This window comes from Rhinoderma darwinii, chromosome 3 (genome assembly GCF_050947455.1).
Source record: "Rhinoderma darwinii isolate aRhiDar2 chromosome 3, aRhiDar2.hap1, whole genome shotgun sequence".
NCBI lineage: Eukaryota > Metazoa > Chordata > Amphibia > Anura > Rhinodermatidae > Rhinoderma > Rhinoderma darwinii.
The window spans coordinates 319,223,695-319,295,783 of record NC_134689.1 but is presented as its reverse complement, the minus strand read 5'-3'; the positions used below and the strand labels follow the sequence as shown (position 1 = coordinate 319,295,783).

General features: G+C 43.8%; 1 protein-coding gene across 1 annotated transcript; it reads left to right on the top strand.

Moving 5' to 3' along the window:
• The first annotated feature begins 32,967 nt into the window (after nucleotides 1–32,967).
• Nucleotides 32,968–66,115, top strand: LOC142750459 (uncharacterized). The gene is made up of 3 exons (XM_075859462.1): nucleotides 32,968–33,107; nucleotides 61,673–61,769; nucleotides 63,464–66,115. The coding sequence occupies exons 1-3, from the start codon at nucleotides 32,968–32,970 to the stop codon at nucleotides 64,712–64,714; spliced, it is 1,488 nt and encodes a 495-aa protein (XP_075715577.1). The 3' UTR covers nucleotides 64,715–66,115.
• The last annotated feature ends 5,974 nt before the right edge of the window (nucleotides 66,116–72,089 follow it).

The window sequence follows — 72,089 nt, the reverse complement described above, 5'->3', positions numbered from 1 at the left end:
ACTCTTATAAACATTAAAAGGCTATTCAGTTTTTCTCTTACTTGAAATAAAGTCAACGATTTTGAGAGCAAACTTTTTATTTCAATCTACTAAAAATACTGTATATGAGCCTATGAGCTAGAGAGGAGAGCTGCTAAGTATCGCCATGTCCGGCTCTGGTGGCCCCGTCCAACTGTAGAGAAAATGTAGCCTCAAGTTCAGCTGTTATCACCAGCAGTATAAGGCTGGGTTCACACAACCTATTTTCAGACGTAAACGAGGCGTATTCATTTGAATGGGTTTGCCGACGTACTGTGCAGACAACCTGTCATTTACGCATCGTCGTTTGACAGCTGTCAAACTACGACGCGTAAAAATACAGCCTCGGCAAAAGAAGTGCAGGACACTTCTTTCAGACGTAATTTGAGCCGTTCTTTATTGAACTCAATGAAGAGCAGCTCAAAATTTACGGCTGTCAGAGAAGCCTCGCAAAATGCGAGGAGGAGCATTTACGACTGAAACGAGGCAGCTGTTTTCTCCTGAAAACAGTCTGTCTTTTCAGACGTAAATGCCTGCTATCGTGTGCACATACCCTTAGAAGCCAGACCTGTGGTGATCAGCAGGTCCCTGGGCTGGCTTGATTTTAAAAAAAGGTTCATCACGATGGGACAGCCCTTTCAAAAGGGAACCTGTAACTAGACTTGGAACCACTAAACCACCAGCATGGGGTTCAGCATTCCAAACATGCCCACGTAAAAACCGGACGTTTAGGCAATAGTTAGGGAAAAGGACTCACAAGTTGCCGAGTTGTGTTCAGGAGATAGTTTCAGCATTTGCAGTTATGTGCCCGACGCTGCTGGACTCATCACCCAGATTCATCCCGGTTATTTTATATAACCCTAGTTATTTTCTTTCACTATTGCCAAATTGTTTGGTTTTGACGTGGGCAGGCTTGGAACGCTAAACCACAGCTGCATAACAACCTGCTTGTAGTTTAGTGGCTCTAAACCTAGTAAAAGATTCCCTTTAACTGCTGATTTTGTGTGTAGAATAAAATTCATTTTGTTTGGCATCCAATAGTCCAGAAGTTCCACTAGCCCCTGACCCATTTGAACCCTAACTTCAACATAAGGACACCAGTGTGTATTTTATATGTGGCACATTGTTATCATATTTTAAGCATAATTATTTCTTATGATACCCCTGTTTCAATTTGAGACAGCTACTACAACAGTGACAAGTGTTCGCACGTGGTTGTTGCCTTTTTTCTGTAATTCAAAGATCATGTAATTCCGGATTCCTGTTTGAAACACATGATTTATTCTGAAAAAACACCACTAAAAACACCATAAAAAATGCAACACACATTAACACATGCATTTACGGAATCAGGCAAAAAACCTTTGGAGGTCTATAGCAGAAAAACACCCCTAACTGCCAAAAAAAAGCGCCAAACCAAACACTTTGAGAGAAACGCTTTTGACCCAAAATTAAAAACGCCACCAAAAAAAAACACTTTCTGTAGTGTGTTCAATATTTCCCTATTGACCAGCTAACATCTGGCCACAGCTTTTTTTGCCAACAAAAACGCCTCAAAAAACGCCATGAGAAAACACCTTAAAAAAACGCTGTGTGTTAAGGTACTTTTAGATTGGGATCCCACAGTGCAGATTTGCTGCAGAGTTTGCATGCGTTTTTTTTATCTTCGGGTGTTTACGTCTCTGATCTCCCATTGACATGGGAGGCAGAGAAAGCATATTTTGCGGGGGGTTTTCCTGCGGCGCTCAATGGCCGCGGGTCGAAAAACGCTGCAAAAATCGGTGTGCAAGCAGAGTAAAATCTGCCTCAAAATTCCAAACGGAATTTTGTGCCAGATTTTCTGCCTGCAAAAACTCCGTGTGAACCCAGCCTAAAGAAGACTTTTTTTTTTAATAGGTCTGTGTACCTTTTTATAACATAGTACATAGCACAGAGTGGATAGCAAAATAGCAGTGTGACCAAAATATTCAGGAATTAGATACAGCAGGTTGTACTACTGATATAGGTATCTGACATATAATATGCTCTGATCTATAATATTATATTTATCAAGAAAGGAGAGCACGCTAAATTATAATCTTTATATCTGTCAGTGAGGTTGCTATATTTGGGGGTGCAAATATTCTCTTTGGGTTTAAAGCCCAGTTTACTGCTACTCCAGCACTTGATCTGGCCCAGAACTGGACGCTTTGCCTTATTCATAGGGGCGTAAATAACCTATATTTAACTATCCGTATTCAGAATGATACATTCCCTAGTTCAACATAATAGGTCTGTCTGAGAAGCAGAAGGTAAGCAGAGATAACCAATAAAGAGGGTGGTCCCCAGGATTAACTAGATACAAATCATGAGGGAGATTTTCATATGTAAGTTTTAATGTACAAATTGCTCGCCTCTTAATAAATTAGATGAACAAGGGAATAGAAAGAAGGTTGGATCTTTTTAAGGCGCTGCTACGTGGTACGATCGAAGAAATAGCATACAGATTGTTTGGAGATAGAATCTGTTTTTATTAAAGAAATAAGTGGCTACGCGTTTTGACGCTGCACTTCCTCGTACCACGTAGCAGCGACTTAAAAAGATCCAACCTTCTTTCTATTCCCTTGTTCATCTCGTCAAGCGGTTACCTATACGGTAACCGGCCTGGATCTGGCAGCAGCACCTGTGGATTTATATCGTAACTTAAACCTTTGTCATCAGGTGAGCATGGTATATTCTCACTTACCTGCTTAACCAACTGACCTACACTATGTGGCAGAAAAAGTCTATAAATTAACCCCCATGTATTTAAATTACAAATTTAGGTAGCTTATTTATAATAGAAGTAGTTCGATATAAAGGTACTGTATATTTATCTTCCTATATAGTCTGTTAGTAAATGTATCACTTATTCTAGAAACAGTGTATATGTAAGCTGGTCATGCACATTGGATATTTGTCGTTAGATCCCGCTGATTTCGACAGCTTTTGATGACTGTGTATATGGACTGCCTTGATATCTCAATATTTTTGACCTGCCCAATCCTTTGTTTTTCTAGAGATAACAGTTCTCAAAGCTGTCGGGCAGCCACTTATCTCAAGTTTTCTTGAAATATATGCTCGACTTGTGGGAAAGATGGGCAACATAGCTGTCAGCCAAAGTGGTGAGGCGCTAACAAGCAGCAGCTCTCGCCCAAGCAGAGAGGATTTATCCATGTACTGTATGGCATGTAATGCTACATTTTTAGTGTAATGACTGCTGCAGGAAAAATGAGCAGCCAGCGGCAACATCCCCGGTAAAATGAGAGTCTGTGATATGACAACCCCTTTAAAGACATGTACATAGGGTTTATTTGTATCCAATGTTCTACTTGTCACTTTAAAAACAGATATACTGTCACGTAGGGTTCGTGGACCCACTGGGCTGTACCGCCTTGGCGGTATGGCAGCTGGCCAACAGGGCGCAGGTCTGAGTCTGTAGTTCATATAGTGTACCTGTGGCAGCTCGGACAGTAGCAAGACAGTCTTGGCTGGGACTAGGCAGCAGGTAGATGTCAGGCGTGGAGAAACAGGACAGGCATGGTATACATTACAGCACGGCAACAGCTCAGCATGGCACTAGATCAGGATACAGGTTACAGGATACAGGAACAGGGAACACTAAGGGACCATTTGCAAGACAAACTTGGAATATGACAACAACGCTCAGGCGTTGGAGGATGGGGCTGGGACCTTCTTATAGCCCATGGTGCTCTGGGAGCAATTAGCTCAATCTCCAACATGCGTGCGCTCTGGCTTCTTAAGTCTGGAATAAACTCGCGAGCGCACCCTGGTGGTCACTGGAACAGGACGGCCATATGTGCAGACATCCCTGGAGATAAGGGTGTCGATGGATGGAAGGAGTTCGTGGTCAACGACCACGGACGTTACAGTATCCCCCCCTCTTACGCCGCCCTTCTCTTGGGACCAGAACGAGAGAGAAATCTCTTAATGAGGGTAGGAGCGTTGAGATTCCCCTCTAGTTCCCAGGACCTCTCTTCTGGACCAAACCCCTTCCAATCTACTAAATAAAAAGTTCTTCCTCTTACTTTTTTAATGTCCAGGATCTCCTTAAAGTCGAAGATGTCTGAAAGACCGCTGGAGGCAACCGCAGGGCTAGGAGTCTTGGTAAAGCAGTTCAGAACCACCGGCTTCAGGAGGGAGACATGGAAGGAGTTGGGATCCTGAGGATAGGAGGCAGCCGAAGCTTGTAGGCGACAGGGTTGATCTGCTGTAGGATCACGTAGGGTCCGAGGAACATGGGAGCAAATTTGTACGACAGCACCCTCAGTCGAATATTCCTGGAGGACAGCCAGACCCTCGTGCCAGGAAGAAACTGAGGAGGTTCTCTTCTCCTTGTGTCCGCCTTCCATTTCATGCGGTCGACCGCCAGCAGGATGGAGGATCGAGTCTGCTGCCAGATTTGCAGAAAGTCCATAAAAGCCGTGTCAGCAGCTGGTACCTCGGACGTATCAGGCACCGGGAGAGGAATTCGTGGGTGTTTGCCATAGACAATGGAGAACAGTGTCTTCTGTGTGGACTCGCTGGTGTGATTATTGTAAGAGAATTCAGCCCACGGAAGCAACTGCACCCAGTGTTCATGCTGCTTGGAGATAAAGTAGCATAAGTAGTTCTCCAAGATCTGATTGATGCTCTCGACATGACCATTGGACTGAGGATGGTAGGCCGAGAAAAAGTCCAACTTTACACCTAGGAGTCCGCAGAGGGCTCTTCAGAACTTCTAGGTGAACTGAACCCCCCAATCAGACACACTATGCTGCGGTAAGCCGTGCAGGTGGAAGATGTGTTGGATGAACAGCTTGGCCAGTAGAGGAGCAGAAGGAAGACGGGTCAGATGAACGAAGTGGGCCATCTTCAAAAATCGATCCACCACCACCCAGACAGCATTGCATCCAGCAGAGAGAGGCAGGTCAGTAATAAAGTCCATAGCTATATGCTGCCAGGGAGCATCGTGCACAGGCAATGGCTGGAGCAGGCCAGCAGGTCTAGAGTGAGCGACCTTGTTAGCTGCACACACTGAGCAGGACGAAACAAAGTCCAAAATGTCCTTGGGCAGTGTGGGCCACCATAAATTATGGGAAATCAGATCTCGGGTCTTACGGGTACCCGCGTGACCTGCCAGTCTAGAGGAGTGTCCCCAGCTGAGGATTCTCCCTGGGTCAGCCAGGCACACAAAAGTCATTCCATCCCAGGATGGAATGAGCTGCGCCCTCTAGTAGGTCTCCACTCCTCCAGGGCCAACTTGATGGCCAGTAACTCCCGATCCCCAATCGAGTAGTTGCGTTATGCGGAAGAGAAGAGCTTAGAGAAATATCCACATACTATAGACTTGCCCATGGAACCTCTCTGGAACAGGAGTGCACCAGCACCGACAGAGGATGCGTCCACTTCCAGCGAGAACTATAGAGAAATGTCGGGATGATGGAGGATAGAAGCTGACGTGAAGGCACTCTTCAGGATATTGAATGCAGACTCTGCCTCAGGAGTCCACACCTTGGCGTTCATGCCCTTCTTAGTGATGTCAGAGATAGGAGATGTCAGTGTGGAGAAGTTTGGAATAAACTGTCTGTAAAAATTGACAAATCCCAGAAAGTGCTGTATGTCCCTCAAGCCTTGAGGACGTGGCCATTCCAGAATGGACTTTACCTTTTCAGGATCCATCTTGAGACCTCTATTCGAGACAATGTAGCCGAGGAAGGGCAGAGCATCCTTTTCAAACACGTACTTCTCCAACTTAGCGTACAGACGATTCTCTCTTAACCGCAGCAAAACTTGACGGACATGTCTCTGATGAGTCACAGGATCTGGAGAAAAAATCAAGATGTCATCAAGCTAGACCACAACCCAAACATAGAGGAGGTCACGGGAAATGTCATTAATGAATTCCTGGAAGACCGCGGGAGCATTACACAGGCCGAAGGGCATTACTAGATACTCATAGTGTCCATCACGGGTGTTAAATGCAGTCTTCCATTCGTCACCCTGGCGAATCCAGATTAGGTTGTAAGCCCCGCGCAGGTCTAGTTTGGAAAAAATGTTGGCACCACGTATACGATCAAATAACGGATATTTATTCTTCACCGTGATTTGGTTGAGACCCCGGTAGTCAATACAAGGACGCAGGAAGCCATCCTTTTTCTTGATGAAGAAGAACCCGGCTCCTGCCAGGGAGGAAGATTTCCATATGAAGCCCCACTCCAAGTTCTCCTTAACATAGGCGGACATGGACAGAGTCTCTGGTAAGGAGAGTGGATATATCCTACCTCGGGGAAGGGATGCACCAGGGATCAGCTCGATAGGACAGTTATACGCCCAGTGTGGGGGCAGTGTCTCCGCCTCCCTTTTTCTGAAGACGTTCGAAAATGCAGCATAATGACCAGGCAATCCTGCCAATGATCGAGGCAGAGGCGATAGGACCAAACAAATATGCACCAAGCATTGGCTGGGACACTCGGGGCCCCACTGGAGAACCTCTCCAGAGTTCCAGTCCAGGACTGGGGCATGTAGTCGGAGCCAAGGCAGACCCAGCAGCACAGGGTTAATGGCCTTGGACAGGACATAGAATGGTAGCAGTTCAGAGTGGAGAGCCCCTACTTGGAGCCTCAGCGGCTTGGTCACAGCTATAACTGGGTCTGGCAAAGGTAGTCCATTTACTGATGCAACCATTAACGGTCTCTCCAGAGGGGTAGTGGGTAGTTGGAGAAGGTCCACCAGGTCTCTACAAATGAAATTAGCAGCGGATCCAGAGTCCAGATATGCAGAGACCTGATGCGTTTTCTCACCAGACACTATGGTCACGGGTATGCACAACTTAGACGGGAGTCCTTGTTTACCCAAGGTTGTCTCTCCTACCAACCCTAGGCTTTGGAACTTTTGGGGACACAGACGCACAAGATGGCCTCCGAGGCCGCAGTAAAGACAGAGTCCTGAAGTGCATCTGCGTTGTCTCTCCTGGGTAGATAGCTTACATTGGTCCATCCTCACAGACTCCTGAGGAGGATCGGCATCTGGGGACGGCAGGGATTGCTGCAAGATAGGGGCCAGACTAGGAAGGCCTCCCTCCCTACGAACCTCTTGGAGCCGTTCTCAGAGCCTTCTATCAATCCGGGCAGCCAGGAGGATGAGGTCATCCAGGGTAGACGGCAGGTCTCAAGCGGCAAGTTCGTCTTTAATCTTGGGAGACAGTCCATGCCAGAATTTAGCCACCAGGGCCTCATTGTTCCACAATAGTTCTCCCACCAGGGTGCGGAAGTGGATGGCGTACTCACCCACAGAGATGTCTCCTTGGCGTAGGTTCAGCAGGGAATCCGCAGCAGAGGAGACTCGTCCAGGCTCCTCAAACACCGTGCGAAATGTCCGGAGGAACCCCTGGAAGTCACGGGTCTCTGGTCCTTGTCTTTCCCAGATAGGGTTCACCCATGCAAGGGCCTTGCCAGTAAGAAGAGAGATGATGAAAGCGACCCTTGCGCCATCAGATGAAAATGCCCTTGAATACACGTTGAAGTGGATCTGGCACTGGTTCAAAAATCCACGACAGGTACCTGCGTCTCCATCATAACGGTCAGGAAGTGGCAAAGAAAAACGAGGATCAACACTGCCAGGAGGTGTAGTCTGAGGAACAGTACTGCCAGGAGGTGTAGTCTGAGGAGCAGTACTGCCAGGAGGTGTAGTAGGAGGAATGGCAGCTTGTGCCTCCTGCCGACGTGCGAGAATGTTCAAGGCCTGGAGGAGTTGGTCCTGTCGAGACCGGAGGTCTAGCATATCCGCCCGCATCTCTTGTGACGTCGTCATGATCTTGATTCGACCAGCGGGGTCCATGGCCTGAACGTACTGTCACGTAGGGTTTGTGTACCCACTGGGCTGTACTGCATTGGCGGTATGGCAGCTGGCCAACAGGGCGCAGGTCTAAGTCTATAGTTTATATAGTGTACCTGTGGCAGCTCAGACAGTAGCAAGGCAGGCTTGGCTGGGACTAGGCAGTAGGCAGATGTCAGGCGTGGAGAAGCAGGACAGGTGTGGTATACAGCACAGCATGGCAACAGCTCAGCACGGCACTAGATCAGGATACAGGATACAGGAACAGGGAACACTGGAGCAGGAAACACTAGGGGACCATTTGCAAGACAAACTTGGAATACGACAACAACGCTCAGGCGTGGGAGGATGGGGCTAGGACCTACTTATAGCCCAGGTTGCTCTGGAAGCAATTAGCTCAATCACCAACATGCGTGCGCTCTGGCTTCTTAAGTCAGGACTAAGCTCGCGAGGGCACCCTGGTGGTCACTGTGGAACAGGACGGCCGTATGTGCAGACATCTCTGGAGAGAAGGGTGTCGACTGGATGGAAGGAGTTCGTGGTCATCGACCACGGACGTTACATATACTATGTGCTCATATCAAGTCCTGCAAGATCTCATCACCCTCTCCCCAATATTGTAAGGCTAGGGCTACACAGTGTCACAGTTGGAACTTCTGTGATAGGCATGGCATGCTTTTATTGTATTTTGCATTTGGTAAAAATAGTCTGCAACGTAGACTGATTTCTCTGGTTCTTGCGTTGCAGTATATTTTTTCCCCTATAGTCATACATTGTAACGTTTTTCACATCATAAAAATACAATGCAAGTACACCACATCTAAGCACACCCATAATAAGAAATAGTTTGTTACATCGCAACTGCGATTTTACTAGGACAATACCATGACTTTCAGTCACTGTTTATCTTCAGCCAAATGCAGCCAGCAAACAAAACCTTAGCAGAAACGTTTGTTAAAAATGGATGAACTTTTTTAACGGCCGTTTGTCATCCAATTGTCGTCCGTTAAAAAACATGGATTAATTTCATTTTCCAGGGAATTTTTTGTCCCAAACCCTGAAAACACCCACAGGATCATATCCATGTAGATAGTGGCACAATGCCAATGTAAATAATGCCACACAGTGCCCATGTAGAACGTGCGACAGACCACCCTGAAGATAGTGCCAAACAGTGCCCATGTTGATAGGTGCCACACTCACCTGTCCTCGTTCCGGCGCCATGCTCTCCTTCAGCGATGCAGGCTTAGGCTCTTCTGACCAGGACGGCTCCAGCGGAATCACACAGGCGGCATAATGACATCATCGCGCTACCTGCATCACAAAAAAGCTGGAAGTTCTGTCAATTGTACAGCGTTCTGAGGATGCAGATACAATTGAGTCCCCTTGAGCAGTATTTAACAGCAGTCACATGGATTGATTTCTCAAAAACACCCATTAAAAACTGATCCATGAAGTTTTATGGGGCACCAGGCAGTGAAAATGGCCAAAAATCGAATTTAAAAAACAGTTATGTGAGTACACCTATAGAACTTCATTGTTCTGAAAACGGCTATGTGACGGCCGTTAAAAAAAACAGCCATCACATGTATGCCTAATGCTGGTCAAAAAAGTAATTACGGGATCATTCAATGGGGACTTACATGTTAACAACACACTGCATGTTTCTAAAAACCACATCTGGGGGCCAATGACACATTTCGTGTATTAGATTCCACTTTTGGATCAAACCTTATGAGGCAATGTCTGATAATGGAACACTCGCTCTGCAGGAAACACTGATCAGATTCACTAGTGGAATCAAGACAGTTTACAATCTGTTCTTCCAATCCAATTCTTCATTATCATGCAACAATATTACTGAAAAATAAGAAAAAATAGTCATGTTAATCATATGGATCTGTGGGGCAGTGTGTGTGTCTCTAAAAGGAACTTTGTATCTACAGATGTAGCCGTCTTTATCTTGACTTTTAATGTATTAAATACACAGTGGCAAGATCCTTTATCTTGACTTTTTCAATGACTTTTCAATGGCTTTTGTTGTGTGATATCACATTGCAGCAAGTTATCAGAGTCCAAATAAAGATGTCTTACATCCGTAATAATTCTTTTAAATAAATATTGAGGTACTGGTAAAATATCTGGAAGGTAGCTTAAAATATCTGGAAGGTGGATGTCAGTATGCCCTCATGACTTGTGTACAGTCATCTTCTTACTGTGAATACTTATGTGCTCCTTAAAGGGGTATTCCGGAACTAAAAAATTACATTTATTTAAATAAAACAATGAAAAAGATATAACTTTCCAATGTACTTACGTTTCATCAGATGGCTGTAGCGTCGTATATCCTCCTCCGTCGCCGTCCCCTTAGCAATGCAAAATCTGCACTTCCTGTGCAGACCCGTCCATTTGGTCTTCTGCCTTGCTTCCGGTTTCCGGCTTTCACACTGTACGGTTACGTCAAAAATGACGTAACCGTACCACGTGCTTCTTTATTGAATTAGAGCATGCGTGGTGAACACACTCCACCGCGCATGCTCTGTGAAATTATGTGGCTGCGTCTTCAGCGGCCGTGTATATTACACTGCGCATGCGCAAGGTTGAAGGTGTGTAGCGGTGTGTATACGAAGTTGCAGGAATAACGGCCGTTTCGGCCGTCTTCCCGACAGGTGCAGGAGCTGTGACAGCTGCTGTCTCGTACAGCAGCTGCCGCAGCTCCTACAGCGGGGACCGATCGCTGTGTCCCCGCTGTCTAACCCCTTAAAAGCCGCGTTCTATAGAGATCGCGGGTTTTTAGGGGTTAAGTTACCATCGCCGGCCTGCTACACGATAGCGGCCGGTGATGGTTACTATGGCAACCGGACACCAAACAAAGGCGTCCGGCTATGCCATCGACGGAAGCCTAGTGGGTCCTGACAAAGTCAGGACCCACTATGCTTGCTGTCAGTGAATAGCTGACAGTTCTAATACACTGCACTACGGATGTAGTGCAGTGTATTAGAATAGCGATCAGGGCCTCCTGCCCTCAAGTCCCCTAGTGGGACAAAGTAATAAAGTAAAAAAAAAAGTTAAAAAAGATGTGTAAAAATAAGAAATTAAAAGTTAAAAAAATCCCCCTTTTTTTCCCTTATCAGTCCTTTTTTATTAATAAAAATATATAAATAAACGATACATAATTGGTATCGCCGCGTCCGTAACGGCCTGAACTACAAAATTATTTCGTTATTTATCCCGCGCGGTGAACGCCGTAAAAGAAAATAATAATATACCGTACCAAAATCACAATTGTTTGGTCACTTCACCTCCCAAAAAATGTATTAAAAATAGATCAAAAAGTTGCATTTACCGAAAAATGTTACTGATCGAAACTACAGTTCGTTACGCAAAAAATAAGTCCTCGCACGGCTTTATTGATGGAAAAATTATAAAGTTCTGGCTCTTAGAATAAGGTAACAAAAAGTGAATGATTTTTTACAAAACGTATTTTATTGTGCAAACGCCATAAGACATAAAAAAACTATAAACATCTGGTGTCACCGTAAGGCCGAGTTTACACGAGCGTGTGCGTTTTGTGCAAGCAAAAAGCGCGGCGTTTTGCGTGCGCAAAAAGCACTTAACAGCTCCGTGTGTCAGCCCTTTATGATGCGCGGCTGCGTGCTTTTCGCGCAGCCGCCATCATTATGACACTCCGTTTGGATGTTTGTAAACAGAAAAGAACGTGGTGCTTTTCTGTTTTCATTCATCCTTTACAGTGCTGTTGCGTGAATCACGCGCGTCCCACGGAATTGCTTCCGTGCGACATGCGTGGTTTTCACACACCCATTGACTTCAATGGGTGCGTGATGCGCGAACAGCGCACAAATATAGGACGTCGTGCGTTTCACGCAGCGGACATACGCTGCGTGAAAATCACGTACCTGTCTGCACGGCCCCATAGAGTAACATAGGTCCCTGCGACGCGCGTTGCAAAAACGTATAATACGCTCGTGTAAATGAGCCCTAATCGTATCGCCCCATAGAATAAAGTGAATATGTCATTTATAGCGCACGGTGAACGCTGTAACAAAAATAGAATTAAAAAACAATAGAATTGCTGTTTTTTAGTCACCGCGCCACTTAAAAATAGAATAAAAACTGATCAAAAAGCTGCATGCACCCCAAGAAAACTACAATGTATTCCTCAAGTGGTCTAGTTTCCAAAATGGGATCACCTTTTGGGGGTTTCCACTATTTTGGTACCACAAGACCTATTCAAACCGGACATGGTGCCTAATAAAAAGGCGGCCTCAAAATCCACTAGGTGCGCCTTTGCTTCTGAGGCCGGTGCTTCAGTCCATTACCGCCCGAGGGCCACATGTGGGATATTTCTACTGCAGAATCTGGACAATAAGTATTGAGTTGCGTTTCTCTGGTAAAACATTTTGTGCATAAACTTTCTAAATGCTGTTGTGAATACTTTGAGGGGTCTAGTTTCTAAAATGTCGTGTTTCATAGGGGTGTCTAATATATAGGCCCCTCAAAGCCACTTCAGAACTGAACTGGAAGCCCAAAAAAAATAATTAGGCAATACTTCGCTTCTATACGAACTAGTTAGCGATTCACAGTGTGATGAAGTAAGGGGAAGCAGCGCTTATACGAGCGGTGCACCCCCTTCAAACAGCCGATGACTTTTCAGTTCACAGGTAGCAGAGTTACATGATGGGGAATTTGTTTTCCTGTTGTGTAACTCTGCTACCTGTCAATGGAAAAATCAGCTGCCAGAGTGAAAAATGTTTCCACACAGAGGAGTACCGCAAAGAAACACCTGGGAATCAGACATGATGGACTAACATTTTTCCCTGTGGTGGATGACTTTTCAGTTGACAGGTAGCAGAGTTACATGAAGGGGAATTATTTTTCATCGATGGCTAGTTAGGAGCGCTGCTTCCCTTTAGTTTTTTCTTGCTCACTGTGAATCTCCGACACAGGATGCAGCGGCGATCCACAGGTATTGCTCCTTTTATCCCAATTCACATGTTAGAATTCAATTTTTTTTATTTTATATATATATATATATATATATATATATAAAATACAGTATTTAAAACTAAGACTGTATAAACAGTTAATATACATTTAGAAAACTTATAATTATAAAGACCAAACTTTACGTATCATCATATAGGGTCAGTGTTGTTTAAAAACGCAGATATCCAGTGATTTCAGCTTGTGCTAGCAGTAATAGAATGAGAGCACCAAAATGAAGACTGGGATTGCAGAAGTTAGTAGAGCTGGGTGTAGTAGGCGGAGCAAGTGCACTGCTGCATGCACATTGCATGCTGGGACTAGAGCAGTGCATGCAGGGAGGAGAAACACAGGAAGAGAAGAGGAATGAACTTACTGAGCAAAACAAACCTCTCCAGGTAAACAATAGGGAGTAATGTTACTAAAACCATTTATTATCAAGAAAAAGCTAGACAGAGTGCACTAATATCTTAATAGAGGAACATTGCATTGATTTAAAAAATAAAAAAAAGTATTGGAAAACCCCTTTAAACTCTGAGAACATCTCAGCACTAAATAAAAGGATTAATGGATGAGAAATAATTGGCAAAACTGGATGATAATCCTATAGCTCTACCCCATGCTTTATATGCCAACTTAATGATAATCTATCCTGTGCTATATACATATGCCAACTGGATGATAATCTTATATTTCAACCCTGTTTTATATATGCCAACTTGATGATATTCCTATATCTCTTACTACTGCTATATTTGCCAAATGACTGATAAGCCTATTGCTCTACCTTGTACTATAGATGCCAAATGGATGATAATCCTATTGAAAGGCCAGGGTGCCTTTAGCAGCAGGGCCACATGGGATCTTGTCGCCAGTTTATTTTGTTTTTTTCCCTGTAGTTCTAAATGTCTGCCCCACCCTCTATATGGGGGGCAGTTGGTACTTACCATTTTCTGAGTTCACTTGAATGTCAGCTGTATCGTCATGAGTAGGTTCTGGAATGTGTTGGAAACATCTGGAAGAAAGTTGTGGATCCAGCTGATTGGACATCTGTGTTTTCGGAGGGAATCTTCAGCTCTATTTATTCCAGTGCTTGGAACGTCCGCTGGGTCTTTTGAAAGAAGAAGCTTTGAGCAGCATAAATGCCAAATAGATAATGCTACATCCATTCCCATTGCTATATATGCCAAGTGAATGGTAATGATATAGCTAGGGGTGTTCGATATGGCCTAACAAAATATATCTGAATTAAAAAAAAAAAAAAGCTTTTGGACGATTCTTGTTTTTAATCTCAATTTTTTTTTTTTTTACTAAACAATAAAATATATGCATATAAAAAATATGCATAATTATCTTTTTTTTTTTTGAAAAACATTTTTATTGGTTTTCATACAATCATAATACACTTCAAACACAACAGTATATTTACATTCAGACAGATGTCTTCTTTAACTCACGCAGGAGCGTACACAGTGCAATATTTGAGGTCTTGTCGTTCCTTGGGTTAACATCATTTTATTATATTCTGTCTCCCTTTCTTGAGCACATTAAAGACCTTGTACCTTAGCAAGCTTATCCTTTCTTATATCCCTGTCTCTTTGAACTCAATGCCCTACTGTCTTGGCCCTCACTTAAGCCCCTTCCTTGTCCACTATCTTCCCCTGGTCTTTCATCCTCTCCTTTCCTCTATTCATTCCCTTCCATCAATGCACTTTCAAGCTTCCCAGAGTACCTTTAATATCTTCTGTAAGATACCAAGAAGTATATCTGAAGTTCTCCATCAGTTCCCCTATCTCTCTTGCAGGCAACTGTTCTATAAATGGCCTCCATCGTTTGAAAAAACCTGAGGTTCTTTGTTTCTTATGTTTTGTCGTTTCTACTTTATCTGAATACATACAGACTCTCATTTGCTGAGTTACATGGTGTATTGAGGGGATATTGCTTTCAATCCATCCTTTTAGCAGGCATCTTTTGGCTACAAGAAATATTATATGCATCAGTGGGGGAATATGCATCTGAATCTCTGTTACTTCTGCACTAGCTACCGCCTTATAATGAAAGAGCAACAGCATAGGGTCTGTTGGTATCTCTCTGTTCCATAGTAGCTGAACATAATCTAAAACTTTCCTCCAAAATTTTTGTATCTCTGGGCATGACCATATGCCATGGTATAAATCAGTATTTAATTGACTACATTTTGGACAAGCATGTATTCTGCTGGTATTAGCTATCGTTGCTGGAATATTGAAAGCATAAATTGCCGCATGCATTAATTTAAAGTGTGATTCTCTCCACACCTCATTCACCACACATTTCCTCACTACCTTCCAGCCCTCCAAAAGAGGACTTTTAACGTCTTGCATGTTCAAGGTGCGTCTCCAGTATGCAAACTGGTCTCTCGGAGCTACTCGGATGTACAATTCTCTTATTGTTTTGTAAAGCATCGACAGTGACGTCCTATGTGTCTCATCTCCAATCACCTCATCAAATGCATTATTTGTAATTTCTGATTCCAAATTCCTTACCAGTTTTGTGCAGAACGATTTAACTTGTAAATACTGAAGGAAATGGTTCGGGGAAATTTCAAATTTCTCTACTAATTCCGGTAATGTATATAATCTGGCCTCCGTAGCATGAAGTACATTGCCTACTGTCTCAATTCCCCTTTGTTTCCATGCTGTGAATAGAGAGCTCGATTGCCCCGCTGGAAATTCTATGTGTGACCATAGTGGTAGATATTTGGATAACTGATATGACAGCCCCATCTTTTTCCTCACCTCCTTCCAGCACATTATAGTATCTCTCAGTAGCACTGATCCCTTTACATGTCTAGGAAGCGCTGTTAGTCTAGTATGTAGTAAAGAGACGAGATCATGAGGTCCCGCCAGTGCCTTATCCAACTCGTAATTTGAATAGTGACTAGAATGCTGCAGCCAGTCCGCCACATGTCTAAATAAGCTGGCTATATTGTATCCCCTTAAGTGTGGTATATTTATCCCGCCTTGCCAGTGATAGCCTTGTAATTTCGCCATTGCGATTCTGGGTCTCTTATTTGCCCAAATAAACTTCGATATTTTAGTATTAAAGTCCTTCACATCCTTATGTTTCAATAAAATGGGCAATGTCTGGAGTGGATACAACAGTCTTGCAAAAGATATCATCTTAACCAGATGACATCTACCAAATAGCGAAAGGGGCAAATTTGCCCATCTGATAAGTTCATTAGTTATTTTCTGGAAAAGCGGTTTGTAATTGAGTTTATACAGAGTTTCTGCCGTTTGCCCTATCTTAATCCCTAGGTATGTTATGTGTGATGTCGCTACCTTGATACCTGTTTTTTGAATTTCTATGTTTTCCCTATGATTATGTTGTGATAATCTCAGCAACTCACACTTTGCCGGATTAATCCTAAGCCCCGCAAAAGAACCATAATACCTAATCAGGTCAAAGACCTTCTGTAAGTGTAGATTGGGCTTTGACATAAACAGAAGAATATCATCTGCAAATACTGCTGACTTCACTTCCTTATCCCCTATGTGTATCCCCGAATATAACTCATCACCTTCTAAGATCTTGATAAGGGGTTCCAACGCCAGATCAAATAGCAACGGCGATAAGGGGCATCCCTGTCGCGTACCCTTCTGTAATGCGAATGTCGATGACCTGAATCCCGGCGTGCAAACTGCTGCAGTAGGTTCCGTATACAGTGCTCTCAGATACTGTCTGAAGTTCCCTTTTACATTAAACTTGTCCAGGACCATGTTTAGCCATCGCCATTCAACATTGTCGAAGGCTTTTTCTGCATCTATGACCACCAGAGCTGATTGGTCACATGACAATGGCCTAGTTTTAATCTCATCCATCACTCCCAGGACCTTTCTGATGTTAGTGACTGCAGCTCTACCCTTGATAAAGCCCACTTGTGATGTTCCCACCAACTGAGGCATCAAGACCGCCAATCTATTTGCCATTATCTTTGATATTAATTTAAGGTCCTGGTTTATTAGTGATATGGGTCTGTACGAACCCGGTTGCGAAAGATCTTTTCCTGTTTTGGGTAATACCTTTATGTACGCCATATTTGCCGCTGCTGGTATGTGGGTTCCCTGCATCAACGAGTTAAAATAGGATAATAATGTTGGTGTTATTTGTTCTATCATTATTTTGTAGAACTCTGCCGGGTATCCATCTGGTCCCGGAGCTTTACCTCTTGGTAATCCCTTAATTGCCATTTGTAGCTCTTCCATAGTAATTGGCGTATTAAGATTGTCTAATTGATCTGTGCTCAAAGTTGGCATATCTAACCCATCAAGCAACTGGTCTCCTTGTGTAGTGTTTGTCGTCTGTCCTTCTTTATATAATGTCTGATAATAGGATTTCAAAATGTCGTTTATTTTCCTAGGATCCGTGTGCATCTGCTCAGTATGATCTTTTAACTTTGTGATATGTGAGCGCGGCCGAAAGCCTCTTGATAATCCTGCTAGCAGCCTCCCTGCCTTATTTCCAAACCTAAAAAGCTCCGCCTCGTAAATTGATCTGCCATATTTCTCCTTTTTGTCTAGCCACTCCTCGAACAATCTCTTGGCTTCTACCCACTGTCTCTGTTTGTCTGGCTTCGGGTCTTTCTGAAAGCTGGAATATGCCCCCCTTAGACCATCACTGTATTCCTTATATTTCTGAAACGTTTGCTTCTTTTTGAATGCAGCATAAGCCATGATCCTCCCTCTCAGTACCGCCTTCGCTGTTTCCCAGTATAATGCATATTCTGTTCTGTGTGTCGCGTTGTCCCCGTCATATTCTAACCACCAACCTCTCAATAGCTCTTGGAATCCTTCCTCATTTGCTAGCACTGTCGGAAATCTCCAAATGAAATCCCCCCCTTTAGGGTATGTGTCAGTCAGCATTATGCTCATTGGAGCATGATCTGAGATGACCATATTTTTTATGTCCACCTGCTCCAATCTCTGTATCAAGTGTGGGCTCAAAAAAATATAGTCCAATCTTGACCATGATTTATGTTGTGACGAAAAGTAAGTGTACTCTCTACCATCTGGATTCATATGCCTCCAGCTATCCCCCAGCATTGTGGCTTGTGTAAAGTTCGGCAGGATGTCGTCTGTTGCAAGAGATTGTGCGAGGGGATTTCGTTGCCTGTCTTCAGCCGGATCCATTACCGAGTTAAAATCCCCCCCCACTATTTTCAGTACATTTGTGTCCGCCAGAATTTTATCCTGCAGTTCTTGGAAGAACGCACGGTTGCTTGTGTTGGGGGCGTATATGTCATATATGCTTATTTCCCCCGCCGGTGTGTCCAGTAAGAGCTGTATTATGCGTCCCTCCTTGTCTGCATACTGTGAGCGTGTTGTGGATGTTAAATTTTTATGTATTAGGATCATCACTCCATTTTTTTTTTTAACTGCAGCTGACCCATAGACTTCTCCTACCCACCACTTTCTCATACGGAAAAAGTCCTTATCTTCCAGATGCGTCTCTTGAAGCAGAGCTATATCAACTTTTAGTGAATGCAAATGTCTCAATACCATGGCTCTCTTATGGGGGGACAGCAATCCTTTAACGTTCCATGTTATTATTCTCATAAAACAACTAACAACATTGAGCTATGTTGACCATGCATATCTCTTAATCCCACTCCTATTATCAACCAAAACCTGCAAATTGTGTTGATAATTTTACTACTAATTAGCTCCCTTGTGGTTGCTTTGTATATTATTAATCTTCTGTCCTTTGATGTAAAACCAAAACTTCTAACAATCCCATAACTTTCCCTTCTATCCCCAAGGGTCCCTTGCCTTCCCGCACCCATTATTTTCAAAACTTCACTTTTTTCTAACACAGTGCTTTCTCCCGCTTTCCTGACCAAATAGATTCTATCCTCCGACCACATAACAACATTACATATCACATCCCCCAGGAGTCAATCCCACCCCCGACACCCTTCATATTTGTGAATATTCAGATGAGCCATCTGTCATGCTCACCCATCTTCTACCCGTTTCACTTAAACAGGCCAGTCTCCAAAGTCTCATCAAATTATAGTCCTGGTGTTTTATTTCACTACTCGTGGAGTCTGCGTCATTCTTTTTTCCCTTGGTGGTTGACTTTTCATTGACGGGGTTTGGACTTGTGCTGGCATCTCCTTCTCTGACGTTGACCTTGTCCCCTTCCGTGATAGATCCTCCTGCAACAAGTCCTTGAAAACTTCTTCAGCTTCTCGATGATCGGTGTAGATCTGCAAGGTTCCGCTTGGCGTTGTAACTTTCAATATCGCCGGATATTGGAGTTGGAATTTCAATCCCTTGTTATAAAAAGCGGTACATATCTTGCTGAATTGTTTGCGCTTTTTGGACACCTCAGCTGAATAATCCCCAAATATCATGATTGGTACTCCATTTAGCTTCGCCGGTCCCTGCCGCATTTTATAGGCTCTTAGTAGGGCTTCTTTGTCAGAATAGTCCAGATATCTTACTATGACTTGTCTGGCTCTCTTTCCAGCTCCTGCTTGTGACTGCTGCTGTTGTCTTTCTGGCCCCACTCGATGTGCTCTTTCAACCTTGCACGGCCCGTTCATGTTCAGCATTTTTGGCAAGTCATACTCGCATATTCGTTTCAGCTGTGCAACCGGTATGTTTTCTGGAAGACCTACTATGCGTAAATTGTTTCTCCGTGACCTGTTCTCCAAGTCGTCTATTTTGAGGGCCATCCTCTGCTTCTCTTCCATCAGCTCCTGAAGTGTCCCGTGCGTGTCTGCGGCTTCGTCTTCAAGCATTGAGATACGTTGTTCCACTTCATCCAACCGTGCCCCATGCTGAGTGAGCTCGCTTTGAAATTGCTGCAATGAGGCCGCTATCGTATTTGCTAGCGTGTCCTGTATATCCGGCGTTATACGCTTAGCCACTTCCCTGGCCAATTTTTTGTAATCGATCACTGGTGTCATTGCCGCGCCAGAAGCTGTTCCCATCCCATCATCATCCGATAATTGATCCTCGTGTTCTGAGGATGAATGTCCTGTGGGCTGTTTATCTTTGCGGGTTACTGGCGGCATCTTGTTCCCCGAGGTACTTGCGCGCCCTTTAGCTCTTGACCTGGTCACAATAACCAAAAGAGGCTTCTTGGGAGGCGGGATTGTATCCTAAAATGGCTTCTGTCTCCCCACAGTCGATCTCTATGCACCTTTCAGCAGCGCTTATGTGTAACTGTCTATACACAGTATGATTATTTTCTTTTGCTGGTCACTGCTTTCCCTTCTTTTAGCTCCTGTTATAATCTGCTTTTCACTTGCCTCTGTCTGACCGTGTTGAGAGTGTTTTCACTGGGGCTATCACCGGTATTCCTTCTGACTCCCCCGACACTGATCGATTATTCAGCCGTCTGCCTTATTCTCTAATACCGCTGCGTCATGCCCCCGGCCATGCTGCAAAATGGCGCCCGACTTTTTCCAGTGGATGCCTCGTCTCCTCCTCTTTCCTCAGAGCCGTTATGTACTGGCTTGCGTGGCGTGAATTTTCCCCTGTGTTCGCTCCCTGGTGCCGTACCTCTACATATGGCGAGGGAGATGCCTCCGACTCTGTCTTGTTCCGTCTGGCGATGTCGGGAGTGATCACGCGGGAGCGCCGGGCTGATGCTGCGCTTCCGTCTGTTTCCTCCGAATACCGGACTTATTTATCACCTGGCTGCTCCGCTCTTCCCCTCAGACTGATGCTGGGGCTGAGGTAAGATTTAATACCGGATTTCGGTCGTGGATGCTGTGTTAGTCGATTTATTTTGGTCAATCTAGCACGGAGCGTTCTCTGCACCCTCCTCACATGTCAGCGCCGGAACCGGAAGTTGCATAATTATCTTGTGTAATTATATTATTAAGAAATTGCTGAGCATGCCATTCCCTTATATACAAGAATAGGTTCAATTAAATAATATAAACTATTTAAATTGTGTATATTATTTTCTTGAACCCCATTCTTTTACATAGGAGAATTGCATACACAGCCATTCCTTAATAATATATACTGAATATATATTTTGTTAAAGCAGACTGAATCTGCCTTTATTTTCCATGTTACTCCAGTGTTCCTGGCAATTTGAAAAGAATATCACTGAGTTTGTGTGCATGGAGTAATGTGCTATTGAGTAAGACACTGTTTGGATATATGTATTCCTGTCAAGAAGGTGAAGGTGTATCCTAGTTCTTGGATAAACCATGAGCTATGGCGTAACTACCGCGGTAGCAGCCGTAGCAATCGCCCCGATGCTAGCGACAGCCAAATACATGCATTAGCGCTGAATGTTCCGCGCCCGACCATTCAGTGCCTTGCAATGACGCTGATTGGCTAGCGGTGTGATGACGTCATGCTTAAAAGGTGCTGAGTGACGGGGCAAGTCATTCTGCCCCGCAAATCTGCATCATTGGATGACGCTCGTTCAGCTCCAGCAGACCTGCTCAGAAGAGAGCAGATCTGCATCGCCAGCGAACAGGAACGGGATCATGTGAATATGTAAAGTTTTTTGTTTTTTTTCTCATAAAAATGTGAGTGGTATTATATATAGTAAGGGCTCTATCTACAGGGGGGTCTATATGTGGGGATCTGGGGCACTAGCTACATGGGTGGTCTGGATGTGGTGCACAATCTACAGGGGTAGGGATGTGGGCCCCTATATACAGGGGGGTCTATATGTGGACCACTATCTACAGGGGGGTCTATAATGTGGGGATGTGGGGCACTATCTACAGGGGGAGCTATATGTGAGACACTATACAGGGGTGGGCTATATGTAGAGCACTATCTATAGGGGAGCTATTTTTTAGGGCACTTTCTATAGTGGTGGGCTATATGTGGGACACTATATACAGGGGTGGGTTACCCGTGGGGCAATAGCCACAGGGTGGCTATGTGTAGGGCACTATCTACAGGGGTGGGCTATATGTGGGACACTATATACAGTGGGAGCTATATGTGAGACACTATCTACAGAGGTGGGCTATACGTAGAGCACTGTCTATAGGGGAAGCTATATGTAGGGCAGCATGGTGGCTCAGTGGTTAGCACTATTGCCTTGCAGCTCTGGAGTCCATATGTGGGACACTATCTACAGAGGCTCTATGGGGGTCACTATCTACAGGGGGCTATGGGGGCACTAAATACAGAGGGCACAGTGTTTGTGTGTGTGTGTGTGTGTGTGTGTGTGTGTGTGTGTAGGACACAGTGTATGGTACTATTATAATCAGGGACAGTGTATGGTGCTATTATAGTTAGAGGTGCCGTGTATGGTGCTTAATTATATTTAGTGGTGTTGAGAATTTTAACTTTGTTTATAGGTGCAGAAATGTATTAAAAATGAGAAGCTGAAGACATCTGAGTGGAAAATGGGTCATGGCCGGTAGAAATCCATTAAAGATGTCTGGACCGGAGGGAGAAGAAAAGAACTAGAGTCTGTGTGTGTGTGTGTGTGTGTGTGTGTGTGGCGCGTTGTCCAACGAAAGGAAAAACCATTTATTTTTATTTGCTGAAATGAAGGAACTTTCTAAGATTCTTTCTGAAACCTGCACAGAAGATCGTAGCTGCTGTTCTTGCGGTGACTCTTTGACAAAGGCTCCAGGGGGAAGGAGCTCCACCCTCTTCTCTGTGCGTTGATGCAGCGGCTGCCTGGCTCAACTGTGCCAGCCTCCTGTGAATTGTCTTAGCTGATGAATTGAGCCAGGCAGCCAGCCCCTTCATCCGCTGCATTGACACAAAGAGAAGAGCGGGGAGCTCCTTCTCCTGCAACAATATATGCCACTGTGAAGAAGGCCCAACAGCATATTTATTTTTTAAGAGTTTTAAAAATGAACAATTTTAGGTTTTTCAAACGTTTTATCGGGCAACCATTGGGAGTTTTGTGACTTATTTTCATCACAGTCTGGTTTGGTATAGCGACGGTAAATGAAAAGCTATGATTAGAACTGAATAGTTTGAAACGCGTAAGCATTCTCTGCCCGGAATTTTAAACACTTGTTTTATTATTATGTGATTCCAATAAACAGACTTGTATTTTTACATTTCATCGTGTGCCGGACCATCGCTGCCTTCCTTTGGGTAAATGAAAAGCGTTTCCTATGTATTACATAGTTACATAGTTACATATTTAGTACGGCTGAAAAAAGACACATGTCTATCAAGTTCAACCAAGGGACGGGAAAAGGGAAGGGAAAAACCTCTACACATAGGAGCCAATACTTTTTTGTTCTAGGAAATTATCTAACCCTTTTTTAAAGCCATCCACTGTCCCTGCCGTGACCAGCTCCTGCGGTAGACAATTCCATAAATTCACAGTTCTCACAGTAAAGAAGACTTGTCACCTCTGCAGGCTGAACCTTTTTTTCTCCAGACGGAGGGAGTGCCCCCTTGTTTTTTGAGGGGGTTTTACATGGAACAGGATTTCACCATATTTTTTGTATGTGCCATTAATATATTTATATAAATTAATCATGTCCTCCCTTAGTCGTCTTTTTTCAAGGCTAAATAGGTTTGATTCTTTTAATCTTTCCTCATAACTTAGATTCTCCATGCCCCTTATTAGCTTCGTTGCTCTTCTTTGTATTTTTTCCAACTCCAGGGCATCCTTTCTATGAACTGGTGCCCAGAACTGAACTGCATATTCTAGATGAGGCCTCACTAATGCTTTGTAAAGTGGCAATATTACATCCCTGTCCCGCGAGTCCATGCCTCTTTTAATGCACGACAATATCCTGCTGGCCTTTGAAGCAGCTGATTGACACTGCATGCTGTTATTTAGTTTATGATTTACAAGTACACCCAGATCCTTCTCAACAAGTGACTCCCCCAGTGTAGCTCCCCCTAGGACATATGATGCATGCAGGTTGTTCGTACCCAGGTATATAACTTTACATTTATCTACATTAGACTTCATCTGCCAAGTGGGCGCCCAAACACTCAGTTTGTTTAAATCCTCTTGCAATTCACGAACATCTTCCATAGACTGAACTACATTACATAGCTTGGTGTCATCTGCAAAAATAGAAATAGTGCTATATCATTAATAAATAAGTTGAATAATAGTGGTCCCAGCACTGAACCCTGGGGTATACCACTTATAACTGGGGATCATTCAGAGTAAGAATAATTTACCACAACTCTATGGATACAGTCCTTGAGCCAATTATCAATCCAATTACAAACTAATATTTTCTAAACCTATAGTCCTTAATTTACCCATTAGACGTCTATGAGGGACAGTGTCAAATGCCTTTGCAAAGTCCAAAAACACTATATCCACAGCGACCCCTCTGTCTAGGCTTCTGCTCACCTCTTCATAAAAACAGATCAGGTTAATTTGACAACTTCTGTCCTTAGTAAAACCGTGCTGGCTGTCACTTATAATCCTATTTTTTTGTCACATAATCCTGTATATAGTCCCTCAATAGCCCCTCAAACATTTTCCCCACGATGGATGTTAAGCTTACTGGTCTATAATTACCCAGCGAAGACCTAGAGCCCTTTTTGAAAATAGGCACCACATTTGCCCTGTGCCAGTCCCTTGGCACTATACCAGTCACTAGAGAATCTCAGAATATTATGAAAAGGGGGACTGAAATAACTGAACTAAGCTCCTTAAGAATTCTAGGGTGTATCCCATCTGGTCCCGGGGCCTTGTGCACATTTATTTTATTTTATTTAGCTTGGACCATATCTACATTCATCCAATTCAGTATATCAACTGATATATTAACAGCACTGGCACCAGCTACATCAGCTGCTCTTTCTTCTGTTGTATATACAGAGCTAAAGAACCCATTTGGTAACTCTACCTTCTCTTGATCCCCTGTGACCAAATTCCTATTACCACTATCTAGGGGTTCTACATGTTCAGACCTTGGCTTTTTTGCATTTATATACTTGAAGAATTTTTGGGGATTTGTTTTACTATCCTTGTCCACCTGCCTTTCATTTTGTATTTTTGCTAATTTTATTACATTTTTACAGATTTTATTAAGCTCTTTATATTTTACAAAGGCTACAGCTGTACCCTCAGATTTGTATTTTTTAAATGCCCTTTTTTTGTCATGTATTGCCCCTTTCACAGAAGGTGTAAGCCACGTGGGATTTAATTTTAGTCATTTATACTTGTTACCTAAAGGAATAATTTTTGCACTATAATTACCCAAAGTTGATTTGAAAATCTCCCATTCATAATTTGTCCCATTATTTAACATTAGTTCGTCCCAGTCTATATCCTGAATTGCAGCCCTCATCCTGGGGAAATTGGCTTTCTTAAAATTAAATGTTTTTGCCCTCCCAGCCTGTGTTTGTTTTTTACAGTATAGGTAAAATATAACTATATTGTGATCACTGTTACTGAGGTTTTCACGAACATTGACATTCCCAACAAGATCTGCATTATTAGAAATGACCAGATCCAACGGAGCTTCACCTCTAGTCGGGTCTTCCACAAACTGGCCCATAAAATTTTCCTGCAACAGGTTGAGGAAATGTCTCCCCTTTGCACTTGAAGCCGAACCATGACGCCAATTAATATCCCGGAAATTAAAATCTCCCATTATCACTACAGTACCAGCCTGTGCAGCCCGCTCCATCTGTTTATATAGCTGACCTTCTATCTCCTTAGTTATATTGGGGGGTCTATAGATTACACCAAAAGTAATTTTTTCAGTGATTACCTCCCTTTGTAATTCCACCCACAAGGTTTCAGCTTCCTCACAGTCTTCATCCACTATTGTCTCTTTCACACTCGTCTTCATATCGCTTCTCACATACAGACATACACCACCACCTTTCCTATTTGCCCTGTCTTTCCTAAACAGTGTAAAACCCTGTAGATTTACAGCCCAGTCATGTGAAGAGTCCAGCCATGTTTCAGCAACACCAACTATATCGATATTTTCTTCCAGTACCAAGGCATCCAGCTCCCCCATTTTGCTTGCTAGACTTCTGGCATTTGTGAACATACACTTTAAAGAGTCTCTGTCACCAGATTTTGCAAGCCCTATCTGCTATTGCAGCAGATAGGCGCTGCAATGTAGATTACAGTAACGTTTTTATTTTTAAAAAACGAGCATTTTTGGCCAAGTTATGACCATTTTTGTATTTATGCAAATGAGGCTTGCAAAAGTACAACTGGGCGTGTTTACAGTAAAAGTACAACTGGGCGTGTATTATGTGTGTTACATCTGGGCGTGTTTACTTCTTTTACTAGCTGGGCGTTCTGACGAGAAGTATCATCCACTTCTCTTCAGAACGCCCAGCTTCTGGCAGTGCAGACACAGCGTGTTCTCGAGAGATCACGCTGTGACGTCACTCACTTCCTGCCCCAGGTCCTGCATCGTGTCGGCCACATCGGCACCAGAGGCTACAGTTGATTCTGCAGCAGCATCAGCGTTTGCAGGTAAGTAGCTACATCGACTTACCTGCTAACGCCGATGCTGCTGCAGAATCAACTGTAGCCTCTGGTGCCGATGTGTCCTCGCTCGTCCGACACGATGCAGGACCTGTGAGTGACGTCACAGCGTGATCTCTCGAGAACACGCTGTATCTGTGCACTGCCAGAAGCTGGGCGTTCTGAAGAGAAGTGGATGATACTTCTCGTCAGAACGCCCAGCTAGTAAAAGAAGTAAAAACGCCCAGATGTAACACACATAATACACGCCCAGTTGGACTTTTACTTTAAACACGCCCAGTTGGACTTTTGCAAGCCTCATTTGCATAAATACAAAAATGGTCATAACTTGGCCAAAAATGCTCGTTTTTTAAAAATAAAAACGTTACTGTAATCTACATTGCAGCGCCTATCTGCTGCAATAGCAGATAGGGGTTGCAAAATCTGGTGACAGAGCCTCTTTAACTTGCCTTTCAATTTTTCACTTTTCTTATCAGAAATGTGATTATTTGACATTATTTGGGCATTTTTATTTACACTGCTCTTTTGTAACAAAAGGATCTCCTTATCTTGTTGCCTAGTCCTCTCCCCACAGTCTGTTTCTCCCCCCACCAATATAGTCTGACCCCTCTCTAACCTAACTACCCCTTTTTTTCTACATTGACCTCCCTCCTCAGCCCTAGTTTAAAGAGGCTCTGTCACCAGATTTTGCAACCCCTATCTGCTATTGCAGCAGATAGGCGCTGCAATGTAGATTACAGTAACGTTTTTATTTTTAAAAAACGAGCATTTTTGGCCAAGTTATGACCATTTTTGTAGTTATGCAAATGAGGCTTGCAAAAGTCCAAGTGGGTGTGTTTAAAAGTAAAAGTCCAAGTGGGCGTGTGTTATGTGCGTACATCGGGGCGTTTTTAATACTTTTACTAGCTGGGCGCTCTGACGAGAAGTATCATCCACTTCTCTTCAGAACGCCCAGCTTCTGGCAGTGCAGATCTGTGACGTCACTCACAGGTCCTGCATCGTGTCGGACACATCGGCACCAGAGGCTTCAGTTGATTCTGCAGCAGCATCGGCGTTAGCAGGTAAGTCGATGTAGCTACTTACCTGCAAACGCTGATGCTGCTGCAGAATCAACTGTAGCCTCTGGTGCCGATGTGTCCTCGCTCGTCTGACACGATGCAGGACCTGTGAGTGACGTCACAGCATGATCAGGCAGAAGCTGGGCGTTCTGAAGAGAAGTGGATGATACTTCTCATCAGAACGCCCAGCTATTAAAAGTATTAAAAACGCCCCGATGTACGCACATAATACACGCCCACTTGGACTTTTACTTTTAAACACACCCACTTGGACTTTTGCAAGCCTCATTTGCATAACTACAAAAATGGTCATAACTTGGCCAAAAATGCTCGTTTTTTAAAAATAAAAACGTTACTGTAATCTACATTGCAGCGCCTATCTGCTGCAATAGCAGATAGGGGTTGCAAAATCTGGTGACAGAGCCTCTTTAAATACTCCACCACCCCAGCTAGAATTCTCTCCCCAGCACAGCGGACCCCCTTCCATTTAGGTGCAAATCATCTGCAGAATACAGTTTGTACCCCAATGAAAAGTCAGCCCAGTGCTCTAGGAACCCAAAGCCTTCTCCTCTACACCAAGACTTAAGCCATGCATTTAACTCTGAGCTCCCGCTGTCTTTCCTGTGATGCGCATGGCACAGGCAGTATTCCTGAGAATACAACCTTGGAGGTCCTTCCCTTCAGCTTGTAGCCTGGTTCTTTAAAATTATTCTTAAGGCGAGTAATGTAGAGTGGCTAAAACTGCTGAAGCCATTATTGGCTGTAATGTTTTGCAGTTATAAAGTATTTATGAGGAGCAGTGTGTGAGTAGAGCAGCTCAAAATCTTAGGGGACAGCTCACACCCGTGTAATAGCCTGTTTGAATTGCTATCATCTGGAAGGCGGTTTAGTGTTATACGAGCAGGTTCGGGGAGAATCTCTATCCTATTGCAGCACAGTTTCTAAATAAGCAAATGCAATTGTAAATTGCAGGTTTTTTTCTTTGATTGTCACCGTTTTCTATTCTATTTTAATGCATTAAAAGACCTGTAAGTACTGTAGAGCATGCAGGAAATAAACATACTAGATAAATATGCAGATTTTTGTTTATATGTTTAAAAAGAGATTTGTGCGAACTGATGCAGAGCTCACCCAGTGAGTGCAGCATGTGGCGAGCTACTTGTAGAAAATCACAGCACGCTCTGAACCAACTTTGCAATTAAGGTGACATTTTATTTTATTCCACAATGCAATAGCATAAATACAGTAGGTAGGTATGACAGTAATAACGATTTAACATTTCGATCCTCCCGGACCTTGTTCACACGTTCACAAATGTCAGGAAAATAAGTGGATGTTTGGTAGCTGTGTACAGCGCTGCTTTCATTTCGGCCTACGATATCTGTATATCTATGCATATCTATTGCATTTTTGACGTTGCTCCTCTGTCTGTGATGTGACTTTAGGTTATATCCCTCTCTATTTGCACCTCCAGAATTTTTCACAGTGCCGCCCATTATCTTTCTCTTCAAGCTCCCTGTAGACACAGACACTGAATGTCCCTGGAGGAGAAGGCAGGACGGAGATAGATGAGCTGTGTTTCTCTGGTCTCTATCATTCCTCAGAGGTCACATCAAGGCAGTGTCTCCTGAGGCAATGATCAATGTCTCGTAGTGGCTGAAAAAACTTTTGGCCCCATTGAAAGAACTAGCTGCAGCGTCACAATGCTGATGTGGGGCAGTGCTGATAATGTATTTGTGTTGGAGATGACGGCCTTGTATTCCGTGCACCATAACACGTCTCTCCCTCTTCTGACTGCATTAAACTCAATTTCACAATTCGGAGTCAAAATGAATTGTGAGGAACTCTAGTGAAAAATGAATTGATTTAATTTGAATAATTACCCAGCACTCTGTGTTATATATTCCAACTGGATGATAATCCCATAGCTCTGCCAAGTCCTATACATGCCAGCTGGATGATAATAATATAGCTCTGCGCTGTGCTATATATACTACATATATCTTGATATACCTTAGACCAAAAACTGTGGAGCCTATGTGGGGAATATGTGAACCATTCTATGCCCGTTTTCTGGAAAGTCGCAAAAAAGGCCCAAAAGTTGCAATTTGCATTGAAAATTTTGACTTTTGGGTCTTTTACCTTGCCTTTTTTTAAAAAAAGGGGGTGTAGCTGACAAAAATGGGGGGGGGGGCCACTGCGCCCAACAAATTTATTATAATTTACACCAAAAAAGTATGTAAATTATAGTGTAAATTTATGCAGGCTCCTAGCTGGCTTAGATTTTACTCTGTGGGGCGTACCAAGGCAAAGGGCAATGCTGTGCCTCATACCTTGCCCCCCATAAGTACCCCCCATCAGACTAGAAAAAAAAAAGTATACTCATCTCACGGCTCTCCTTCTCCCCTCCGAGTTCCCCCAAGCTCTCACTAAGAGCCACGGCTCATACAACTTACTGACACAAGCAGCGTCAGGATGTTATATGTGACGCAGCACTCAGGACGTTGATCGCTGCGTCAAATAAAAGCCCTGACACTACCATGTATTACGACCTTGCATGAGCCGCAAAGGGGAAGAAGTGAAGAGGAGCAATGAGGTAAGCATCCATTTTTTTCAGTGTCCGGTGGGGTGAAGGGTGGCCAGTGAAAAGACTCCAGCGGAGCAGATAGCTAAGACTGGCATATGAAACGACAGTCTGAGTAAATCTGTCCCTATGTGTAGAATCTGTAGAAGACCTATACATAAACCGATACTTTGGCCCACAATTATCAATGTACTGTCTTTACACCTTTTTTAGTGCATTTGACTCCAAAATTTTGTCTAATCCACTATTCAAACTATTTTATATCCATTTATTAAACATTTGCACCAGAATTTAGAGCCATTTGTGTCATGCAAGTCAGTTTGTAAAACCAAAGTTAAAACTTTTACTGCTTAGCCAGGATTTAGACACATTTATAAAGTGCAACTTTTTTTTTAAAAAGTCGCAAATGAGAAAAAAAAGCTGCATCTCTACTCCACACAGACCTTGTCTTAGAAAAAGTGGAGTAATGTTAGCCAATGAGAAAAGTAAAGGCGTTGATAGATCTTTGTGTCAGGTTTACCAAAGAGGGCAAATGCAGTCATAAATTTGTCACAACATATGTCCATTAAAAAGACATACTTGAATAAAATGAAGCCATTTATGATAAACGTTGGCCAGTGAGATTTATTAAGGGTAAGGCCACATGGAGTGGCCCTGACACGGTCGAAACGCGGCTAACAACCTCGCCGGCACTATGTTCGGTTCGGCTGTCAAGCAGCCTGTTAGTGGCCGCACATTAATGCGGGTAAAATGTCCCTACATCTGCAAAATCGTGTGGCCATGAATTAATACAGCCTTTACAGTCGCACGATTTTGCAGGTTACAACAAGTTACCCCCTATTCATTCTCTATGGCAGCGCCGGAAAAAGCCGAACACTGCACTCGGCTATCTCCGGCGCTCCCATAGAGAATAAATGGAGCGGCAGTGCGCATGAGCATGTAACCAGAATACCCCTTAACAAGGTATTTGACAGCCGCGCCTACATAGTGCCAGCGCGGTTGTTGGCCGCGTTGCGACCGTGTCAGGGCCGCTCCGTGTGGCTTTACCCTAAGACCGCCATTTTTTACCCCAGTCTTAATATGCAGATCGCTGGAGTAACGTGTGCATAATTTATTAAGAGGCACGGCTCTTAATAAATTAGGCGAATCTCTGGCCGTCTGTGCACCAGAGAGTCCAATCTAAGTCAGCTATGAGCTGGCGTAGATTTGTAGTATAATTTATGTCAGTTTCTGGCGTACATTATAGTAAATTTTTCCGGCAGCGGGAATGCCTGCCCCTTTCTGCTAAGTTCTGCCCACTTTTTAGAAAAGTGCCGTGAGCAACAGAAACAGCACCAAGGTTGAAATTGTTTCCACAAACAGACTTTTGTGTCATTTTACAACTTTTCTATGCCAGAAAACTGGCGTAGAAAAGTTAATAAATTCCCTCCTTTAAGCCGTCTTTACTGGCATATAATTATTATTTTTGTTTTTTAGAAATGTAATAACAAATGCCGGAGAGGTTGAAGGATGAATGATTTTCTTTGAGCGTGAAGAATGATCAACATGCTTTAGGCTGGGATTCCACAAAGCGTTTTATCGCATTTTTATTAGTTTTGTTGCGATTTTCATGTGCTTCTTAATTGCTGTGAAAAGGGCACTGTAATAAATGCGTTTTCCCGCAAATCCCTATGATTTTGCGATGCAGTTTCAATGTGCTTCATCTGTAATAGCCGCACCACAAAACCGTGGCGTTTCATGATAAAACCTGTTTTTCACAGCAATTAAGAAGCACATAAAAATCGCAACAAAACTGTTATAAAAACGCTCTGTGGAATCCCAGCCTGAGGAATCTTAGGTCTATCTTGTAGTCTGTTCTAGTAGATTGTCCAGTCTTATAGAGCATGTAGCGGCTGGTCTTTCAAGTGGTTTAACTTATTTTCTAGAAAAATTGAGAAGTCCCTTTATCTCCTCCTCACACAAATACTTAGTAATAGATAGGGGAGGGGTTCAAGCTTTACATTAAAATGTTTACACAGATGGATATTCCATTATAGAACTTTTGTAAAACATGATATGTGATATTTCACCCCAAACCATGCTCACCTGTCATTCCTGATTTTTGTTTTCCTAGCTTTAGACTAAGGACTACAAGTATAATAATGTCAAGATATAAGATATAACATAACATGTAACAAAAATAATAATGTATAATTAACCTGACTATGCTCCTGACATGAGTGGAATGTTGCAGTAGTAAACCCCATTTGATAGCTGGCTGAGTGTGTGGATTTGTTAAAAGGATATTTATAAACCCACAAATGCAGCTGATGATGGAGCCTTTTTATATGTTATGAAGGCTTTAGGGGGTTGATAAAGCTATCTACGCGAAACGTGTGTCGGGGTTCGTCTTTGGGCTTGCAGGACATCTGAACAATATGGGTTAGTTATGCCACTTCCTTTTATTTATACCACTGTTTTCTTCTGGGGAGACTATTTCTTCTCTGTTGAAGCGTTAGTATGTTTACTATTAAACACTAGAGAAAGGAAAGGAGCATAGAGGCCATGTATTAAAATGTAACTTTATTAACACACAATAACATATACACAAAGTATTTAAAAAGGTACAAAAGGACTGGAGGACACTAATACAGTTCCAGTCAAAAAACACGTAAATGCAGACTGTTTGTAATATATATGAAAGGTATCAGACACTCAAAGGGTAAACTATGAAGTATGGGTGGTAACACTATAAAAAGCACTGGTTATCTTGCCACGGCATAATGCCAATAGTACATAACAATCTGTAAGAAAACGAACTACAAGTGCTGGTAATAAATAAGTCACCCAAAGAACAAGTGAAGCCACCTTTACCCTCTGTTACAAAAGAGTCTTACACATTAGTAGTTGGTAACACAGTCTGATAGTCGTGCACAGGACCCCAACGCGCGTTTCACAGTTGTGCTTCCTCAAGGGGTTTGTCGTGTCTACTGAATTGCTGCTTTAAATAGGGTGGGCAGCAGCTGACATGAATGTTTGTTGATGCCAGGAGTTAGCGGCACACGTCTCCTGCCGAAACCGGAATTGTGGCAAGCCCCACTTCCAGCCCCCAGCCGCACGTCAGCAACGCACAGAAGAGGCGCGCTCCTCATTGGACAAGGAACAGACAAGGAGAAGCGAAGGTAAATACTGACATAGAACATAAACAGTAACCCACAGTATATGCCGACATTCAATGTTATCCTCATGATTTAAAATCAATTAAGAGAAAATATTATCTAAAATTATGTGCATACAGCAAATAATGAAAATCTCAATATCCAATACGAGATGTGTAAGACTCAACCGAGAATATATTAAAACAGTCATTGACTCATAACGTAGTGCAAGATACAAAGTAAGAAACAAAAAACAAAAAATGATATTTATGACTAATGCCGCAGTACAAGCCTGCAGAATTAGATAAGAGGAAGAAGAATCTCCCACGGACATAGTGAATATAATATATATAAAAACAGAAGTGCACTGTTATTAATACCACACAAATAATGATGCAACGTCTATATTATTATAAAAGATATATAAATAATAAATGTGACCTCAGGGTGTGTAAATGACATACAAAAGTAAGAATGGGGACATAAAATGTATATAAAACATTATATATTAACACAGATGAGAAAAAACTAGTTGTCGGCTATCAACCTATACGGGTACATATTCCAAGAAAGTATATATATATATATATATATATATATATATATAAAATCTATCGATGTTTCGGAGACAGTCCAACTCTACAGTTCAAAATCTTGTCCAAAGGAGGCTGTCGAGATAAATGATGCATCAAAAACCTATGTACCATAACAAAAGACACAAAGTTAAAATTTACTTAAAAACATATGGAGGTAGGGTTTTTTTTTAATAAAATTTTAATTTCAAAGAAACAGGGCGAAATTCAATTGTTTGTTAAGGCCACTGGGAGTCATGGATCCAAATTTGACGATCCACATACACTCTTTTTGGGCCAGAACCTTCCTCAGATTACCCCCTCTGATGCCACAATGTATGCGGTCTATTCCACGAATTTTAAGAGACTTTGGATTGCATCCATGGTGCTGTTTAAAGTGTCTTGGCAAACTTTTAAGTTGTTTGAGATCGCTGATTGCATTAACTCCAGCGATATCACGAACATGCTCTCTGGTACGTATCCTCAGCTGCCTGGATGTTAAGCCCACATAAATCTTAGGGCATCCACAGAGTGCGTAGTACACTTACATGTGTAGTACTACATGAAATGTAATCCCTAATCTTAAAGGTTCGTGTTCCATCTGCTGTTGCAAAGTCACCAGCTCTGCTGATATTGGGACATGCACTACAGTCACCGCATGGATAACATCCAACTTTTGGTTCTCTCGTGCTAAAAGGGTTGACATATTTGGGTACATAGTGGCTTTTAGTTAGGAGATCTTTGAGCTTTTTACTCCTCTTAGCAGTCATCATGGGTTTCGCGGGCAAACACTGTGCCAAGGCTGGTTCCGATCTCAGGATTGACCAGTGTTGCCCAAGAATGGACCTCATATTGTCCCACTGATTATTGAAAGTTGTGATAAAGCGAATATTATTATCGACCGTTGAATGGGTTTTAATTCGCAATAAATCGCAGCGAGGTGTTCTTCTAGCCCTATTATACCCTGATTTGATGAGGCGTGTGCTATACCCTCTGTCCGAAAATCTGGATTTGAGTTCATCAGACTGTCGTTCAAACAGCCTGTCAGTAGAGCAGATCCGCTTCATCCTAAGAAATTGTCCAACCGGGATGGCTTTGACAGTTGGGCGAGTGTGAAAGGACGTAGCATGCAGCAGTGAATTAACTGATGTGGATTTACGAAAGACATCAGTCTGAAGGAATCCATCCTGGTCAGTAAAAATCTGTACATCCAAGAAATCTATTTGGTGTTTATGTGCCTTATAGGTCAACTTGATGTTAAAAGAGTTGGAATTCAACTGCTGCATGAATACCGCCAAATCACACTCGGACCCCTGCCAAATAAACAAAACATCATCAATGTATTGAAGCCAGCACTGCACATGTTCAGCGGCCCGGGCGCCATCCCCAAGAAAAACCTGCCTCTCCCAGAGTCCGAGAAACAGGTTTGCATAGGATGGCGCACAGGCCGCACCCATGGCGGTGCCCCTGGTCTGTAGGTAGAAATGATCCTTGAACACAAAAAAATTATGTGTCAGAATATATTGTAACAGTTCCAGGATTAGATCACACATTTCGCCATCCCGGTTGCTGGTCCCCAGGAAGAAGCGGACCGCCTCAAGACCATCACAGTGCCGTATACATGTATACAGCGACTCTACGTCTGTCGTAACTAATATCATATCTGACTCAATTTGGATTCAATCCAATCTCCCAAGGACTTCCGTCGTGTCTCTGACGTATGGGGGGAGCTCGGTGACCAAAGGTTTTAGATAATAATCAACAAATTTGCAAATTGGGTCACAAAGACCACCCATACCTGACACGATTGGACGTCCTGGGGGGTCCGTTAGACTCTTATGCTCCTTGGGCAAAATGTAGAGCGTTGGAATCTTGGGCTCGTCAATCAGAAGTCCCTCATATATTTTCTTTGGAATAAGTCCCTTATCCAAGGCTTTATTAAGAATTTTCGCTAATTCTGAGGAAAAAGTAGGCAAAGGGCTGTGTGTTCGTTTAACATAGGTCTGTTTATCACGTAACTGTCTCAGGGCTTCCCTTTCGTACTTGACCGCCGGCCAGACCACGATATTCCCCCCCTTGTCTGCTGGTTTGATTACAACATCATCCAATAGTTGCAATTCACTTAATGCTTTCCTCTGTACAGTAGTCAGATTGTCTCCTCTTCTCATAGTGGATAGTATTATAGTTATTATTTTTATTTTTTAGAAATGTAATAACAAATGCCGGAGAGGTTGAAGGATGAATGATTTTCTTTGAGAGTGAAGAATGATCAACATGCTTTAGGCTGGGATTCCACAAAGCGTTTTATCGCATTTTTATTAGTTTTGTTGCGATTTTCATGTGCTTCTTAATTGCTGTAAAATGGCACTGTAATAAATGCGTTTTCCCGCAAATCCCCATGATTTTGCGATGCAGTTTCAATGTGCTTCATCTGTAATAGCCGCACCACAAAACCGTGGCGTTTCACGATAAAACCTGTTTTTCACAGCAATTAAGAAGCACATAAAAATCGCAACAAAACTGTTATAAAAACGCTCTGTGGAATACCAGCCTGAGGAATCTTAGGTCTATCTTGTAGTCTTACTACAAAGAAGGTGGAAAGTCTGTTCTAGTAGATTGTCCAGTCTTAGGCTATGTTCACACGGAGTATTTTGGGGGAGGAATATCTGCCTCAAAATTCCGTTTGGAACTTTGAGGCAGATATTCCTCTCCCTGCACGCCGATTTTCGCGGCAATTATCGCGCCGTTTTTCGCCCGCGGCCATTGAGCGCCGCGGGCATAAAACAGCGAGATATACGCTTTCTCCTGCCTCCCATTGAAGTCAATGGGAGGTCGGAGGCGGAAGCGCCCGAAGATAGGGCATGTCGCTTCTTTTTCCCGCGAGGCAGTTTTACTGCTCGCGGGAAAAAGACGCCGACGCCTCCCATTGAAATCAATGGGAGGCGTTCTCGGGCCGTTTCTGCCGAGTTTTGCGACGCGGTTTCCGTGTCAAAAAACTCGGCAAAATACCCCGTGTGAACATAGCCTAATAGAGCATGTAGCGGCTGGTCTTTCAAGTGGTTTAACTTATTTGCTAGAAAAATTGAGAAGTCCCTTTATCTCCTCCTGACACAAATACTTAGTAATAGATAGGGGAGGGGTTCAAGCTTTACATTAAAATGTTTACACAGATGGATATTCCATTATAGAACTTTTGTAAAACATGATATGTGATATTTCACCCCAAACCATGCTCACCTGTCATTCCTGATTTTTGTTTCCCTAGCTTTAGACTAAGGACTACAAGTATAATAATGTCAAGATATAAGATATAACATAACATGTAACAAAAATAATAATGTATAATTAACCTGACTATCCTCCTGACATGAGTGGAATGTTGCAGTAGTAAACCCCATTTGATAGCTGGCTGAGTGTGTGAATTTGTTAAAAGGATATTTATAAACCCACAAATGCAGCTGATGATGACCAACACCCGGAGCCTTTTTATATGTTATGAAGGCTTTAGGTGGTTGATAAAGCTATCTACGCGAAACGCGCGTCGGGGTTCGTCTTTGGGCTTGCAGGACATCTGAACAATATGGGTTAGTTATGCCACTTCCTTTTATTCATACCACGGTTTTCTTCTGGGGAGACTATTTCTTCTCTGTTGAAGCGTTAGTATATTTACTATTGCCAGAGGTTGTGACTCTCTCAGCTGTATATAGCATTTATACCACTGCTTTCACCTCCATAGACTCATTTGTGCATGCATATTGTCTTGGAAATCAATTTGCTATATATATTGCTTTGGTATACCCGATTGTTCATGTAATATTCCACTATTGTAGCTACTCCGGATATGGCTTGCTAGCACTCTGTACATGAGTTTTTTGTTGCTACTTATGTGCCTCGCTGTTCTGTATATAGCCCATATACAGTTATCCAATTCGAACTCTATTTTATGTGTTGTTATTTAATAAAGTTTGTTTTTTTTACGCTTTTTGAAAGACTGGTAATAGTATATGACTCTTTATTCACACTAATGTTTAATACGTCCATGTGACGGCCGTTAAAACAATGGTCGTCACACGAAACTGCAATTCAATGGGGCCATTCAGACATGCAGTGTTTTTCACACAGTGTGTTTCTGTTGTGTAAAACACTGCATGTCCTATTCTTGTGCGTTTTTTGTGCATCATGCACCCATTGATGTCAATGTGTGTGTGTGAAAATTATGGACAGCACATGGATGCACATCCGTGTGCTGTCTGTGATTCACGCACAAGCAAAATAAGAAATTAAGAGAAATAAAATTAAAAATAAAGAAATATGCCCCAACATAGAAGAGGCTGGACGCAGCCTGCAGGGCTTAAGGGGAAGCCTCCATGACCTCCCTGGTAGGGAAAGGGTTAATAGGTAAGGGAGAGTTGGAGGGAGAGTGAGGAGGAGGTGGAGGAGGGATAAGGAGGAGTCAGGGGGCCGTTGCTGGGCTTCCCGCTGTTTTTCGGCATTGAGCCGGAAGCAGCGGGAGAAGTAACACAGGGAGAGACAAGCTCCCCATTGCCCACGCTACTCCCTATGTCGGAGGCATTATTATTAGAGCGGCTGCTCGCCGCTGCTGTGCACCACGGTCCCGGATGGCTGGAGGAGACCGTGGCTGCATTAACTAGGATCCCGGACGCCGTTTCGCCACGGCAGGCCCGGCGTTCGGGTCTGTTGCAGAGGACAGGCTCCCCTCCCCCGGCCCCCTTCCTAGCATTACTATGGCGGCGGGGGGGGAGTCGGCAACAACCGCTCCTGATCGGAGCAGGCAGAGAGCGTTGCCGGGGGTGACGGCGACTCAGGCCGGGTCGACCCGTCCCTCCCGGCGGTCCCGACCTCCAGAGCGCCTCAGTCCTGAGGCAGTCCCGCGGACACGGCGTCGCAGAGGGAGCCCGATCACGGACGCTGCAGGCCAGGCAGCTGGGAGGACCGCCTCTTCCCAGGCCCTGCGTCCTGGCAGGAATCCCAAGCCGCGACGGGGTCCGGCGGTATGCAGGGAGTCGCAGGCCGGGCTCCCTGTCACCCCTCCCCCATCGGATGGAAGATTCGGAGGACAAGGTACGGCCGCCCCGCCTGGTGATGTTCCGGCCAGGGGGCAGGCTTCTTCAGGATCATCGAGACGGACGCCTAGATCTACAGCGACGTCGAGGCAGCAGGTCCGGTCGGAAGTCTGGGTTCCAGCGGTCGGGCGGCAGGTTGCCGGCCTATCGGTCAGCGCTTCATCATCTCCGTTCCGAAGATGTCGGTGGGATGGCCAGTCGTCTGCGAGAGAGGAGCTGGAGGAAGGTGAACTGGACGCGTATCGTCGAGGTCAGGATGGTCCGGCTGACGGGAACACAGCGCCTGTGCAGCCCGGTGAGTGTATAACTCCATCTTTGTCATATCCAGCGATTTTTATGTCGGGTGTCGGCGGGGGGGTTGCTAGCGTCGCATCGGTGGCCGGTAGTGGCGCGGGCGGGCGTGATGGCGCGGGTCTGGCAGATTTAGTGGGTTGCTTGAGAGAGCTGGTCGGGCGCCTAGATAGGGCGGTGGCGCCGGTAGTCACGGAAGTGTCCCCGGCGGTAGTTTGGGAGGGTCCCAGGGACGTGGGATTGTTACAAGCGCGGCCCGTGACGGCGGTTAGAGAGGCGGTCGCGGTGTCGGTACAGACCGAGGCGCAAAAAGATGGCGATCGGGTGCGTATTGATGATCGTGCTCGTGGGGAGGTGTATGTTTGTTTCGAAGGTCCGTTGGGGGCGCATTTAAAGCAGGAGGTGCGTGAGCGGATCTGGAAGGACGAATATGTTGAGATTTTTTCTCTCTTGCCGCTCGCTAAATTTAATTTAGATAAGAGCAAGCGGGACGAGAGTAAAAAGGACGAGGAGGAACGGCGGCGGTATAGGCTTATCCCGCAGACGTTCGTTAATTGGTCGCAGGCGTTCGCCATATTAGCCAGTGTGATAGGGGAAAAGGCGCCGGAAAATTGTTCGGCGTTGTTTTGTTATTTTGATGCCATTGGGGAGGCTCATAGGGCGTATGGGGGTCAGGCGTGGCTGCGATACGATGAGCAATTCCGTCAGCGGAAAGCGGTTCGGCCGGCGATTCGGTGGGACCAGAAGGATATTGCTCTCTGGTTACGGGTTACGGCTCCGGTTAGGCAGTCCTTTCCCGGGAGTGCCGGCCAAGGAGGCCAGTCTAGTCAGGTTGGACAAGGCGGTGGGGGAAAGGTTGGGTTTTGCTGGCAATTTAATGAAGGCCAGTGTAAGTTCGGGGCCACGTGCAAGTTCAAGCACGTGTGTTCCGAGTGTAATGGTGCATCACACGGGGCGGCAAAATGTATGCGTGAAAAGAGGTCAGGGAACCAGTCCTCCGCGGCTGGTCAAGGGGGTGTCACCGGTGAGGGTGGAAAAGATGGCCCCTTATCTAAATGAGTATCCGGATAGGGCGGCGGCTAAATTGCTTTACGAGGGGTTTTGTGTTGGTTTCGTTATTCCTCCGCCTCCTTATGAGGTGCCGGTTACGCGGAGGAATTTAAAATCGGCTTACTTGCATGCCAAGGTCGTGTCGGACAAATTGTTAAAAGAAGTTTCGTTGGGTCGCATGTCGGGGCCTTTTGTTGATTCGCCAGTAAAAGATTTAGTTGTGTCCCCGTTGGGTATTGTTCCTAAGCGCGAGCCCGGAAAATTTCGTTTAATTCAACACTTATCGTATCCCAAGGGTTCGTCGGTAAATGACGGGATAGATCACGAGTTGTGCTCCGTAGTTTATACCTCATTCGATAAGGCGGTGGGTTTAGTGCGGGCTGCGGGTCCGGGCGCGCTGCTAGCAAAAACCGACATCGAGGCGGCGTTCAGGTTGTTGCCAGTTCATCCAGAAAGCCAACCGCTGTTGGGCTGTTTTTGGAATGGGGCTTTTTACGTGGATCGGTGCCTTCCGATGGGGTGTTCCCTTTCTGGTGCATACTTCGAGGCGTTTAGTAGCTTCGTGGAGTGGGTAACGAGGGGAGTATCCGGGGTCGACTCGTTGATCCATTACTTAGATGATTTCTTGTGCGTTGGGCCGGGGGGTTCGCCGGTTTGCGGTAATTTGCTTTATGCACTACAGAAGGTGGCAAGGGATTTTGGGATCCCTTTGGCGCCAGAAAAAACGGAGGGCCCGGTAGCGACGATTTGTTTTTTGGGAATTAAATAGATTCGGTGGCAATGGAGTGTCGTCTCCCTGCGGATAAGCTGGGTGCTTTGAGGCTGGAGGTACGGCGGGCTTGTAGACTGAAGAAATTGACGCTGCGGGAGCTTCAGGCGCTGCTGGGGAAGTTGAATTTCGCCTGCCGGATTATGCCAATGGGGAGGGTGTTTGGTAGACGGTTGGCGGCGGCAACGGCGGGAGTGCGTGCGCCGCATCATTTTGTGCGGCTCAAGGAGGAGCACCGAGCTGATCTTCAGGTTTGGGATGACTTCTTGGGCCAGTACAATGGTCGCTCGCTGTGGATGGCCCCAGCGCAGGATACGAGTGATTTGAATATTTTTACGGATGCGGCTGGGGCGGGCGGTTTTGGGGCTTACGGGGAAGGTCCGTGGTGCGCAGGTCAATGGCCGGCTAGTTGGGTGTCCAGTGGACTCACGCGGAATCTGGCCCTGCTCGAGCTGTTCCCCATCGTGGTGGCGGCGACCATTTGGGGGGACAGGCTCAGGGATAAGAAGGTTCGTTTTTACTGCGACAACATGGGGGTGGTGCTGGCCATTAATAACATCACGGCGTCCTCTCCTCCGGTAGTTCAATTGTTGCGACATTTAGTGTTGGTGTGTTTGTCGTTGAACGCGTGGGTGGTGGCGGTGCAGGTGCCGGGAGTACGGAATTGTATCGCTGATGCTCTTTCTCGCTCGCGGTGGGACCGGTTTCGGCAATTGGCACCGGGAGCGGAACGTCTCGGTTTGGCTTGTCTGGAACATCTTTGGGATCTGGTCTCGGTCCCGTAGAACAACTGGTAAAAAGGTCTTTGGCGCGCACGACGTGGAGTGCTTATTCTGCTTGTTGGAGGCAGTGGGAGGAGTGGGTAAGAGAGTTGGGTGACGTCAATACGGATAGAGACAGGTTGGTGGCACTTTTGTACTGGTTAGGGGACGCCTGGGAGGCGGGGTTTTTCTCAAAAACTGACCAATTAGGGAAGGGTAAGCTGATAGTTTTGTTCGCCCTCCCGGGGTCGGTTATGTGCCCAGTAGAGTGCAGGCAGGGTTCTAAGCCGCGAGCGGGGCCTCCAGATTTGCCTTTGTTACGTCATGTGGACGGGTCGTTTTGTCCAGGTTTCAGTTTGGAGCTGTATAAAAAAAAAAAAAAAAAATGTCTGACGGCGGTTGGTGTCGCGGCGGGCTCATATTCATCTCATTCCTTCAGGATTGGCGCAGCAACTGAAGCGGGGCGCTGGGGGTTGGATGATGAAGGGGTTCGGCGTATTGGTCGTTGGGAGTCCAACAGATTTAAGTCCTATGTCCGCCCCCATTTGTTATGAGGTTTGTTGTTAACGCTTAAAGAAATGTTTTATATGGTGGTGTCTAAGTGTTTTTCTGTTTCAGATTCGCCTCCGTGTTTGGTGTGGTTGCTGGGCCATTCTTACGTGCACTGGGGGGCTTTGAGGGCGGACGTCCGCCCGGACGGTCGCCAGTTGCGCATTCCGCGACAGGATGCGGTTGTGCATTGGCTGGGATTTAGAGGTATGTCATGGAGCAGGGTGTTGGCGGAATTCCAGACATATGCCCGGCTTGATAGGGTTCCGGAGGTCTTAGTGTTGCACGTGGGTGGGAATGACTTAGGAGTCCGCCCCTTTCGTGAGTTGGTGCGGGACATCAAACACGATATGTTGTGTTTGTGGGTTTCTTATCCCAAGTTGGTGATAGTGTGGTCGGACATAGTCCCGAGGAAACATTGGCGGTTGGCTAGGTCAGTGGAGAGAGTCAATAAGGCTCGCATTAAAGTTAATCGGGCGGTGTCCCGTTTTGTAGCAAACAAACGGGGGCATTTGCGTGCGGCACAGGGATTTAGAGTCAGGAGTGGGGAACTTCTGGAGGAGTGATGGGGTTCATCTGACCGAGGTTGGCATTGATCTTTGGAGCTTGGCGATAGCAGAAGGAATAGAAAGGGCGGTGGTGGTGTGGCGGAACTCACAGGCTTAAGGTGGTCAAGGCCTGTTTCGCTGTGGTGGGGGGAGTCCTTGAGGCCAGTCAGTACAAAATGGTGGGGGGGTCGCATCGGGGGTATGCGTCCCCCAAAAAAGGTACATGGTTGAAGACTTCATCGGGTGTTATCCCTTTGAAGTGGTCTTCTGGTGGAAGGTATATCACTTGAAGGCTTCATCGGGTGTTATCCCTTTGAAGTGGACTTCTAGTGGTCGGTATATCACTTGAGGGCTTCATCGGGTGTTATCCCTTTGAAGTGGACTTCTAGTGGTTGGAGCCATCTGCAGAGGTGAACGGTGCTTCCGAGCTGGTTTACGGCTGGAGGTAATTACTGGTTTGCAGATGGCTAACTCGGTGTGTTCTTAAAAAAGGAATATCTGAAAGGGCTTCAAGGACTTCCTCTGCTCGGGTTAATGTTAACGTTAAAATTGTTATTTATGATTCTGACCCATGTTGGGTCATGTGAATTATTAGGAGGAATTCTCTGGTGGATTCCTAACTAGTTATCCGAATGTTTCGGATTTAAATTGTTTTTATAAAAAACTGTGAAATTAATAAACGGCTGCTGTGGCCATTTCACATCCAACCTCGGTGTCACGTGTCTTTCCTAAAGGTGGGGGTGGAGGGATAGGATGGGTAAGGGAAGGTTCATTAACACACGACTCTACTTAGGCAGGTCATGACATCAGTAACTGATGACACATGGAACACACAAGGATGCCAGACGGAACTACAACGCATGACAAACTTGTCCTTTTTTGCAGACGCAAAACGGACCTGTTCGCCTGAATGAGGCCTGAGGGGAAGACTGGAGAGTTACTTTAAGAACATTTATTCTTGAATGCGGGGATGGACTGCAAAAATGACAATTTCTCAATGTGAAGATGTAATGTACAGGTGTCTGAGTATCATGAGAAATCAGCTCATTCATGCATATCTCAAAATATATTTTCTGAACCCATTCTAAAATAGATCTAGGCAAACAGAGGTGTAGCTTTAGGGGTGCAGAGGTAGCAGTAGCACATAGGCCTTAGTACTTATGTTTACACAATGGATTTTTCAAGTGGAAAAATCCCATGTGTATTTGTAAAAGAATCCGCTGCAGAAATCCTTTAATCCGTATGTGGCTTCCCGACACGGTTTGTGGGCGGAAAAAACTATTTTTTTGTATACCTGCCAAGTGCCAATATCATGAGGGAGATATTTTTTCTGCACTTCATGTGTGTAAACCTAGTAAAGAAAATTACAGTGAACCTTTCTAAAATAGCGATTCACAGAGAACAACAGATTATATTAATTTGTGTAACATTTAGATTCAATTATTTGTTTTTAGCATTTCTTTAAACATCAAAAAAACATGATGAAACCCACAAAGTCTTTATATAATGTATACGCACTATTATCAGAATAACTACAACAAAGACCAGCATTGTAGACAGGGCACATAAGTTAAATAATACACATAAAAGTAAAATAAGCATGGCAGGATAACCATAAATAAGATTCTGACTTTTATCATCTCTACATTATAGTATATGAGCTATTACATGGCCTCTACAAAGCAGCAACAAAACGATTACATTGTGAACAAGTAGCTGAATTGATGAGTCTCTATTTTGCCTGAGAATAAAAACTACTGAAATCCACCGCTGCCAGTTGCTGAAAACTGCTTATCTATGTGTACAAAGTCACTGTGTGAAGGACATCATATGGAGATAATGCCAATATTTGCAGTAATTTGTAGTAAGTAGTACAGGTATGATTGCCTATCATTCAACCTTGGCTACACCTGGGATTTTAACATATTATAAATGCATTATAGACGACCTTATGAATCAAAACTGTCCCCAAGAAAAAAAACACAGTTTGGAAAATGAAAGATAATTAATTCCTTGTATCAGAATACATGAGTATTTAGTCCAGGGGCGTAGTTAGGGGGGGCAGGAGGGGCATGTGCCCCGGGCGCAACTAGGTGGTAGGGAAGGGGGGCGCCGCAGAGCTGCTGATAGGCGCCCTGTATGTCGGACACCTGCAGCAGCGATCAGCTTTAGGAAGAGTCGGGAGTTCATGCAGCTTATGTCAATAGCATGAAGTCAGATGACTCAGGTCAGTTGTCTGGACAGGTCCACTGCTGGGCTGTCACCAACCCTAGTCAGAAGGAACTCTGCCGCTGCCTGCGGCGCATGACCTCCCCGGCTCCTCCGGTAAGTCACGTCAGGCAGAGTGGAGAGTGGTAGCAGTAGGCTAACGCTCACCGCTCTGTTTAGAGTGTGGCGCTATTTAAAAGGGGGGAATGTGGCGCTATTTACAAGGGGGGAGTGTGACGCTATTTACAAGGGATAGCGGGCTGTGTGTGGCACTATCTACAATGGGGGGAGTGTGCCGAAATTTAGAAGGGGTGGAGTGTGCTGCTATCTACAAGGGGGGAAGTGGGCTGTGTGTGGCACTATCTACAAAGGGGGCTGTGTGGCACTGTTTACAAGGGGGCTGTGTGGCGCTGTTTACAAGGGGGGACTGTATGGCGCTGTTTACAAAGGGGGGCAGTGTGGCGATATTTACAAGCAGGGGCAGTGTGTGATGCTATTTACAAGGGGGGCTGTGTGTGGCGCTATCTACAAGGGGGGCTGTTTGTGGCACTACCTACAGGGGGCTGTGTAATGCTATTTACAAGGGCGGACTGTGTGGCGCTGTTTACAAAGGGGGGCAGTGTGGCGATATTTATAAGGAGGGGCAGTGTGTGATGATATTTACAAGGGGGGCTGTGTGTGGCGCTATCTACAAGGGGGGCTGTTTGTGGCACTACCTACAGGGGGGGCTGTGTAATGCTATTTACAAGGGGGGCTGTGTGGCGCTGTTTACAAGGGGGGACTGTGTGTCGCTGTTTACAAGGGGGGACTGTGTGTCACTGTTCACAAGGGGGGCTGTGTGGTGCTTTTTACCAATTGGGGCAGTGTGGCGCTATTTACAAGGGGAGGCAGTGTGGCGCTATTTACAGGGGGCAGTGTGGAGCTATTTACAAGGGAGAGCAGTGTGGTGCTATTTACAAGGGGGGCTGTGTGGTGCTGTATACAAGTGGGGCTGCGTGGCACCATCTACAAGGGGGGCTGTGTGGAGCTATCTACAAGAGGAGGTTGTGTGTGGTGGTATCTACAACAGGGGGCAGTGTGTGGAGCTATCTACAAGAGGGGGTTGTGTGTGGTGGTATCTACAACAGGGGGCTGTGTGTGGTGCTATCTACAACAGGGGGATGTGTGGCGCTATCTACAAGAGAGGGGCTGTGTGTGTCACTATCTACAAGGGGGGATGTGTGTGGCGCTATTTACAAGAGAGGGGCTGTGTGTGGCACTATCTACCAAAGAGGGGCTGTGTGTCTCACTATCTACAAGGGAGGTGTGTGTGGCGCTATTTACAAGGCGGATGTGTGTGGCACTATCTACAAGGGGGCTGTGTGTGGCACTATTTTTTACAAAGGGGGATGTGTGTGGCGCTATCTACAAGGGGGGCTGTGTGGCGCTATCTACAAGAGGGGCTTTGTGGCGCTATCTACAACAGGGGGGCTGTGTGGTGTTAACTACAAGGGGGGGATGTGTGTGGCGCTATCTACAGAGGGCTGTATGTGGCCTCTTTAATTTGTTTTCTTTTAATTATTTATCAGAGAAATAAAATTACCAATGACAACAGCTCTACAGTATGAAGAGATCTTGGGGTTATCTCAGCCTCCTGGATCCCTGTGAATGTGATATAATTTTTCAGGCATTAGTTTAACAGGGTTTTCCCACTAAGCACATTGATCACCTATCCACAGGTACGATCGCTGGGCAGTGGCGTTGCTATGGTGTTAAAAGATCAGGGGCACAACCCGGAAACATATATTTCCCCCCCCACCCCTGAAAATTATTTTTGGTTTTACATATGTATCGGAGATAGCATATCTATAAGGCCTCATTTACACGAGCGTGTGCGTTTTGCGCGCACAAAAAAACGCAGCGTTTTGCGTGCGCAAAAGGCACTTGACAGCTCCGTGTGTCATCCGTGTATGATGCGCGGCTGCGTGATATTCGCGCAGCCGCCATCATAGAGATGAGGCTAGTCGACGTCAGTCACTGTCCATGGTGCTGAAAGAGTTAACTGATCGTCAGTAACTCTTTCAGCACCCTCGACAGTGCATTCCGATCACCATATCGAGTAACCTGTTTAAAAAAAAAGAGGTTCGTACTTACCGAGAACTTCCCGGCCGTTGCCTTGGTGACGCGTCCTTGGTGACGCGTCCTTGGTGACGCGCCTCTCTTGACATCTGGCCCCACCTCCCTGGATGACGCAGCAGTCCATGTGACCGCTGCAGCCTGTGCTTGGCTTGTGATTGGCTGCAGCTGTCACTTGGACTGAATTGTCATCCCGGGAGGTCAGACTGGATGAAGAAGCCGGGAGTTATCGGTAAGTCAGAACTTTTTTTTTTTTACACGTTCACGTATATTGGGATCGGAAGTCACTGTCCAGGGTGCTGAACCAGTTTAACTCTTTCAGCACCCTGCACAGTGACTGTCTCCTGCCGGGTTCGGTCAAAACGAGTTCGGCCGATCCCGGTAAAGTTCGGTTCGCTCATGTCTAAGACACTCCGTTCGGATGTTTGTAAACAGAAAAGCACGTGGTGCTTTTCTGTTTACATTCAGTTTGACAGCTCTTGCGCGAATCACGCAGTTCGCACGGAAGTGCTTCCGTGCGACCTTTGTGGTTTTCACGCACCCATTGACTTCAATGGGTGCGTGATGCGCGAAAAACGCAGATTTTTAGAACATGTCGTGAGTTTTTTTCAGCGCACTCACGCTGAGCAAAACTCACGGACCGTCTGCATTACGCTCGTGTAAATGAGGCCTAAGACTCAGGGTCAGTTCACACAGAGTTTTTTTAGGCAGAAACCTCGTCGGAAAACGGGCCAAAATACTTCTGAAAATGCCTCCCATTGATTTCAATGGGAGGCGTTGGCGTTTTTTCCTGCTAGCGGAAAAAGCATCTCGCGGGAAAAACGTGGCAAACGGCGTGCAGGCAGATCAAAATCTGCCTCAAAATTCCAAACGGAATTTTGAGGCAGAATTTTCTGCCTGCAAAAAACTCTATGATCACACGACCTATTTTTGGCTGTTTTTCGGGCCTTAAACGCCTGAAAAATCTGAAGCAGAACGCCTCCAAACATCTGCCCATTGATTTCAATTGGAAAAACGTTGTTCTGTTCCGATGGGCCATTTTTTTAAGTGGCCGTTTTGAAAAACGACCGCGAAAAAGAAATGCAGGTCACTTCTTGGGACTTTTTGGTGCCAATTTTCATAGACTCCATTGAAAACAGCTCCAAAAACGGCCCAAAAAAATGGCGCCAAAAATGCAAGTGGCTTAAAAAATGTCTGAAAATCAGGAGCTGTTTTCCCTTGAAAACAGCTCCGTATTTTCAGACGTTTTTGGTTAAGCGTGTGAACATACCCTAACGATCCTATAACTACACCTCTGGATAGAATTGGATGCATTGTCTCAGCAGACAGTTTTATACATGACCAAAAAATCCAGAACTGAGTTACTTGCCTACAACAACAAGTGTAGCAAAAAAAGTTCCATGACTCAATCAGGCAACAATCAACCTACTTTAATTTTGCAACAGAGCAATCAGTTTAGGCAAATCAAAAAATTAGTCACTAATAACTTACCCATTCTCCAAGAGGATGACGGTATACGCTCCATCTTGGCAGACGGCTGTCGAATAGTGGCTAGAAAGGCACCCTCTTTAGGCAGTGTTTTATCCCCGTCACTCTTTACATCAAATGAAAACATTAAAACAACATGGTTAGAAACCAAGGGTTTCTACAAGTGCGGGCAGCACCCCTGCAAGACTTGCTCCTATGCCTATCCAACCAAAATATTCAGTGATTCCACACAAACAGATACATTCAGCATTCAAAATTACATAAATTGCAACAGCGAATCAGTCATCTACATTATTGAATGCACGGAATGTCAACTTAAGTACGTTGGCTGTACTAACAGGAAATTAAAAATAAGAATTTTGGAACATCTTAGCTACGTGAGGAATACCAACATCACTAATATCTCCAACGCATCTAAACATTTCATTGTACATCATAATCGAAACACCAAAAATCTATGTTGCTATGCTATCGAAAAAATCCATCCTTCCAAAAGAGGTGGTGATCTCAAGCACAAAACCCATCTCAGGGAGGCATACTGGATTTATAGATTAAAAACCAGATATCCGGACGGCCTCAACCTAAGAAGGGATTTAATGTTTCAATATTAATCATCGATCTAAAATAAAATAAAATAAAAAATAGCAACATTCCTTTACTTGAGCCTTCCCAATTATGACCAACATTAAAATACATGTATACAGAATACCTTGTCTCTCCAAGACTATTTTATCGCATACCAAAAGACTGTACATGCATAACATATGCTATTTGTCATGTACATCATTTTTAACACCACCCAGCCCATTTACGTTATTTGTCACAATTTTCATGATTTAAGTATTAAAATTTCCCCCTTTGTTCCAGTTGTTTTACCCCACCTTCCTCACTACCACTCCTATATCCTCACTCATACACATTGAGCGCTCTTGCTGTCAATTCTCCTACATCTAGGGAATACTAGATATATTCTGTACATCATTCAGTCTTCGTCATAAAATTATATACCCGATGTCTACCCACAGCACAAAGCAATAGATAGCGGAGATATGTCAATTTACAAAGCAATCATAGACCCTATGACTTACACGATATAACTAACCAACTCTGAGTGTATTTTCAATAACATTCACATACACACACATAATACTCACCCAACATACTACTGCTCGCTACGGACTGTGGAAATCCTGCACTACTCAGCCTTGATGAGGGACGTAACGCTCTGAATTTCCCATCATTGTTACTGTACCCCACGCAGTAATGCCCACTGAAATACAAAATCAACTGAAGTTAGACAAAAAACATAGTCCATTAAACATACAAGACAGTTAGATGTAATCAATACGCCGGGCAGGGAACACTCTCATTTCCGGCTTGCGGTCCAAATGATTTACAACCGTGGAACGCAATCAGTAATCAGCTGCACCGCAAGAACCAGGATATAAACTTGACAGCGCGCCACATTCAAACAGACATTACAGCCAAGAGTAAGGACACAGTAGCATCCGAAACGCGTAGGCTTTGAGGACATCACTCCCCACTTATTTCCACACCTGGACTATTTACCTCTGGACCAACTTTTAAACAAGGACCATTAAACTTGGAATTCGTTTCCGTTTCAAAGTGCATACAGCGCTGGATCCAAACACCCATTTCTCTCCTGCTTCAGACCGTGTGCCGACACGAGGATCCGGGCGCTATTGAGACACAAACCCATAGTGTCAGGTGAGCTGGAGGATTCCTCCCCCCTTCTTTTCCTATTTTAGTTTTATACATGATAGGCTTAGATACATGGCCCCAGAAGAAAGTATCACACATGATAGGCTTAGATACAGGGCCCCAGCAGACAGTATCACACATAACAGACTTAGGCCTCATTCAGATGAGCGTGAATTTCGTCCGTGTGCTGTGCCTTGAAACAACGCACGGCACACGGACCCATTGATTTCAATGGGGCAATTCACACGTGCGTGAGTTTTCACACAGCGAGTGTCCGTTGCGCACCTAGTCACCCATTGAAGTTAATAAGTGCGTGAAAACCACGGACAGCACACGGACAACATCCGTGTGCTGTCTGTGCTTCACGCATCAATTACATTGAAAAAAAAAAAAAGTGCTTACAAGTGGGTGAAAAATACATGTCAGATGCAAAGCACACTGATGCAAAACGCAACGCATACAACCAGTTTTACGCGCATTTTTTATGCACGTAAATCTGTCACGCTCGTGTGAATGTAGCCTTAGATACAGGGTCCCAGCAGTAAGTATCGTTGTACTAACCCTCAGGGGCAAATTTCTGGGGCCCCAAGCAAAGTTATGTCTCGGGGCTCTAATCAAAGACACCTGTAGAGCTTTCCCCACACAATGTCCCCTGTATATAGTGTCACAACCCCCCTGTATGGTTCCACACACAGTCCCCCTGCCATACATCCCCCTTGTAGACAGTGCCATGCAGTCCCTGTAGGTAGTCCCACATACCCACCCTGTCTCAGCAGACAGTATCATACATGATAGGCTTAGATACATAGCCCCAGCAGACAGTATCACACATGATAGGATTAGAAACAGACCCCAGCAGACAGTATGACACATGATAGACTTAGATACAGTGCCCCAGCAGTCCGTATCACACATGATAGACTTAGATACAGGGCCCCAGCAGTAAGTATCCTTGTACTAAAATATGTCAACCCCCAAAAAAATGTGTGTGCGTGTATGTTTATGTATCTGTGTGTATATAGGGGCGTAGCTAAAGACTCATGGGCCCCGCTGCAAAGGTTCTTCTTGGGCCCCCGCCCCCAAACTTCACATGGCTGATGGCCCGTAGCTTTCAGCTGCATCGCTGGGTCTCCTAAGTGATCCAACAATACAGCACTAGCAGCCAGGGGCGTCACTAAGGACTTAAAACATCAGGGGGTATAGCCCCAATACATATCCCCCCAAACAAATGTGTGCGTGTATGTATATGTGTATATATATATATATATATATATATATATATACAGTGTATATATATATATATATATATATATATATATAGATAGATATGAGACAGCATATCTATAGCAATACGACCCTATAGCTATGAATAGGATTAGATACAGCGCCACAGCAGACCGTATCACATATGATAGGGTTAAATATAGGGCCCAGCAGGCAGTATCGCACATGATAGGATTAGATATAGGGCCCAGTAGACAGTATCACACATGATAGGATTAGATACAGTGACTCAGCAGACAGTATCACACATGATAGGATTAGATATAGGGCCCAGCTAGCTGACATTGCGGCTCCAGCACTAGACCCAGAAAAGGTCATTATAATAATTGTTTTGCTTTTTTATGTGCTACTAATTATTTTTGTGTGTTTGTGTTTATTTACAGGTTCGGTCGTTGGACGACGTCGGATTCGACGACAACTTCGATGACGTCTTTTTTTATTCTCAATAAAATGGTTATTGAGGATTGTGTGTGGGATTTTTATTTCAATAAAATATTTTATCTATACCTTTGTATTTATTTTTACTTTATTACTACCACTTTAGTAATGACCGCTGACTGATTGACAACGTCCATTACTAAGGCGGGGCTTAGTGTTAACCGGTGCAGAGTCTAACACTAACCCCCATTATTACCTCGGTACCCACCGCCACCAGGGGTACCGGGAAGAGCCAACTGTAGTGATGGTCGGGCACTGGCGCTCGCTGACATTCCGGCTCCAGCGCTGGACCCAGGAAAGGTAAGAATAATAATTGTTTTGCTTTTTTATGTGTTACTAATTATTTTTGTGTGTTTGTGTTTTTTTACAGGTTAGGTTGTTGGACTACGTCGGATTCGACGACTACTTCGATGACGTCTTTTTTTATTCTCAATAAAATGGTTAATGAGGGTTGTGTGGGTTTTTTTATTTCAATAAAATATTTTTTTCTATGTCTTTGTATTTTTTTAAACTTTATTACTACTGCCTTATTAATTGCTGCTGGCTGATTGACAGCGTCCATTACTAAAGCGGGGCTTAGTGTTAGCCGGTGCAGAGGCCCCCATTATTACCCCGGTACCCACCGGAACCAGGGGTGCCGGGAAGAGCTGGGTACAATCCAGTACCTTACCATCTGTAGGGATGTACGGGCAATGGGGCGGCCGCAGGCTGCTATTATTAGGCTGGGGAAGCCCAAAAACAGTGGTCCTTCCTACCCTGGTAATGCTAGGCAGCTGCTGTGCTGTATCTGGCTGGTTATGAAAAATCAGGGGGGGGGAGCATGTAGTTTTTTCCAATTATTTATTTAAAAAATAAATCATTTTTTATTAAAAATGACGTGGGGTCCCCCCACCCAATTTTCATAACCAGCTAGATAAAACACAGCAGCAGCCTAGCATTACCAGAGTGAGAAAGGCCACTGATTTTGGTAGTCTGGTATTGGATGGTACCCAGCTCTTCCCAGTACCCCTGGTGACGGTGGGTACCGGGGTAATAATGGGGGTTAGTGTTAGCCTCTGCACCGGCTAACTCTAAGCCCTGCCTTAGTAATGGACGCTGTCAATCAGCCAGCGGCCATTACTTAAGCGGTAGTATTAAAGTTTAAAAGAAAATACAAAGACATAGATAAAATATTTTATTGAAATAAAAAAAAACACACAACCCTCATTAACCATTTTATTGAAAATAAAAAAAAAGCCATCATCAATGTAGTCCTCGAATCTGACGTAGCCCAACAACCGAACATGTAAAAAAACACAAACACACAAATAAAAACATTAGTAACACATATAGTAGGCTTAGATACAGGGCCCATGTGTGATACTGTCTGTTAGACCATGTACCTAAGCCTACCACAGGTAGATACAGGGCCCCAGCAGACAGTAGTCTTATACATTATAAGATTACAGTCTGCTGGGGCCCTGTATCTAAGCCTACTATGTGGTAAGCTTAGATACAAGGCCCATCAGACAGGATCAGACATGGGCCATGTATCTAAGAATACCATGTGTTAGGCTTAGATACAGGGTCCATGTGGGACACAGTCTGTTAGACCCTGTATTTAAGCCTACCACAAGGTAGGCTTAAATACAGGACCCCAGACGACAGTAATCTGAGCAGTGGCGGATTATAATATGGGCGTTTCGGGCGGCCGCCCGGGGCCCAGGGCTGCCAGGGGGCCCATCGCAACCCGAAGCGCACATCATTTTAAACCGCTTAAGGTCGGACTCACTAATGGCCGTTCAGAAGAAGCGCCGCTAATGGCCGTTGAGAGGGAGGGGCGGGCGGACTGCAACAGAGGGCAGCACAGTGCTGATGAGGAGTGGGATGGATATCAACGTCTGGATAGGACTAGCAGACGTGCGTCTGCTAGTCGTGGTAGAACACGCCCCTCTGACGCTTCACGTACCGCCAGTGAGGAACAGACGAGAAGGGCGGTGGTCGAGCAACGAGGAGGTTAGTGTTCATGTTCGTCTCCATCTTCATTTACATCTAAGTGACTGCGGAGGACTCCATGAAGGGGGGAATAACCCCCCATCCCATCCCCCATAGAGCCCTCAGTATTTCAGTATTTATTATACAGCAGGGAGGGTTGAGCGTGTAACTCACTGCAGAGTGTCTATGGAGGGACAATAATTGCTGTGTAAACCTTTCACAATTTTTTTTTATTTTTTTTAAATGGTTTATGGTGTTTGGTGCAACCTTTCTAAATAATTATTAAAAATAATTTTTACTTTTTGAGATACAGCTGCTTTGTATCCTGTTATACAGAGCCGCTGTATCTAGCACTGAAACCTGTTTTGTCAGGACAGCGGGTCTGATAGTTTCAGTGTCACTGGCTCCTGCGGGTCTCTGACACGAAGGATCGAGCTGCAATCGATCACATCTACGTTATTGGATCGTGTGTGTCAGAGTTTCTATTATTTTTCATACTACTAATTTTTTTTTTTTGCAGGTTCCGTTGGACCATTTGGACTACGTTGTAGATTCGTTGGACTACTTCAATGTAAATTTTTTTAAATAAAATGGTCAAAGAGGGTTGTGTAGGGGAGTTTTTATCTCAATAAAAAAAAAAATTCTCATGTCTCATGTGATTTTCAACACTTTATTACCACCTTAGTAATGGCTGCTGTGTAATAGACAGTGTCCACTAATAAGGCTAGGGCTTAGTGTTAGCCAGGAAAAAGGCTAGCACTAACCCCCCATTATTACCCCGGTACCCACCGCCACCAGGGGTACTGGGAAGAGTCAGATACAACCTAGTACCCGACCCTCTGTAGTGAGGGATGGGTACTGAGGCCGCCGCAGACTGGTATTCCCCCCCTGGTAATGCTGCCTGCTACGGCTATGTTGTATCTGGCTGGTTATCAAAAATGGGGGGGGACCCCATGTTGTTTTTTTTTATGTTTTTTTAAAATCAACATGGGGTCCCCCCCATTTTTCATAATCAGCCATATACAACACAGCAGATGCAGCCTAGCATTACCAGGGTGGGAAAGCCCACGGTTTTTAGCCCTTCCGGGCATGATAATGCTAACCTGCGGCCGCCCCAGTACCCAGCTGTCGCTTCAGACATAGATAAAATATTTTATTGAAATTAAAAAAAACACACAACCCTCATTAACCATTTTATTGAAAATAAAAAAAAAGCCATCATCAATGTAGTCCTCGAATCTGACGTAGCCCAACAACCGAACATGTAAAAAAACACAAACACACAAATAAAAACATTAGTAACACATATAGTAGGCTTAGATACAGGGCCCATGTGTGATACTGTCTGTTAGACCATGTACCTAAGCCTACCACAGGTAGATACAGGGCCCCAGCAGACAGTAGTCTTATACATTATAAGATTACAGTCTGCTGGGGCCCTGTATCTAAGCCTACTATGTGGTAAGCTTAGATACAAGGCCCATCAGACAGGATCAGACATGGGCCATGTATCTAAGAATACCATGTGTTAGGCTTAGATACAGGGTCCATGTGGGACACAGTCTGTTAGACCCTGTATTTAAGCCTACCACAAGGTAGGCTTAAATACAGGACCCCAGACGACAGTAATCTGAGCAGTGGCGGATTATAATATGGGCGTTTCGGGCGGCCGCCCGGGGCCCAGGGGGCCCATCGCAACCCGAAACGCACATCATTTTAAACCGCTTAAGGTCGGACTCACTAATGGCCGTTCAGAAGAAGCGCCGCTAATGGCCGTTGAGAGGGAGGGGCGGGCGGACTGCAACAGAGGGCAGCACAGTGCTGATGAGGAGGGGGATGGATATCAACGTCTGGATAGGACTAGCAGACGTGCGTCTGCTAGTCGTGGTAGAACACGCCCCTCTGACGCTTCACGTACCGCCAGTGAGGAAAAGACGAGAAGGGCGGTGGTCGAGCAACGAGGAGGTTAGTGTTCATGTTCGTCTCCATCTTCATTTACATCTAAGTGACTGCGGAGGACTCCATGAAGGGGGGAATAACCCCCCATCCCATCCCCCATAGAGCCCTCAGTATTTCAGTATTTATTATACAGCAGGGAGGGTTGAGCGTGTAACTCACTGCAGAGTGTCTATGGAGGGACAATAATTGCTGTGTAAACCTTTCACAATTTTTTTTTATTTTTTTTAAATGGTTTATGGTGTTTGGTGCAACCTTTCTAAATAATTATTAAAAATAATTTTTACTTTTTGAGATACAGCTGCTTTGTATCCTGTTATACAGAGCCGCTGTATCTAGCACTGAAACCTGTTTTGTCAGGACAGCGGGTCTGATAGTTTCAGTGTCACTGGCTCCTGCGGGTCTCTGACACGAAGGATCGAGCTGCAATCGATCACATCTACGTTATTGGATCGTGTGTGTCAGAGTTTCTATTATTTTTCATACTACTAATTTTTTTTTTTTGCAGGTTCCGTTGGACCATTTGGACTACGTTGTAGATTCGTTGGACTACTTCAATGTAATTTTTTTTAAATAAAATGGTCAAAGAGGGTTGTGTAGGGGAGTTTTTATCTCAATAAAAAAAAAAATTCTCATGTCTCATGTGATTTTCAACACTTTATTACCACCTTAGTAATGGCTGCTGTGTAATAGACAGTGTCCACTAATAAGGCTAGGGCTTAGTGTTAGCCAGGAAAAAGGCTAGCACTAACCCCCCATTATTACCCCGGTACCCACCGCCACCAGGGGTACTGGGAAGAGTCAGATACAACCTAGTACCCGACCCTCTGTAGTGAGGGATGGGTACTGAGGCCGCCGCAGACTGGTATTCCCCCCCTGGTAATGCTGCCTGCTACGGCTATGTTGTATCTGGCTGGTTATCAAAAATGGGGGGGGACCCCATGTTGTTTTTTTTTATGTTTTTTTAAAATCAACATGGGGTCCCCCCCATTTTTCATAATCAGCCATATACAACACAGCAGATGCAGCCTAGCATTACCAGGGTGGGAAAGCCCACGGTTTTTAGCCCTTCCGGGCATGATAATGCTAACCTGCGGCCGCCCCAGTACCCAGCTGTCGCTTCAGACATAGATAAAATATTTTATTGAAATTAAAAAAAACACACAACCCTCATTAACCATTTTATTGAAAATAAAAAAAAAGCCATCATCAATGTAGTCCTCGAATCTGACGTAGCCCAACAACCGAACATGTAAAAAAACACAAACACACAAATAAAAACATTAGTAACACATATAGTAGGCTTAGATACAGGGCCCATGTGTGATACTGTCTGTTAGACCATGTACCTAAGCCTACCACAGGTAGATACAGGGCCCCAGCAGACAGTAGTCTTATACATTATAAGATTACAGTCTGCTGGGGCCCTGTATCTAAGCCTACTATGTGGTAAGCTTAGATACAAGGCCCATCAGACAGGATCAGACATGGGCCATGTATCTAAGAATACCATGTGTTAGGCTTAGATACAGGGTCCATGTGGGACACAGTCTGTTAGACCCTGTATTTAAGCCTACCACAAGGTAGGCTTAAATACAGGACCCCAGACGACAGTAATCTGAGCAGTGGCGGATTATAATATGGGCGTTTCGGGCGGCCGCCCGGGGCCCAGGGCTGCCAGGGGGCCCATCGCAACCCGAAGCGCACATCATTTTAAACCGCTTAAGGTCGGACTCACTAATGGCCGTTCAGAAGAAGCGCCGCTAATGGCCGTTGAGAGGGAGGGGCGGGCGGACTGCAACAGAGGGCAGCACAGTGCTGATGAGGAGGGGGATGGATATCAACGTCTGGATAGGACTAGCAGACGTGCGTCTGCTAGTCGTGGTAGAACACGCCCCTCTGACGCTTCACGTACCGCCAGTGAGGAACAGACGAGAAGGGCGGTGGTTGAGCAACGAGGAGGTTAGTGTTCATGTTCGTCTCCATCTTCATTTACATCTAAGTGACTGCGGAGGACTCCATGAAGGGGGGAATAACCCCCCATCCCATCCCCCATAGAGCCCTCAGTATTTCAGTATTTATTATACAGCAGGGAGGGTTGAGCGTGTAACTCACTGCAGAGTGTCTATGGAGGGACAATAATTGCTGTGTAAACCTTTCACAATTTTTTTTTATTTTTTTTAAATGGTTTATGGTGTTTGGTGCAACCTTTCTAAATAATTATTAAAAATAATTTTTACTTTTTGAGATACAGCTGCTTTGTATCCTGTTATACAGAGCCGCTGTATCTAGCACTGAAACCTGTTTTGTCAGGACAGCGGGTCTGATAGTTTCAGTGTCACTGGCTCCTGCGGGTCTCTGACACGAAGGATCGAGCTGCAATCGATCACATCTACGTTATTGGATCGTGTGTGTCAGAGTTTCTATTATTTTTCATACTACTAATTTTTTTTTTTTGCAGGTTCCGTTGGACCATTTGGACTACGTTGTAGATTCGTTGGACTACTTCAATGTACATTTTTTTAAATAAAATGGTCAAAGAGGGTTGTGTAGGGGAGTTTTTATCTCAATAAAAAAAAAAATTCTCATGTCTCATGTGATTTTCAACACTTTATTACCACCTTAGTAATGGCTGCTGTGTAATAGACAGTGTCCACTAATAAGGCTAGGGCTTAGTGTTAGCCAGGAAAAAGGCTAGCACTAACCCCCCATTATTACCCCGGTACCCACCGCCACCAGGGGTACTGGGAAGAGTCAGATACAACCTAGTACCCGACCCTCTGTAGTGAGGGATGGGTACTGAGGCCGCCGCAGACTGGTATTCCCCCCCTGGTAATGCTGCCTGCTACGGCTATGTTGTATCTGGCTGGTTATCAAAAATGGGGGGGGACCCCATGTTGTTTTTTTTTATGTTTTTTTAAAATCAACATGGGGTCCCCCCCATTTTTCATAATCAGCCATATACAACACAGCAGATGCAGCCTAGCATTACCAGGGTGGGAAGGCCCATGGTTTTTAGCCCTTGCGGGCATGATAATGCTAACCTGCGGCCGCCCCAGTACCCAGCTGTCGCTTCAGACATAGATAAAATATTTTATTGAAATTAAAAAAAACACACAACCCTCATTAACCATTTTATTGAAAATAAAAAAAAAGCCATCATCAATGTAGTCCTCGAATCTGACGTAGCCCAACAACCGAACATGTAAAAAAACACAAACACACAAATAAAAACATTAGTAACACATATAGTAGGCTTAGATACAGGGCCCATGTGTGATACTGTCTGTTAGACCATGTACCTAAGCCTACCACAGGTAGATACAGGGCCCCAGCAGACAGTAGTCTTATACATTATAAGATTACAGTCTGCTGGGGCCCTGTATCTAAGCCTACTATGTGGTAAGCTTAGATACAAGGCCCATCAGACAGGATCAGACATGGGCCATGTATCTAAGAATACCATGTGTTAGGCTTAGATACAGGGTCCATGTGGGACACAGTCTGTTAGACCCTGTATTTAAGCCTACCACAAGGTAGGCTTAAATACAGGACCCCAGACGACAGTAATCTGAGCAGTGGCGGATTATAATATGGGCGTTTCGGGCGGCCGCCCGGGGCCCAGGGCTGCCAGGGGGCCCATCGCAACCCGAAACGCACATCATTTTAAACCGCTTAAGGTCGGACTCACTAATGGCCGTTCAGAAGAAGCGCCGCTAATGGCCGTTGAGAGGGAGGGGCGGGCGGACTGCAACAGAGGGCAGCACAGTGCTGATGAGGAGGGGGATGGATATCAACGTCTGGATAGGACTAGCAGACGTGCGTCTGCTAGTCGTGGTAGAACACGCCCCTCTGACGCTTCACGTACCGCCAGTGAGGAACAGACGAGAAGGGCGGTGGTTGAGCAACGAGGAGGTTAGTGTTCATGTTCGTCTCCATCTTCATTTACATCTAAGTGACTGCGGAGGACTCCATGAAGGGGGGAATAACCCCCCATCCCATCCCCCATAGAGCCCTCAGTATTTCAGTATTTATTATACAGCAGGGAGGGTTGAGCGTGTAACTCACTGCAGAGTGTCTATGGAGGGACAATAATTGCTGTGTAAACCTTTCACAATTTTTTTTTATTTTTTTTAAATGGTTTATGGTGTTTGGTGCAACCTTTCTAAATAATTATTAAAAATAATTTTTACTTTTTGAGATACAGCTGCTTTGTATCCTGTTATACAGAGCCGCTGTATCTAGCACTGAAACCTGTTTTGTCAGGACAGCGGGTCTGATAGTTTCAGTGTCACTGGCTCCTGCGGGTCTCTGACACGAAGGATCGAGCTGCAATCGATCACATCTACGTTATTGGATCGTGTGTGTCAGAGTTTCTATTATTTTTCATACTACTAATTTTTTTTTTTTGCAGGTTCCGTTGGACCATTTGGACTACGTTGTAGATTCGTTGGACTACTTCAATGTAAATTTTTTTAAATAAAATGGTCAAAGAGGGTTGTGTAGGGGAGTTTTTATCTCAATAAAAAAAAAATTTCTCATGTCTCATGTGATTTTCAACACTTTATTACCACCTTAGTAATGGCTGCTGTGTAATAGACAGTGTCCACTAATAAGGCTAGGGCTTAGTGTTAGCCAGGAAAAAGGCTAGCACTAACCCCCCATTATTACCCCGGTACCCACCGCCACCAGGGGTACTGGGAAGAGTCAGATACAACCTAGTACCCGACCCTCTGTAGTGAGGGATGGGTACTGAGGCCGCCGCAGACTGGTATTCCCCCCCTGGTAATGCTGCCTGCTACGGCTATGTTGTATCTGGCTGGTTATCAAAAATGGGGGGGGGACCCCATGTTGTTTTTTTTAATGTTTTTTTAAAATCAACATGGGGTCCCCCCCATTTTTCATAATCAGCCATATACAACACAGCAGATGCAGCCTAGCATTACCAGGGTGGGAAGGCCCATGGTTTTTAGCCCTTCCGGGCATGATAATGCTAACCTGCGGCCGCCCCAGTACCCAGCTGTCGCTTCAGATGGTTAGGTACTGGATCATACCCGGCTCTTCTCAGTACCCCGGGTAGCGGGCTAATAATGGGGAGTTATTGCTAACCCTTTAACCGGCTAATACTAAGCCCCGTCTTAGTAATGGATGTTGTTATTCAGACAACGGCCATTACTGAGGTAATAAAGTATTAAAAATACACCGAGACATAAGAAAACAGTTTTTATTGAAATAAAAACTCCCCCACACAACCCTCTCACCATATCATTTAAGAAGAAAAAACAAAAGTAAATCATCAAAGTAGTCCAACAAATCTAGGCTGCAGTCCAAACGGTCCAGCGGAACCTACCTGAAAAGAAAAAAAAAGTTAGTACAAAAAATAAAAAAATCTTATACTCACCTAGAGCAGTCTTCTGTCCTTTTTTCTCCCCTGTGCTGCAATAGAAACTAGAGGTCAATAAAAAATAATTCCCCCTCATGTAATGCTGCTACCTGTAAACTAAAAGTCATCCACCAGAAGTAAAAATGTTTCCCCATGGCTGAGTACAAGTAAGTCTAATTCCTAGGTGACACTTTCTTTTACTCCGCTATCGAGAAATATTATTTCCTGTCGGATGATTTTTCCGTTGACAGGTAGCAGAGTTCTACACGGGCGGAGTTGCTGTTCCACATTTAATAAATTATGAACAGAGAGTATTCACTATCATTTTTCTAATTGTTTAAAAGCTCAAAAAGTCTTTTACGGATGTGTAATGAATTTCATGTTTTGTTTTTTATAGTGGACACAGGCACCGACCAGAAGTATTTGCAGCATCAAGTGCTTCCAGTCCAGATACCAATATCAACCTATCAGGACTTGGTCCTCCACATGAAAAGGTAGGCACTCTTCTCCTATTACTCCACTTTAGACACTGCACTATTCTCACATTTATTCTGTAAACTATTATTTAAATTCTATGATACTTACGCAGTGGGGCACTATGTGATGTGATGGCAGTTTAAGACTTAACCCGTTAGTGACCGGCCCATAGTGTTTCTACGTCGGTCACTAACGGGCCTTATTCCGATGCAATAGGCTTTTTACGTCGCTGCATCGGAATAAGTAAACAGAGCAGGGAGCTGTGAAATCTGCCAGAGGGCTGGGGGCGTCCCTGCTCGAACGTGTGAGATCGATATTAGTATTGATCTCACCCGTTTAACCCTTCACATGCGGCGCTCAATAGCGTGCACCGCATGAGTGGTTTTGGAGAGAGGGGGGAGCTCCCTCTCATCCCACTGACACCCGGTGATAGGATCACCGAGTGTCTGTGTCTCCGATGGCAGCCGGGGGCCTAATAAAGGCCCCCAGGTCTTCCTGTAGTGAATGCCTGCTAGGTCATACCGGAGGCCTAGCACACGGACAGGCATAATACACTGCAATACAGAAGTATCGCAGTGTATTATAAATGCGATCGGACGATCGCACAGTGAAGTCCCTTAGTGGGATTAGTAAAAAAGTAACAAAAGAAGTTTAATAAAAAAATGAAAAAAAAACACTTTTTCCCCTTACAAACTTCTTTATTATTAACAAACAAAATAAAGTAAAAAAGTTACACATATTTGGTATCGCCACGTCCGCAACGACCCCAACTACAAACTTATTACATCATTTAACCCGCACAGTGAACGTCGTAAAAAATAAAATAAAAAGCCATGCAAAAATTGCTGTTTTCTTTGAATCCAGCCTTAAAAAAATGTAATAAAAAGTGATCAAAAAGTCGCATCTACTCCAAAATGGTACCGATAAAAACTACAAGCCGTCCTGCAAAAAAAAAAAAAAAAGCCCTCATACAACTGCATCGGTGGAAAAATAAAAACGTTATGGCTCTTCAAATATGGAGACACAAAAACATTTTTGAAAAAAAAAGTGTTTTCACTGTGTAAAAGTAGTAAAATATACAAAATCTATACAAATATTGTGTCATTGCAATTGCTACAACCCGCTGAATAAAGTTATTGTGTTATTTATACCACACGGTAAACGGCGTAAATTTAGGACGCAGAAAAGTGTGGCGAAATTGCTGTTTTTTTTCTATTCCTCCCCAAAAAAAGTTAATAAAAGTTAATGAATTAATTCTATGTACCCCAAAATGGTGCTATTAAAAATTACAACTTGTCCTGCAAAAAACAAGACCTTATACAGCTATGTCGATGCAAAAAAGAAAAGGTTTCAGCTCTTTGAATGAGACGATGAAAAAACTTAACAAATAGCTTGGTCATTAAAGTCTAAAATAGGCTGGTTATTAAGGGGTTAAAGAGTTGCTCCACTACATAAAATATATGAACAGCTTTTTGTTGGTTATGTGTCCTTCCTTACTTTTGTTTAGCCTGTTTTGAGATATCCTCAGATATATGGCATGAGATGAGCAGCTTTTCAAACATTGTTTTCTATTTGTTTTTACTCTAATCTGGTCATCTCACACCACATATGTAGGGATATCTCAAAACAAGCAGAAATGTAAGGAAGGACACATCTGTATGTGCATGGCACAATACATATTTACACAATTTCCACCATCATATTTTAATAGCTGCAGTCAACACATAAATCGGGCGCTCAAAAACGAAGAGTGCAACAGTTTAGAGAACAACAACAAAAAGAAGAGATTGCTAAAATTCCAAAGTTGGACACATTCTTTAAAAAGAAAACCCAACCTGGAACAGACCAAGAGCCCAGCAGCAGTTTACCGTCTACTTCAGCATCTGACCCAACTAATGTTTCCACTGAATCAGGGTCAGTTAATGCCGAGTTAGATATTCAGGCAGATGATCCCGTGGAAAGTATTGAAGAGTTGGGTGCACATGTTGAAATTGTGCAATTTCCTTCGGATGTTGGACTGTGGGGCGAAAATATTTCCAAAGAAGTGCTGGAATACTGGGTTTCAAGGGGAAGCAAGGTTTGCCAAAATGTTGATGCTGACTTTAAAAACTCAGGAGTATTCTCAAGTGAAGGATATTATCGTTACTGCAACAAATCATACTTCACCCATGTTAACCCAAAAACTAAAGAAATCTCAAAGAGAAATTGGTTATGTTATTCCCCAACTAATGGAAAATTATTTTGCTTTGCTTGCAAACTGATCGCCAGTAAACGTGGCCCTTTTACTCATGGATTTAATGACTGGAAGCACGCAGAGGATAGAATCTTCAATCATGAATGTAGTGATATCCACAAACAATCTGTCTTATTAATAGTGGCAAGAGGTCAAATCTCTGGACGAATTGACAGCCAGATAATTTCCCAATTGGAGGGTGAAACGTTGTACTGGCGCAAGGTACTTAAGAGATGTCTCATTGTTATCCAGTACCTTGCTGAACGGGGCCTTCCACTGAGAGGCAAAGATGAAATTATTGGCTCCCCTCACAATGGAAATTACTTAGGCATCTTAGAAACTATGGCAAATGTTGATGAGTTTCTAGACGAACATATCAAACAATATGCCAACAAAGGAAAAGGCCACACGTCGTATCTTTCCTCCACTATCTGTGAAGAACTAATACAAATTTTGGGATTCAAAATTCTGAGTATAATTGGGCAAGAATTGAAGAAAGCAAAGTTTTATTCGATTTCTGTGGATTCCACGCCTGATATCACTCACTCTGATCAATTAACTTTCATTGTTAGATATGTTTTACCAACTGGGCCTGTGGAGAGGTTTTTACAATTTTTACCAGTGCTTGGTCACTCTGGCAAAAACATTGCACAACTAATTCTTTGGACGAACAGAAAATCAACATTAAAGATTGTCGAGGGCAATCCTATGATAATGCAGCGAACATGAGTGGCAAGTACAACGGTGTACAAACAATCATTAGGGAGCAGTGCCCTTATGCAACATTTATACCATGTGCTGCACACACTCTTAACCTGGTAGGTAAAAACAGTGCAGAATGTAACCCAGTTGTCTACAGATTTTTTAACAATCTTGAGCGACTGTATGTTTTTTTTTCATCCTCAACTTCCAGATGGAGAATGCTGGTAGAAAAACAAAAAGCTTTAGGCCTGCCAGTTGTTAAGCATCTTTCTGGTACTAGATGGTCTGCGAGACATGATGCTGTATTAGCACTTTCCAAGGGCTATGAGTCTATATGCAGTCTGTTAGAATGCATGTCCTCTGATCCTGACTACAGCTCATGCAGAAATGAAGCCTGCTCTTTGCTGGACACTTTCTGTCAACTGGATTCCACTATCCTTGTTGTTCTTTGGAATACCATTTTAGAAAGATTTACTACTACAAACCTGTCACTCCAAGAAGCTGGTTTGAATTTGAACACCGTCGTTGCATTATTGCAATCTCTTTCAAGTTTTGTACAGAGCCAGAGAGAAGAATTTGAGCACTATGAACAGGACGCCATCAAGTTGTGTGGCCATAATGAGTATAATGATGCTCAGAAACTTTTTCGACCACGTAATCCACGCTATGATGACGGACAAGGGGAAAGCACTGTGTTAACACCCAGGGAAAAATTTAGATGTGAAGTCTTTACCACAGTCATTGATCACTTATACAGTGGTTTACAGCGACGACTGGAGGCTTATAGTGATGTGTGCTCCAAGTTTGGATTTTTAGCCAACCTGTCTACACTGTCCACTTCAGAAATTAAAAAAAGCTGCTGCAAACCTGGTCCAGTCATATCCAGAAGACCTCATGCCAGGTGTTACAGAAACAGAACTGATCCACTTTGCAAGTTTTCTTTCTACTTCCAAGTCACAAACAATGACATCCTGTGATGATAAAATACCGGAACGCCAAATGTTCTTATTTCTTCATCAAAATGGCCTCACCCAAACCTTTTTCAACACAGAGATAATTCTGAGAATATATCTATGTATGATGGTTTCAAACTGCACAGGTGAGAGATCTTTCTCAAAATTAAAACGGATTAAAAATGAACTGAGGAGTCAAATGGGGCAAGAGAGACTCAATCATCTTTCTTTAATGAGCATTGAACATGATCTGTTATGGACCCTGGACCTCTCAGAAATCATCAATGATTTTAGCAACAGGAAGGCCCGTAAAGCAACTCTATAATAAATTTTGGACTAAGGCTTTAATCCATTGAGAATTGTTGTCTGTGCTCACACATTGCACTTTTCATAAATGTTAATTACTGTGAAGTGAACTACCTCATTATTTATGTTTTCATATTTTTCAAAATTGTTAGATTCAAATGTATAATTTTCTTGTCCTTATTTGCACTTCTATACGATACTCTTATGTTGCCTTATGTTTATTTTTCTATATGATGTAATACAGTATATACCACTTTATTTGTTTTATATTTCTCTAAGTTATAATTGTTAAATTATTATTTATTCTAATTAATATTTATATCTTTGACCATAATTGCACTTACATATGGTACTTTGTGTTGCCTTAGGTTTATTTTTCTGTATGACATAATAAAGTAAATGCCACTTTATATTCAATAGTTTTCTGAAAATCTCTAAAAAAAATAACTACGGTTTTACATTTGAAAACAAATATTATTAGCATTGTTTGATTTAAAGTTTAAATAAAAGTTCAAAGAAGAAAAGCGTTTTTCATGAGTCTCGCATGGGGAAAGGGGGTTGCATTGCGTTTGCGTGTGAGGGGGGCCCAAGTTGTATCAACAGCCCAGGGCCCATGGTACACTTAATCCGACACTGAATCTGAGTATACTGGAGAAATAATGGATTCTCCAGGAAATATCGCTGAAATAACATGTAACAAGAGTGCTTTGATTTTCTAATAAGTGTTCAGTTAAAATTTGGTCCTTGAATAGTGGTCTTCTGAAAAAGGGTACTGTCTGGAAACATAAGATACAACAATAGATGTTGTTTGTACTATACTTTACACATAGGAAGCAACGTACATAACCTGTTTGACGCATACTGCCTTTTCACCAACAGTTTCCACTCTGTTGCAGATGCTATATTGACATATGTTTTAAATGTCATTCACATATAGATATAGTAGAGCTAACAGAACTCTTTGAGGCTGTATTGAATGTGCATCATGGTAACACTCTATGTAACTCCACTGGTTGCATTGTGCATTAATGTGAATTTTTTGAATCCCGGCCATATTGCTTATTACATTCTGTAAAGAATAAAGTCATTGGTCCAGGTTCACACTAACATTATGCATTACTTTTGTTGCATTACTTTTTCTTGTCTAAAAGCATAAACAACAGATTATTTTTTTGATCTCATTCATTTTTATAGGATGTAATCGAATGGAAATGATCTGCTTATTGACAGGATCCAAATATGCAGAATGGCACTGACCAGACTAGCGGTTTTAATTCGGTATTTTTTGACAGAAGCTCTATTGTTACAAGATGAAACCCATGGTGCTCATTGTGAAAGGTTTAGTGTTTATTTAAATTGTTCTACTAATCAAAAAGCTGCATATAAAAATAAGCCTATGATGCTATTTTACACAGTCAGTGCCTGACATGAATTCTGAACAGAGAGCAATAGTGAACTGAAAATCATTGTATTTATGTGGCACAGTTCTTTGCTTTAATGTTGGTAATAGATGCACATGCATGCACAGAGAGAATTTTATGGGGGAGGGGGGTAATTGGAATGTTTGAGTGAATGAGACTTTGTTTACATCATATTTGGGGATTATTGTGCTACCTGGGTGGCTCATAGAATAATATTCTTTACCTCACGATTTGGAGAAACATGCACACAAAATGTTCAAAACCAAGAAAATCTGGATACGAGCCTCAAAGATTTAAAGGACTTGTCTGCAAGTCTAATGGAATAGGCCCCTGTGCTGGCATTAAGGGAGGGGTACACTTGGGATCATGGCCAGCATCCAGTAAGTTATTATTATATGATCCATTTATTTTTAAATAAGGTATTGTGCAAGAATCAGGTAGCAGAATCTTAAAATGGCAAAGTCAAATGATCAATAGTATCAAAAAGTTAATTTATTTCAGTAATTCAATTCAAAAAGTGAAACTATATATTATATAGATTCATTACACACAGAGTGATCTATTTCATTTTTTTTTCTTTTAATGTTGATGATTATGGTAACAGTTAATGAAAACCCAAACATTTAGTCTCTCAGAAAATTTGAATATTATATAAATCCAATTTCAAAAATGATTTTTAATACCGAAATGTTGCCCTACTGAAAAGTATGTGAAGTATGTGCCCTCAATACTTGGTCAGGGCTCCTTTTGCATGAATTACTGCATCAATGCGGCGTGGCATGGAGGCGATCAGCCGGTGGCACTGCTGAGGTGTTATCAATGCGGCGTGGCATGGAGGCGATCAGCCGGTGGCACTGCTGAGGTGTTATCAATGCGGCGTGGCATGGAGGCGATCAGCTGGTGGCACTGCTGAGGTGTTATCAATGCGGCGTGGCATGGAGGCGATCAGCCGGTGGCACTGCTGAGGTGTTATGGAAGCCCAGGTTGCTTTGATAGCGGCCTCCAGCTCGTCTGCATTGTTGGGTCTGGTGTCCCTCATCTTCCTCTTGACAATACCCCATAGATTCTCTATGGGGTTTAGGTCAGGCGAGTATGCTGGCCAATCAAGCACAGTGATACTGTGGTTATTACACCAGGTATTGGTACTTTTGGCAGTGTGGGCAGGTGCCAAGTCCTGCTGGAAAAAGAAATCAGCATCAAAGCTTGTCAGCAGAGGGAAGCATGAAGTGCTCGAAAATTTCCTGCTAGACGGCTGCGTTGCCTCTGGACTTGATATAACAGTGTGGACCAACACCGGTAGATGACATGGCTCCCCAAACCATCACTGACTGTGGAAACTTCAGACTGGACCGCAATCAACTTGGATTGATGCCTCTCCTCTCTTCCTCCAGACTCTGGGACCTTGATTTCCAAATGAAATGCTAAATTTACTTTCATCTGAAAACAGGACTTTGGACCACTGAGCAACAGTGTTGGTCCACTGAGTTATATCAAGTCCAGAGTCAATGCAGCGTCTACCAGGAAATTTTAGAGCATGTTATATGTACTATAAATACTTATGACTTGCACTATGTATCTGAATATAACTCATGTTTTATGGCATGTAGTAGTGCTATCCTAAAGATTATCTCAAACCTCCAGAAAATCAAGTACCTGAGACTGTGCGGTGATCGTAAAAGGAATATTTGGATTTTGACTATAGACTGTCTCAAATTATTTAACCTCATGACTCAGAGACATGGTTGTTCTGGGCAAACACAGCTCAAATTAGCAACTCTGACCAATTATCCTGATGAACAATAGGTTCTGAGATTTGCTGGTATGTTTGATTCCAGGGTGTCCCAATAACAATGAAGAATGAGCCCAAGGTAACACTTTCGAGCAGAGATCAGGAGGTACAAAGGAATGTCCTCTGGGATGAATTTTAGGAGAAATATCTGTAGCGACCAAAATACAGTTGGGATCGATGATATGTGCTGGATCTTCAGGATGGCAATCAGATCAAAAGACCTAATAGGAGCATCCACTCTATGAATTTTGTAAGACAGATGATAAGACAAGATGAGTGAAAAGAAGAGTGCACAGCATGCTTGACGTGGATCGAGTCTTTGAGAAAAATAGAGCTACTCCAAATTTTTTTAGTCAGTAAAGATAGTGACGGGAAATGTTGCGCCCCCCAATAGATGTTGCCCGCAAGTTTCACTGCCAACAATACTGGGTCTCGGTTTGTAGGTCCCATTTTTTGGTCTTTTCTACATTTTCCTTGGCGGTAACAGTTTCTGTTTTCCCGGATCGGACTTTGGCAGCAGCTTATCTCCTAAAACCCCTGCACACATCAGAGTTTTGCCTGACCAAGCACAACTTGTAAATGTGAGCATATACCTCATCCTCCTTCCTATTCTGGATATCATTTTTATCTGCACTATGGTGGCACCGTGCATTTTCTATTTTTTCTACAACACAGGTAAGCAGGAAGAGGAAGATCTGCGTGCGGCAGGTAAGTAGAGGTTGCGGTCCGTGACCGTGGCTGTAACAGGTATCCCATCTCAGTTAGGGCACTGAGTTGAGAGACCATTTCAGAGAAATTTTAAAGAAATTTGCAATAATAATTAATAAAGCCTAGGAGTCTTTAGAGAGCCTTGGCTTCTTGAAGAGCATGGAAACTCTTGGTAACAGAACCCAGAATTTTATAATTGGGGAAAGAAAGTACCCAAGGTGATCTCTCATCTCTCTTCTTGGTCTTGGAGTTACCTGGCTGCAAAGTTTGAACAGAACAATTGACACAGAGATTACCTTTTTGTCTACAATAGTTAGACGGCACAGCTCTTCTGCTGTTGACAACGCTGTACGAACCGCTTCCATGGGCTCATCATGAGCAGTGACTGATGGAGTATTGAGCTAGAAGCTAAACTAGGAAAATATAGTGTGTTCCTTTTCCCGAGAGCTCCCATGGAATCGAATTACCACTCTTGTAGCCAGGGCAAATCAGATCATCCAATATGGAAGGAAGGTCGGAACCCTCTAGTTCATCTTAATATAGCTTGGAAAAAATTTAATAAAATGTCACAACCAGATCTTCATTGTTCCAGGTATTACAGATGCCAGGATACGAAATTTGACAGTATATTGGCCGACTGTGGAATGCCCTTGCTTGAGGCACAGAAGAGCCAAAGCAAAAGAAGAAGTTCAGTCAGACCCTCTGAAAGGAAGTCAGAAAAACAGACACCATTAGGTCACTACGTTCAGATTGAGGGGAGTCCCAAGTCAGAGCTTCTCCAGCAAGCAAGGAAATTATATAGGCCACTTTTACTCAGCCCAAAGTGGAACTACTGAGGACAAAGTTCAGGATGAAATCACGACAGTACTTAGAGTACCTATTAAGGGGGTATTCCCTACTTAGACATTTATGGCATATCCTCAGGATATGCCATAAATGTCTGATAGATACGGGTCCCATCTCCACTGACCCCGTACTGCTGGTAGAGGTGGCCGGGATTACGGAAACAGCCAAGGGATAAGGGGTGTTAGAGGTGTCTTACGGCTAGTTATCCCAATTTCCCTATGAAAATAACGTGTTACCTATATACTGTGCATTGATTTGCAGAATTTTTAACATAATTGTGGTTTACTGGTCAAATTAAATAAAAAGCTTCTACTTAAATTACATTTAAGAAAATATATTTCCTTACATACAGTCCAATGAAAGTTTTTTTGTCTCTTTTAAAATTAAATGATCATTCAACACCATGACTTTAGTTTGAGAACAAGAAAAGATATCACACCAGGGTGCTCAATGTCTGTAGATGCTCAGTGTTTGGATGGATTGAGCCTTTAATCTGATATTTCAAATGTCACTGTGGCCTTTACAGTACAGTCTAGATACTTATATGAAAAAAACACATTCTGAAAAGCAGATAAAATGCTCTACTGAGTCCTCAAGTCTGCTCCCAGGAGACAGGCACTGTGTGGTTGGTCTATGAAAGCATAATGTACCCAAACTATATTCTTGGAGCAGAATGTTGTCTCCAAACTCTACGGTTATCTGAAACTCACAAGTGGAACAATATATCAGCAAGTGGGAGATAAACAGTACAGTAAATAAGCAGAGACCCTAATAATAAAGATGGGTTGTGATATTCACCAAGTGCCTGCTCAAGAGGTCAGTCTCTGCTACAAGTTTCACAGAAGCCAAAATAAAGTCTAGTTAGTTGTGTGGGGAAGCAAAAGCAAAGAACATAGTTGTGTTGTTTTCGTCCCCTCCGAGAGGCCCTGAGGAGCAGTTGCAACCCTCTCGATAAAATTAAAATGTGACTGAGGGCTGGAATATCTGAGTGAGTTTAGAGACCATGGTCAACAGCTATTTTAGAAAGTGCTTTTTCACTTGTTGGATTTACAGGGGCTTCCGTGTCTTACCAACCAGAAGAAAAGTTAGGCTGGAAAGTATGGTCAGACATATTTTGAACAATGTGATTCAGAATTTCAGTAATATAATCCTGACACATTAAAGAGGTTTTCTGGGTCTATGTAAATCAAGCTTAATCACTGTATAAATGAAACTTTTTTTTACTTTATAACATACTTTGTGCTTCAATTCCTCACCATTTTCAAGATATTTTTTTGCCATCAGTGAATAAGATCACTCTTGTGTACATTCAGGCCCCATGCACACGACCGTATTTTTTCCCTCCCGTAAATACTGGCCTAAATACGGGTCCTTTGTCA

What these genes read in the sequence shown, in the direction of transcription:
- LOC142750459 (XM_075859462.1), top strand. Translation starts at nt 32,968, where the DNA reads ATGCCAGGAGTTAGCGGCACACGTCTCCTGCCGAAACCGGAATTGTGG. An exon ending in ACAGACAAGGAGAAGCGAAG is followed by an intron (nt 33,108 to 61,672) that starts GTAAATACTGAC and finishes TGTTTTTTATAG; the next exon opens with TGGACACAGGCACCGACCAG. An exon ending in TTGGTCCTCCACATGAAAAG is followed by an intron (nt 61,770 to 63,463) that starts GTAGGCACTCTT and finishes ATATTTTAATAG; the next exon opens with CTGCAGTCAACACATAAATC.